The 65,181-nt window shown below is 34.7% G+C and overlaps 9 protein-coding genes and 1 long non-coding RNA gene across 11 annotated transcripts in view; all 10 read right to left on the bottom strand.

Annotated features, from left to right (window-relative positions):
• Positions 1 to 1,508: 1,508 nt before the first annotated feature.
• Positions 1,509 to 3,625, bottom strand: LOC118029632 (probably inactive leucine-rich repeat receptor-like protein kinase At5g48380). Its single transcript, XM_035033528.1, has 4 exons — positions 3,504 to 3,625; positions 3,304 to 3,403; positions 2,354 to 3,193; positions 1,509 to 1,601 (listed from the first exon to the last, which is right to left on the bottom strand). The coding sequence occupies exons 1-4, from the start codon at positions 3,623 to 3,625 to the stop codon at positions 1,509 to 1,511; spliced, it is 1,155 nt and encodes a 384-aa protein (XP_034889419.1).
• Positions 3,626 to 5,705: 2,080 nt separating this feature from the next.
• On the bottom strand, positions 5,706 to 7,902 carry LOC118029658 (probably inactive leucine-rich repeat receptor-like protein kinase At5g48380). The gene is made up of 2 exons (XM_035033554.2): positions 7,553 to 7,902; positions 5,706 to 6,893 (listed from the first exon to the last, which is right to left on the bottom strand). Exons 1-2 carry the CDS (start codon positions 7,865 to 7,867, stop codon positions 5,886 to 5,888), a joined length of 1,323 nt encoding a protein of 440 aa, XP_034889445.1. The 5' UTR covers positions 7,868 to 7,902; the 3' UTR covers positions 5,706 to 5,885.
• A 3,449-nt stretch (positions 7,903 to 11,351) lies between these two features.
• Positions 11,352 to 12,969, bottom strand: LOC118029659 (polygalacturonase). Its single transcript, XM_035033555.2, has 4 exons — positions 12,470 to 12,969; positions 12,076 to 12,365; positions 11,766 to 11,994; positions 11,352 to 11,665 (listed from the first exon to the last, which is right to left on the bottom strand). Exons 1-4 carry the CDS (start codon positions 12,920 to 12,922, stop codon positions 11,447 to 11,449), a joined length of 1,191 nt encoding a protein of 396 aa, XP_034889446.1. The 5' UTR covers positions 12,923 to 12,969; the 3' UTR covers positions 11,352 to 11,446.
• Positions 12,970 to 16,478: 3,509 nt separating this feature from the next.
• Positions 16,479 to 18,778, bottom strand: LOC140954887 (uncharacterized). Its single transcript, XM_073405874.1, has 3 exons — positions 17,746 to 18,778; positions 16,886 to 17,096; positions 16,479 to 16,636 (listed from the first exon to the last, which is right to left on the bottom strand). Exons 1-3 carry the CDS (start codon positions 18,058 to 18,060, stop codon positions 16,479 to 16,481), a joined length of 684 nt encoding a protein of 227 aa, XP_073261975.1. The 5' UTR covers positions 18,061 to 18,778.
• Positions 18,779 to 19,160: 382 nt separating this feature from the next.
• Positions 19,161 to 20,542, bottom strand: LOC140954761 (uncharacterized). The gene is made up of 2 exons (XR_012168267.1): positions 19,907 to 20,542; positions 19,161 to 19,795 (listed from the first exon to the last, which is right to left on the bottom strand). It is a non-coding gene; the product is annotated as an uncharacterized lncRNA (long non-coding RNA).
• A 4,812-nt stretch (positions 20,543 to 25,354) lies between these two features.
• LOC118029631 (probably inactive leucine-rich repeat receptor-like protein kinase At5g48380) lies at positions 25,355 to 30,733 on the bottom strand. The gene is made up of 2 exons (XM_035033527.2): positions 30,410 to 30,733; positions 25,355 to 26,257 (listed from the first exon to the last, which is right to left on the bottom strand). The coding sequence occupies exons 1-2, from the start codon at positions 30,731 to 30,733 to the stop codon at positions 25,355 to 25,357; spliced, it is 1,227 nt and encodes a 408-aa protein (XP_034889418.2).
• A 2,729-nt stretch (positions 30,734 to 33,462) lies between these two features.
• On the bottom strand, positions 33,463 to 35,976 carry LOC118029630 (probably inactive leucine-rich repeat receptor-like protein kinase At5g48380). The gene is made up of 2 exons (XM_035033526.2): positions 34,768 to 35,976; positions 33,463 to 34,503 (listed from the first exon to the last, which is right to left on the bottom strand). The coding sequence occupies exons 1-2, from the start codon at positions 35,725 to 35,727 to the stop codon at positions 33,544 to 33,546; spliced, it is 1,920 nt and encodes a 639-aa protein (XP_034889417.2). The 5' UTR covers positions 35,728 to 35,976; the 3' UTR covers positions 33,463 to 33,543.
• Positions 35,977 to 41,668: 5,692 nt separating this feature from the next.
• Positions 41,669 to 46,375, bottom strand: LOC118029629 (probably inactive leucine-rich repeat receptor-like protein kinase At5g48380). Its single transcript, XM_035033525.1, has 2 exons — positions 45,982 to 46,375; positions 41,669 to 42,057 (listed from the first exon to the last, which is right to left on the bottom strand). Exons 1-2 carry the CDS (start codon positions 46,373 to 46,375, stop codon positions 41,669 to 41,671), a joined length of 783 nt encoding a protein of 260 aa, XP_034889416.1.
• Positions 46,376 to 46,581: 206 nt separating this feature from the next.
• LOC118029628 (probably inactive leucine-rich repeat receptor-like protein kinase At5g48380) lies at positions 46,582 to 54,009 on the bottom strand. 2 transcript variants are annotated; one of them, XM_073405774.1, is made up of 3 exons: positions 53,488 to 54,009; positions 47,026 to 47,707; positions 46,582 to 46,902 (listed from the first exon to the last, which is right to left on the bottom strand). In XM_073405774.1, exons 1-3 carry the CDS (start codon positions 53,806 to 53,808, stop codon positions 46,778 to 46,780), a joined length of 1,128 nt encoding a protein of 375 aa, XP_073261875.1. In that variant the 5' UTR covers positions 53,809 to 54,009; the 3' UTR covers positions 46,582 to 46,777. The 2 variants fall into 2 exon arrangements, with proteins under 2 accessions (XP_073261875.1, XP_034889414.1); XM_035033523.2 differs by having other exon boundaries at positions 46,582 to 47,707; positions 53,488 to 54,006.
• Positions 54,010 to 64,773: 10,764 nt separating this feature from the next.
• The window catches only part of LOC140954886 (uncharacterized), a 2,038-nt gene continuing 1,630 nt past the window's right edge, over positions 64,774 to 65,181 (bottom strand). Inside the window, exon 5 of the mRNA XM_073405873.1 lies at positions 64,774 to 65,174. Within this exon, the coding sequence (XP_073261974.1) occupies positions 64,774 to 65,174 (401 nt within the window). The remainder of the gene's footprint in view (positions 65,175 to 65,181) is intronic.

Raw genomic sequence — 65,181 nt, 5'->3', positions numbered from 1 at the left:
AGCTTTCCACCTAGTCTATGATGGCTTCCTTGATGAGTTCTTTTAGTTGATTTGTGGTGAAAATGCCATCAGTAATACCACGTATATTCTTCACAGCTCCGATTGCGGACTCTTCAATGGCATCTAGTTGATCTACTTGAAAAGCCTTGGTAGTCAAGGTTTGGCCTCCTTTGTTCAAGCTCTCAAGTTTGTTTCATTCAACTTTGCTATCTCGTGGTCTTTTGCCTTGAGTGAAGTCGAAAATCCCCCTCGACGGTTTTTGTCAAGTTAGCCACTTGATCCTCTAAAGATGTTGTCTCGGTCATCATCACTGACATGGTGCCAAAACCCAAAGCCTTACTTGGTGATTGACACGGAGAAGTTTTCATAAGTGAATTGTGAAAGTCACCTTGAGTGCCAAAGACAATTTCGCACACCCCACTTGACTTTTGTAGTGAAGTTACTTGTGGCTTCATCTTTGAGGCGAGATCGTGTGCCCCTCTTGCATTCGAAGTTGATGTCAACTTGAGAGTCGGCTTAGTTTGTGCATACAACTCGACGATGGATTTTGTTTCAATGGCAAGGTTGAAGAATCTTCAATAATATGTTGATGACTTGAATCGGTGGCCTTATTGCTTTTCGAAGCGACAATGGTGATCATGTTCCTCCTAGTTGCCATTGAGAGTTTGTTGAAAATTCTTTCTTGAAGGGAAGAGATGAAAAGTAAAGATTTCCCCAGTGGAGTTGCTAGAAATTTGTAGACACAATTTTGAGCACCTAAAATTAAACAAGCACACTTGTACAAATATATAATTCTATTAAATATATGAATGGTACAATCTCTATGTATTATATTTTTTTCAAAAGAATATGGCAATCCTCTTATTCTTCCCTTGGATTTGATGTATAGTGATTTGATTTATTTGAGTAATCAAGCCAAGATTTGTGTTTTGTAAGAACGCGAATTTGGGCATGTATATATTGCGAAGCGAGATGTTATGATTTGATGCTTTGAAGAGTACCTTGATTTGTCTTCAAAGTGTTGTTGAAGAACTCTTATGGGGCGTTTTGGCTTGATCTAACAGAGCTTCGTTCTTTTTAGACTTCAAGCATAGATGAAAGAGGCTTGAGAACTCTTTGAAAGAGAGCTTCCTTGCTTGAAAAGAGAGAGAGAGAGAGAGAGAGCTTTTTTGCTTAAAGAGCTTGTCTTGAAGAAAATTTATACCTCCTAGAATCTCTTCTTTTTTTTTCTTTTTAGGTTGAGGCCCTCTATTTATAGAGATTTGTAGGGGCTCTGAGGTCTTTTTTCAATGCCACAAGGCATAATCTCATTGGTTTATATTCATTGACGGGATCTTGTATTTATGACAAGATATCTTGAATATCTCGTCCCAAGTGTCAACTTTTCATTAGCCAATAAATATATAAATTAAGAATAATTTATTTTCCATGTCATTTATTTCAATTTTATTTTATTCTTTTTTTAAAAGAATAAAATAACACATGATAAAATTTAATTAGTAAAAAATTTATGTTTCTACACCATTGCCGGCAACACTAAGGATATGAATCAAAAGAAGAGCAAGTTTTGCATCAAGAGCCATTTGTGGATGGCGAAACAGCTGCAAATAGCAAGAGATCGTTCAAAGTTATATTTGACTTTTAACTACGTACCGCGTCCAAAGAGAGCATTTATTCGTGAGCTACACATCTTCTGCCCTGAAATGGATGGCCCTATACTACAATTTCCACGAAGCTTGGGAAAACAAATTAGTCAAGAAGCTTAAGTCCTCATTTATAACTTCTTTGTCAGATGATGTCGATTTATTTTCTTTTTTTTATTTATAACAAATTGTTAGTAAAATCTGCAACTTACTTCCCGAATCAATACAATTTTAAAATTTAAACAAAAGAACAAATCTACCCTTCCATATAAATTTCCAAGTTTTCCTGGTGTAGGGCTGAAGAACTCAAGGCGGGTTTTAAGAAACAAATCTTTGTATTTGGGGTTTGTTTACTGTGCCTGGAGTATTGGTTTAATGGGTTTTAGGTTGTGATTTTGGTTTTGTTGAGAAACAATATGGGAAATTAGAGAACTATATACATAAATAAAAAAATAAATCATTAATAATAAATAATAATTTTAATGATAAAAAATTAGAGAAAAACATGTTAGGGTAAGAAAAACCCCGAACACCGTTCATCAACTTTTTTAGATTGGACCATATCTATCCAGTACATAAACATGTTTACAATTAGATACACGGAGCAGCCAATTGTGGATGTTCACGGAGCAGCCAGTTTCATTTATATATTAGTTTTAGCCCAAGATGTCGGGATGTGTGTTCTTGATGGCCATCAACATTTTGTATACTTCAACCATTGTTGGCCTTCGATCTGGAACAGGCTGAATACAGTTACAGGCAACCTTCAGGAAATAAAGGACTTCACGATCGCATCCTTGACCTAGCAGAGATTTGTCAACCGCACAATACAGTGCAGCCGAGACAGTCAATAGACAATTGTTTTGCACTAACTTACCTTCGAGACTCTGGTAAAATCCACTGTTATTAAGAGGATCTTCTCCTGTAATCAGCTCGAGAAGAAGAACACCAAGCTGATGGACATCTCTTTTGGTCAAATCCCATTCACTCATCTCAATGTTTGCCATGAAGATCCTGGCATTTGAGGTCATGATGTGCATTGCCCTTCCAAAATTGGATATCCTTGGTTCGAAGTTTTTGTCAAGCAAGATGCAACTTGAGCTCAAGTTAAGATGAGCTAGTTGGAGGGTATTATGATTGTGGAGCCATGCCAAACCCCTTGCTATCCCAGCTGCGATGTTAACCCTAAAATGCCACTCCAGGTTCCTGGGCTCGCCTTTCACGGGATGTAACCAATCGTAGAGATTCCCATTTGGCATATATTGGTACACCAAAAGCCTTTCCCTCGATTCCAGGCAGAATCCCAAGAGTGGAGCTATGTTCTTATGCCTAAACTTGCCCAGAATCATTAACTCAGACAAGAATTGCTTTTCCAAATGTTTAAAGTCAAATAATCTCTTCACGGCAGTGAAACGAAGATGAGGGTGTGCTGCCTTATACACTGTCCCCGTCTTTCCAACTCCGATGACTTTGCCTCTGTCGAAACTGTTGGTTGCTTTCTGTAGTTCAGCAAAACTGATTCTTGCGATCAACTTCTCAGACGTCGAAATCTGTGGATGAAATAACCGATGACCTTTTGTAAATTGACATGAACATAGTTGATTTCGAGCTAGCAAGCAAACCAAATATGATGATGAAATGAAAAATCTTATGGGGATACCTGCACGTTGGCTTCTTTTCTCTTCTTCTCTTGCCTTTCCATCAAAGATGTCATCATTGGTGTCTTCATCATCACCTCATTCCCTTTCCTCTTCATAAGACTAGCCCAAGGCACACAATAGGACATGAAAATAGTTATAATGGAAACGGAAGAGAAGACATAACCTATTAAAAAACCCACTTCTGAGTGAAGAATCCAACTTTTTCCGATGTTCATGATCATCACTCCCGTAGTCGTTGTCTTGTGAAGAACTGTATCCATTGCCGGCAACACTGAGGATATGAATCAAAAGAAGAGCAAGTTTTGCACCACCCACAGCCATTTTTGTAGATATATAACAAACAGCAGCAAATAACAAGAGATCGTTCAAGGTTTAAGCGCTAACAATGTCTAGAAGCTCTTAATTTTCTACAGCATTTTGTTAGATAAAAAGAGAACAAGAGATCATTCAAAGTTTAAGCTAACAAAGTCTAGAAGGCTCTTAATTTTCTACAGCATTTTGCTAGATAAAAAGAGATCATTAATTGAACACGTTGAGGAGATGCATTGATTTGTTAGTCTATTTCTTCAGGTCAAGAAGCCAAGTCTCCTGCATCAAATTCCAAGTTCATGATGCGACAGTACATTAATTTCCACGAAAGTGTGGGAAAACAAATTAGTCAAAAAAGTTAGTCCTGATATATAACTTCTTTGTCTAGACTTATTTTTCTTCTTTTTTTTTCTTTTCTGTTTTTTTCTCTTATAGAAGTTTTTGCACGTCAGCCAACTTAATTATTAATTGAGATTAAATTTTTAATCCAAGAAATTTTAATAATATTTAGTATATTTAATAATTCTTTTTTATTGTGATTTCGAAGTTTTAAACTAAAATAGAAAAAAACAAAAAAGGAAAACTTCCTCAACTTTTATATCAACTTCTTTTAATGATTGTTTTAATATAATTTAAAATAAAAACCCTATTGATTTACACATCTATGTTTTGAAGATTCATTTTTTATCGATGAAATGCTAACCTTTTTTGAAACTAAGGATTTAAAAGCTCTCCTATGCTAATTTGATGATGGTGATGATTATTATAAGTATTAATAAGAACTTTAATGATTTAAATTTAGGGAAAACCTGTTAGGGTGATAAAACCTAATTCATGATAAATTATTATAACTAAAATGATTTTGCACTCAATACTATTTAATTTTAGCGAGTTTGATCAATTTTATTAATTTTTAAGTTTTTAATCTGATTTAAGATACATTTTAACTTATGAAATCATAATAATTATAGTTAAAATCAAGCCTTTAATTATCAAATTACACAAGTTTTATAAGATATAAATTTTAAATAATGAACATGTTTAAGATATATTTACTAGAATATATAATTTTATAATTTTTTTAAACTCGTAAAATCGATTTGATTTTATTGAGTTTAATTAATTTTATTAATTTTTAAATTTTAATCTAATTTAACATATTAGATATATTTGAAGTGAACTTGCTTTTTTTGCCGACATTGGTATGGACTCTATGTTGCTATGGAAATAAATAAAGAAAAGATGCGTTGATTTGTTAGTGCATCAAAATCCAAGTTTATGGGACCCGTAAATTAAAGAGAGAATAATGGATGGCCCTATAGGACCACAATTTCCACGAAAGTGCGGGAAAACAAATTAGTCAAAAAAGAAAAAAAAAGGTTAAGTGCTGATTTATAAAGTTTTTGTCAAATAAAAAGGCTTATTTTTTATTTATTTTTTTTATCAATAAAAATATTTGCACGTCAGTTAACTTAAATATTAATTAAGATTAAATTATTCGAGCAATTTTAATAATACTTAGTATATTTAATAATTCTTTTAAATTGTGATTTTAAAATTTAAAATAAAAAGAAAAAATAAATAAAGAAAGGAAACTTCCTCAATTTTAATATCAACTTCTTTTAATGATTGCTTCCACATAATTTAAAATAAAAACCTTAGTAAGTTTTTACATCTATGTTTTTAAGATTTATTTTTATTTAATTTGATGATGATAATTAAAATAAGAACTTTAATGATTTAAATTTAGGGAAAAGGTGAGAAAACCTCATACAAGATTTTTAGGACGATTTGGACGTAGTTGTATACAAAACTTTAAGCAGCTGAAATATCTCATCATCAAATCCTTGCCCAACCAGAGACTTATCAATGGCATCATAAATCTTAGAACTAGTCAAAAGATGACTAATCCATTCATTGTTTTCGCTGAAATTATTTGTTGCATCTTTAAGATCTGTACAGCTTATTCTTGATAAGCTTATTTTTTTACTTGAGACTTTTCTACATACAAGAGATGCAACAACAATCTTTTCTTAAGAAGCATGGTGATACCATCTGACACAGAGCTCTGATAATATTTGTATAATATATATTTAAACACAAATTCAATTGGTTATTCTAAGCTGGAAGAATTGAATCCATTGATCTTGACATGCAACAAAAGATCAGGAAGTATTATCCAAACCATTTTCACTCATCGGCGTATTTTGATCAGATTGATCTTCTGTTTGAATTACAGTGTAAAATGCTGGCAACTTATTCCCGGACACAATTATATTCTATTGCTTCTTACATGATGGTTTATGAACATGATAGAAACAGGAAAATATAGATCTGCTAACTTCGGTCCTGTTTTTGCTGGCAACAGATTAGTCTTGAGAAGTAGCATTTGGATCTCTGAATCATCAACCACTTCACATCTCTTGGTTATTGCCTTTATGTCCTTGTACACTTGAAACATTGACGGCCTTCGATCTGGAATGCAATCAAGACAGTTACATGCAACTTTAAGCAGCTGAAAGATCTCATCGTCAAATCCTTGCCCAATCAGAAACCTATCCATGGCATCATTAAAATAAGAAGTGCTCAAGAGATTACCAATCCATTCATTAAGAATACTGTTTGAGGAAAAATTCATTCTGCTACAATCCATCCCAGTAATCAGCTCAAGCAGTACAACTCCAAATCCGTGCACATCTTCCTTAACAAGCGCCATCTCACAAAACTCATCATGCACTCCTGGAGTGTTGCTCATACTCGTGATCAGCATCGCCTTTCCGAAATTCGATAACTTAGGTTCGAAATTCTTATCAAGCAAAATACACTTTGAGCTTATGTTGAGATGCACCACTTGACCTCTGCGGCCATGGTGGAGCCTTGCCAGGCCTCTTGCTACCCCAACCGCAACTTTCAACCTCAAAGGCCATTGCAGAGTCTTCCTCCGGTGTTTCACTGAATGTATCCAATCAAAAAGGTTTCCATTAGACATGTACTTGTACACCAGAAGCCTTGTATTTGATTCTACGCAGAATCCGAACAGGGGCAGTAAGTTCTTATGCTTTATTGTACCCAGTGTTTTCAATTCAGAAACTATCTGTTCCTCAAACTGTTGAGAGTCAACTATCCTCTTCACTGCAAGGAACCTACCATCAGGAAGGATAGCCATATACATGGTTCCCATTCGTCCCAATCCAATTTTGTTGGCTTGGCTAAAATTTGCTGTTGCCTTGCTGATGCCTACGAAACTCATTCTCTTAACAATATTCCCCAACATACAAATCTGTGGAAGATGAACAAATGAAACAAGATTATATAATATATATATATAATATATATATAAAACACCCTTAATGGCTGCACCAAATGAAAAGGCATTCTAAGTTCTGGACTGGAAAGACTACGTAATTGATGCAATATTAAAAAGGAGCAGATTCTTCACATGAGGAAGCAACTCTTTCGTTGCTTCCCGCAGGAGATCCAGAGTTGGATCACTGCCTGTTGCTTTATTTACTGCATTCTTGTAAAAACTTCTCATGCTGTGGAGATCTAGCTAGTGTAGCTCTACTATGAGTTCTATTAGCATGCTGACTTCTTATTTAGTGCAGTCATCTTCATTAATTATTCACTCAGCTAGAGAAACGTCTCTCGTTGCTTGGTCAATTGTCAAAGCAAGGAGTTGAACATCTCATAGCTTGGTTTTAATTTGAGGCTTAGGTGCTACTTTAAGGACATGAACTCGAGGTCTCTTCTTTTCTGCTTGTTTCTGTAATGAATTAATGTTTTGGTTTGTGGTCTATTTAATTCAGTTTGCAATCATCCATCTTCTTCATGGTCTTGGCAACTGAAGAATATGGATATATCCTTAATAAAAGCAACTCTATCGTCTTCTTCATCAAAAAGATAAAAAAAAATGATGGACTGAAAGTCTTATGGGGATACCTGCTCGTTGGCTTCTTTTATTTTCTTCTCTCGCCTTTCCATCAAAGATGTCGTCATTGGTGTCTTCATCATTATCTTGTTCCTCTTCCTCTTGTTAAGACGAGCCCAAGGCACACAACAGGACATGAAAATAGCTAAAATGGAAACTACAGAAAATGCATAACCTGTTGCAAACCCACTTTTGAAAGAAGGATCCAACTTTTTCCTGTGTTCATCTTCACTCCCGTAGTAGTTCTCTTGTAAAGAACTGTATCCATTGCCGGCAACACTAAGGATATGAATCAAAAGAAGAGCAAGTTTTGCAACAAGAGCCATTTGTGTATGGCGAAACAGCAGCAAATAGCAAGAGATCGTTCAAAGTTCCAAAGTGGATTATCACTATCTCAGTCTCTGCTCCTACCATTTGGTGTGATAATCTTGGTGCTACCTATCTCTTGGCAAATCCTAGCTATCTGCCATGCTCGTATTAAGCATGTTGCAATGGATTATCACTTTGTCCGTGACCGCGTTGCCAAGAAAGAGATTCAGATTTGTTTTGTTCCCTCTTGGGATCAACTTGCCGATGTCATCACTAAACTGCTTCCTGTTGCATCCTTTACTACTTTTCAGTTCAAACTTAGGGTTGATCCCTCACCCTCAGCTTGAGGCGGCATATTATAGAATGTATAGCATATATCTATCAGAATAGGAAATTAATAAAGGATTATTCCAATGTTGTAATCCCTACAGTAACTGCAGTGTTCTGCCACATATATATAAATAGAAAGATTGGCTAAAGCACAACCCAACACATTCCATTATTCTCAACTTTGTCATAACTCATTTTTGAGTTATTTCCCATTTCATATTTTTTCTCTCTTCAAAAAAATCCAATAATACTAGTATATTATTGAATTCCTTGTCTCTCCACATACTTGCCAAGGATATTATTATTATTTTTTTTTCTTTGAGGATGGACGATCAATGCGATGCCGCACACGTGTGACATATATCAAAAGAATTTTTTACATCACCAACACTATTTACTACTAGTATATTATTTCATTCACTATTATGCTTGTCATAACCCAATTTTTTATAAAGATATAAATCAATGATTATATATATATATATATATATATATATATATATATATATTTGAGAATGGGTTAAGACAACAAATTTTGAAGTTTAGGGATAAAAATATCAGATTTGAGAATAAATTAGTCAGAAATTGAAGAATTAATAAGTTTGGAAATTTATTTAAAAATTTGGATTAGTTTAATTAATGAAATTAGAAGAATTATTAAGTTTGTGGACTTAATTAAACTTTGGTTCAATTAATTTAATAAATTCAGGGACTTAATTGAAATTTATCCAAAAAGGGCAAAATTGAAAGAATTAATTAAGGGCCAAATTGAATAATCCAGGAATTAAGGACTGTTTTGTAAACATTGCACCAATTGAGGGACTTAATTGAGATTTATCCAGAAAAGGGCAAAATTAAAAGGAATTTTTATGTAATTGAGATCCAACTGTTACAATTTCAAAGTTTAGGGGTCAAAATGAAAAAGCCACTATTGCTAAAACGGTGCCGTTGATATTGGGAATCCAGTGTTGCCAAAACGTCGTCGGTGCGGGTGGAACAGCCGTGTTCATCTTCTCCATCCCGAGTCAACAGGCCGAAAATCTGCAACGGATTGATCCAATCGTGGATCACGGCTCTCACCCACAATCTCGTTCATGGAAGATAACAGTCCTGCAAAGGTAGGATTGAAGCGGCTGTGTCTCTATAAAAAGGGGAGAAGCAGCAACCCTAGAGGAAAGACCCAGAGAATTGACCCAGAAAAAACAGAGAAGAACGAGAAAACAGAGCAAAAAAAAAGTAACTCAAAAAGAAAAAGAGCAATCCACAAGCAGCAAAAAAAACAGAACCAAAAAAAATATACAGAGTGAAAGCGAGAACGAGAAACCAGACTAAAAAGGAGAATTAGCTTCGCCATTGTGATAATCCCTGCAGAAAAAGCAACCCGAAATCAGTAAAAAACCCTCAAAGAACCCATTACCTCTCAGCTTCTTCATACTGAGAATCGAGAAATCAAAAGCAAGGAAAACAGGGGGGTCACAGCGGGGAGAGAAGGGAGAGCAGCCGGACGAGGGCAACAGTCACCAGCATCGCAATCTTCTTCAATCGCTAGAAACAGGTGTGCCTTCTCTATTTTTTTTATTTTTTTTCTGTTCTTCGTTGTTCAAATAATGTTTGAACAGTGCGAAGGTAATTTAATTACCTTCGCACTGTTGATGCACGCGTGATCTGTTTCACGCGTGCATCTGCTTTTTTTAACCAGGTCACTGGCTTGGGCCAGTGACCCGGTCCGGGCTGGCTGGGTTCAGCCCAGCCCTTGTGGGGCTGAGCTGAGCCCAGCCAAAGGTATGTATGCTGGGCTGGGTTTAGCCCAGCCCAGCCCCAAAAATATATATATGGTGGGCTGGGTTTAGCCCAGTCCATCCCTAAAAAAAATAAAAATAAAAAATAAAAATAAAATAAAAATAATAAAAAATGCATATGCATGAATAAAATAATGTAAATTTATTGGTTTATTCACTGACGCCAGAGTCAGGAATAAAAAAACACCGGTTTAAATTTATATTATTTTTATTCGTTGCATTTTATCTAGCTAAAAAATAAAAATTGCATGCAAAAAATATAATAACATAAAATAAAATAAATTTATTGGTTTATTCACTGATGCTAGAGTCAGGAATAAAAAATACTAATAAAAAGTTATTTTATTTTATTTTATTTTATTGTATTTTTACTTTTATTTAGCTACGTACAAATAAAAATAATCTGCATGAGTAAAAATAAAAAATATAAATTGATTTTTATTTGTTTATTCACCAACGTCAGAGTCAGGATTAAAAAAGGTAATTATTTAAATTTATTCACTCTGATATCTACGTAATATTTACCAACACCAGAGTTGGAAATATCCGTAGTTTAATATTCACTAACGCCAGAGTCAGGAATTTTAAATGCAAACCATCATGATATAAAAAAAATATATGTTAGCAATAAATGACAAATAATAGCAATGCAGCCTGCCTTAGGCAGGATGTTTAAGGGGTGATAATATCTTCCCTTTTACGTAACCAGTCACGTACTATATATTCTCTGTTGGCCAGTTAGGGTTCCTAGTGACCATAATAATAGGTGGCGACTCCTTAAACAAGAATATTCTCATCAAAGAACAGGATGCCAGAAATCCGTTCTTTCCAAAGATTTAAAATTAATTTTTAGAGCCGCCGCGATGTCGGGTGCGACAATGCTAGACTCAACAACACTATTAACTACTTCAATATTGATGATTGTAGTCCTTTTTTTATTTATTGAATAGTTTTTTGTTTCGGGTTCTTGAATTTTTTTTTCAATTTCATCTTTTCATGTTATGTTTTTATATGTTTAAGCCTGATAGTTTGTTTTGATTTATGTTCTATATTATATTTGTGATGTAAAAAAAAATCTTGTATAGATTGATGCTCAATTTTACAAAATATAATTTAGTTTTAGTTTTATTAATTGAAAGCAATTTTCTTAAAATATTGTGTTGGTTCATGTTGATTGTCTAGCACGTAAATATGTTTACCAGATGGACAGGTTCAAGTAGCTTGCTCACGCCAAACAATTTATTTAACAAAAAAAAATTAACTCATATTAAGTCTCGTCGTCGGGCTGAGACGTGCCACAAGATCAAGCAAATAAGCTTGCTTCATGAGCTACGGACAAATTACATAGTTTTTAAGCTAAGACATAGAGAAAGTATCCCATTTGTATATGTATATATACTATATGTGTTACGTAATAATTTATTGTTTTTGCTTGATCAACTATATATTCCCTCTTTAATTAGGCTCTTATAGACAGCTAGTGGGCTGAACAAGTCCTGAAGCAAGTCCACCAGCATTGCTGCATGATGCTTCCGCTGGCTGGTTCTTGTAAGTGAGCTTTACATCTTCTAATTTGATCCCAGTGCATGGATATTTTTTGCTACAATCAAATTTCACCGCCACTTCTGTTGCTGATGATCCATGAATGTCTTGGTAGGTCACATCACTTATTTTCACACCAGAAACCTGTTTAATGTACAGCAAAACACAGCAAGATTTATGTATGTTTTGGATGTTAGCTTTCAAGATATGAAAAGAACGGTAAAGACAATAGATTTGGCTGTACCTGGCCAGGGCAGTTCTTCTCGCCGGGGCAATAGTTTTGGTCTATTACAATGGGATTCTGGACATTATTCATGACTGCGTGTTGGAAAAGAATATCTCTAGCAAAACCATTGCTAGGCCTTCCCCAAGACTTAATTCTCAGTCCATTTTGTGTACCGGTAAATGTAGCTGTCTTTACTGTCACATTTTGCACACCAGCCTCTTGGGATTCTTTGCCTAAACTTCCAATGCTACAATATCAACACATTAAACATTAGGAGCAGATGATAATTGATATAAACTTATAGTTGATGTTATAATTTCTTATATACCTGATTCCATGGCCAGGTCCACATGCGACATTTTCAATCCACAAACTCGAGGTGCCGGGGCCAATCGATACACAGTCGTCACCTGTTCCAATCCTAGAATTCAATATGGTGACACCGGTTGATGATTGAACGTGAATGCCATCCGTGTTAGGGCTGTTTCCGGCGGCAGAGACTTTGACTCCTTGCACTTTGACGTTTTGGCAACTATTGATGACAATGTGAAACAACTGGCTATTTAATGACGCCAATCCGGTGATTGCAATATTGTTTGAATTGGTAAACTCAAGTGACTGCACAGTAAATAAATCAACAAGAAAATTAAGACCTTGAAAATATAACATCTATCTCTAGTCTACTGACCAAAATATTGCATGCATGTGCTTTATTATCATACCGTTGCGCCTCTGGGGCAACCCTTGCCGGAATTCTTGCAAGACCACAGTCCAGCACCCTGGCCATCAAGAGTCCCTCCAGATACAGCAACCCCATTAACATGCTCAAAGATTAGCCAATTTTTAGCGTTGCCAATGACCTTATAATCTGATGGTGCGACCAGGGTACCATCTATACGTAGCAAGATAGCACGGTTCTTGCAAGGACCCTGAAACCTCACTTGACCTAAAGAGAAACTCCCTTTAGGAACAGAAATTGTGGCTGGTTGTGTTGAGGCACATGCATGTGCCCAAGCAGCAGCAAAGGCCTTGGTTGAGTCAGTTTTTCCATCAGGTTTGGCACCATAACTTAACACACTAAATTGTGCTGCCTTTGCTGAAGGTGAGAACGCAAAGAAAACGATGAAGAAAAGGGTAATAGGACGAGGGATCATTGGAAGTGGAAGGCCTGCCATTGATCTTTATGGTATCGGATAATATTTGAAAAGATGCAAGTGATGAGTATAAGTTGAGATGGAGAGATGGGAATCTGAAGCAGCTGAAGGTGGTATTTATAGGAAGTCTGGATATAGAATGCATGTGGAGATTTACTGTTGGATATTTGAAAATATAAGGCAAAATCCATATGTTCATCTTTTATTGGAAAAAATAAAATGAAATAACGGATGCTATTAATGCATTCATATTGATTAGTTTCTCATGATAAAATAAATCAATTTAAAAAAATTAAATATAAAAGAAATTTATTGTTAGAATAGTTTTAAAATAAATTTTTGTCAATTTAAAGTATAAATTAATAACAGGCAAACATATTTTTTCTACCTCGAGATAGAAATTAAATGCTATTTTAAAAACTAATTATTATTACTTAATGGTAATTAATGTTGTAGTAGTAATTAGTGAAATTCACATATCAAATTTTTAATATAACCATAGAAGAGATCATTAGATTAAAATTAGAAACTAAAGATTTATATATATATATACCGATTTATTCATCATTACAAAATTTTAAATTATTTAATTCGAACAACATTTAACTACCATAACCTAACAATAACTAACTCCCTGTTAATGGAAAACATTAACATAGATTAGGAAGTCAATTCATTCCATGTCTTAGTGCCTCAACCTTGAAAAGTTGATAACGTAGATAGTTTTCCACGTTATTTTGGCTATTAATACACATTATATGAAAGAATTTTTGCCAAATGAAATTGTTGAAAAGTGGGCTTGAACGTGACAGGTGGAGCAAAGTACGGAAATAAAAGAGGGTATTTCTTTTAATTAAGTTCTTATTACCCAAAAATCATGGCCTTAATCTCACAATGTTTTCTCTTATTGCGTCTAATTCTTTCACTTTTCGTGTTTTTGATGGGACAAAATGGATGGCATGTGCAATAGAAACAATATACTTTTTATTTCCTTTGTTCCCATTTGAAATCGCATTAATAGCTTTTGGGTTTTTTTGTCTAAATTATTCTTTATTCTTGAGTTCTGAAGGCAATTACATCTTATTTCTTTTTGTTTGAAATCCTAAATAATAAAATAATATTTTGTGTAAAATAAAAGACTTAACCTAATATGGCGGGCTTCCTCTCTTTCTCTCCATAAGGGCAACATATAAATAACTATACAAGATAATTACAATATTTTTTTTATAAGATAAAACATTACATGATATCTTATAGCATTGTCCATTAGCTCTTGTTAACCAATATTGTTTTATTAAAACATTTGTTTTTCTTTTCTTCTTATGTCCCAAATATACTTAAAAACACCAACAAAGATTCCAAACATAAAGGAATTAGATAATAATTTTCTCAAACTTCCTTTGAATATTGAAAATCCATTGGTTTCTGTTTTAAACTAGCAATCAATAGCCAATATACTAACCATTTTAATTTCTCCTTATCCCCATGCATGTTTCTTTTCACGGCTCTGGTGGCTTAATATATAGTTTTCATGGATTTACGGCGAGATGCTCGGGACAGGTTCTGAATATTAATTAGTATATATATATATATATATATATATATATATATATATATATATTCTCCTGACCTTTGAGCTATCAGAATTTACTAAATATTATTTTAAAAAAACAGTACGGCACCGTAATCCTATCATATCTCGTCTGCATCTTAGATTAATTTCCATGATCGTTCGTCAGTACCCTTAGAAGATGAGATCATATATATATACTACATTTAAATTTTGGATGTGCAATATATTTTTTTTTATTCGAGGAAACTCCTCCTTTAAAAAATATATTTTATGAATCTAGATAAGTAAATAAAACCCTTATTATTTAAGATTTTTATAAAAAATACATGTTTTGACTCGAACTCGAGATCTATTGTACACTTCTCAAATCTCTCATGCATATGCATAGTTTGGAAACCAAAATTCCTGTCTGATCAGCCTGAACAATAGACGGACAAGGAATGGCCTTTTGGTGTGTTTTTAGTGCGTGTCTTCAAAACACACACACAAACACATGCGTTCACAACAATGCTTGAAGTGTGAAAGGCGCTGGACGTAGCTTACTCGATGTTCATGTATCGACTTTTTTTGAAGACTAACCACTTGTAAAGCATGTGCGTAGCCACTTTTAATTTGGTCCCTATTCTTGCCTAACTTTAATAAATCAATCCGAAATGACTTAACCTAGGGGGTCAAGAGATAAGTAACGTGATTATCATGATTATTTCAATTTCTCTCGTCAAATTAATATAGCTGATTCAGACTTGAAACTGTTTTCAAGTAACTCAGAGTGACAAGTAACCTCCCCATGGACCGGAGCAGGCCAGCCAGAGGGGTTTGCAATGCAAGGAAAGGAGAATCAAGTCTGCAAGCTACAGAAAAGCCTATACGGTTTGAAGCAAGCTCCAAGACAGTGGTACAAGAAGTTTGACAACTTCATGTGCAGTTCCGGGTATACAAGATGCCAAGCTGATCATTGTTGCTATGTCAAACATTTTGACAACTCCTACATCATTCTACTATTATATGTAGATGATATGTTGATTGCAGGATCCAGCATTGAGGAGATTGATAAGCTGAAACAGCAGTTGTCGAAACAGTTTGAAATGAAGGATCTGGGAGCTGCTAAACAAATACTCGGCATGAGAATCATCAGAGATAAAGACAAAGGCATACTAAAGCTCTCACAAACAAAGTATGTCAAGAAGGTTCTCAGCAGGTTTAGTATGGATAATGCTAAACCAGTAAGTACACCACTGGGGAATCATTTCAAGCTCAGCAAAGATCAGTCACCAAGAACTGAGCTAGAAAGTGGATACATGAATAAAATTCCATACGCCTCAGCTATCGGCTCTTTGATGTATGCTATGGTCTGTACCAGACCAGACATTGCCCATGCAGTGGGAGTTGTAAGCCGATATATGAGCAATCCTGGAAAGCAGCATTGGGAGGCGGTGAAATGGATCATGAGGTACTTAAAAGGTTCATCAGAAACTTGTCTTAGTTTCACAGCCGGTGGTTTGAAACTTGAAGGTTTTGTAGATGCTGATCTAGCAGGAGATGTTGATAGCAGAAAGAGCACTACAGGATATGTTTATACTCTAGGAGGTACTGCTGTTTCCTGGAGTTCTACCTTGCAAAAGATCGTTGCTCTTTCAACAACAGAAGCTGAATATGTTGCAGTCTCAGAATCTGCAAAAGAGATAGTATGGTTGCAAAGTTTCTTGAAAGAATTGGGCAAGTTGAATGGAAAAGGTACTTTGTATAGCGACAGTCAGAGTGCAATCTTCCTTGCCAAGAATCCAGCATTTCACTCCAGGACGAAGCATATTCAGATCAAATATCACTTCATCCGACAACTGCTGGACGACGAGCAACTAATGCTAGAAAAGGTCTGTGGAAGCAAGAATCCAGCTGATATGTTAACCAAAGGAGTTACACTTGATAAACTAAAGTTGTGTAAAACTTCAGTTGGCCTTCAAGGATAAAAGATAATTTAATTGTTTGTCTCCAAGTGGGAGATTGTTAATTATTGGAGACAAGCAAGCCCCACCATGTGCAAGTGGGAATCCTAATTCCCCACTTTGCACATGGTGGAGGACACAAAGTGGAGGCAATGGTGGGCATAAATGATGATGTCCTTCCCTCATCCTTGTTATTGCCTTTATGTGTCTTGTGAAGAGCTGCGTATTGTAACGTGAAGAGAAGTAGAGAGAGTTGCAGTTGTGTGAAGCTGCGAGAGAAACACAGAGAGAGTAGTGTGAAACACAGAGAGAAGAGAGAGCTTGAGTGTAGAGTTGAGTTGAGAACATTCTCCTCCTCTTGTTGTTGTATTATTTCTTTGTAAGCTTGATTAATACAACCAGTAGCTCCGTGGAGTAGGCAAGTTGCCGAACCACGTAAATTGTGTGTGTTTGAGTTCTGGAAATAACCCAACATTTTCAATTCAGAAACTATCTGTTCCTCAAACTGTTGAGAGTCAACTATCCTCTTCACTGCAAGGAACCTACCATTAGTAAGGGTAGCCATATACATGGTTCCCATTCGTCCCAATCCAATTTTGTTGGCTTGGCTAAAATTTTCTGTTGCCTTGATTGTGCCTACGAAACTCAATCTCTTAACAATATTCCCCAACATACAAATCTGTGGAAGATGATGAAATGAAACAAGATTATATTTATATATATATAAAAACCCTTAATGGCTGCACCAAATGAAAAGGCATTCTAAGTTCTGGACTGGAAAGACTAATTAATTGATGCAATATTAAAAAGGAACAGATTCTTCACATGAGGAAGCAACTCTTTCGTTGCTTCCCGCAGGAGATCCAGAGTTGGATCACTGCCAGTTGCTTTATTTACTGCATTCTTGTAATAAACTTCTCATGCTGTGGAGATCTAGCTAGTGTAGCTCTACTATGAGTTCTATTAGCATGCTGACTTCTTATTTAGTGCAGCCATCTTCATTTATTATTCATTCAGCTAGAGAAACGTCTCTCGTTGCTGGTCAATTGTCAAAGCAAGGAGTTGAACATCCATAGCTTGGTTTTAATTTGAGGCTTAGGTGCTACTTTAAGGGCATGAACTCGAGGTCTCTCCTTTTCTGCTTGTTTCTGTAATGAAATAATGTTTTGGTTTGTGGTCTATTTAATTCAGTTTGCAATGATCCATCTTCTTCATGGTCTTGGCAACTGAAGAATATGGATATATCCTTAATAAAAGCAACTCTATCGTCTTCTTCGTCAAAAAGATAAAAAAAGAAAAATGATGGAATGAAAGTCTTATGGGGATACCTGCTCGTTGGCTTCTTTTATCTTCTTCTCTCGCCTTTCCATCAAAGATGTCGTCATTGGTGTCTTCATCATTATCTTGTTCCTCTTCCTCTTGTTAAGACGAGCCCAAGGCACACAACAGGACATGAAAATAGCAAAAATAGAAACTGCAGAAAATGCATAACCTGTTGCAAACCCACTTATGAAAGAAGGATCCAACTTTTTCCTGTGTTCATCTTCACTCCCGTAGTAGTTCTCTTGTAAAGAACTGTATCCATTGCCGGCAACACTAAGGATATGAATCAAAAGAAGAGCAAGTTTTGCATCAAGAGCCATTTGTGGATGGCGAAACAGCAGCAAATAACAAGAGATCGTTCAAAGTTCAAAGTTCAGAGAGTAGAATACAGGACAGTATATATAGCAAAGAGAGCATTTATTCTTGAGCTACATCTTCTGCCCTGAAATGGATGGCCCTATACTACAATTTCCTCGAAGCTTGGGAAAACAAATTAGTCAAGTAGCCAAGTCCTCATTTATAACTTCTTTGTCGGATGATGTCGATTTATTTTCTTTTCTTTTCTTTTCTTTTCTTTTTTATTTATAACAAATTGTTAGTAAAATCTGCAATTTACTTCCCGAATCAATACAATTTTAAAATTTAAACAAAAGAACAAATCTACCCTTCCATATAAATTTCCAAGTTTTCCTGGTGTAGGGCTGAAGAACTCAAGGCGGGTCTTAAGAAACAAATCTTTTTATTTGGGGTTTGTTTACTGTGCCTGGAGTATTAGTTTAATGGGTTTTAGGTTGTGATTTTGGTTTTGTTGAGAAACAATATGGGAAATTAAACATGGTGTGCTCTGTGTGCATGGCATAAGAAGACAGTGAGGGTGAGGATGTGTTGTGGAAAGAATTTTGGTACTTTGAAACCAAAACCCACAACTTCAAAACCTGTTTTGGGTACTATTCATGGATCTGGAGCATAGAGGATAAGGGTGGCAGAAATTCATTTTAGTCCCTCTAGTTATAAAAACTTTTCCTTTGTTCCCTGTATTTAATTTAGGAGTCTTACAGTAGTAATGGGCATGGATTATATAATTTGACCACTGCTTAGCAAACATTATATGAGAGTTTTATATATTAATTTTAGGTGAATATTCCATGAAAAAAAGATGCTCTTGACCCAAATGATCTTATGAAAAGTCGTTGCTGCATGTTTGCGAGTCTGCTTTGAAGTGTCCAAGAAACGACAAGTTTGGAAATAAATAAGTCTATTTCTTCAAGTCAAAAAGCAAGTCTCCTGTAATCCAAGTTCATGGAACACATCGCAGGTCTCTACTAGCGAGAATGGATGCTTCCATATGATTTAACGTTAAAAACTCGCAGCTATCTGTTGTTATATTTTAGTGATTAAATATTATTGCTAACATGCTATATAGAGTAATTTATTCTCAAATAATAATAATTTGAACCACAGTAAAATTTCTGGAGATTTATTCTCAAAAGCTATCATATTGCCTCACGAGCATTGCCTCTCCAAAATTTGATAACTTGGGCAGGAAGTTCTGATCAAGTAATATGCATTTTGAGCTAATGTCAAGATGGATTATTTTGACGGTATGACAGTTCTGATGAAGCCACGCCAAGCCTCTTGCTAATCCGACGGCGACTTTAACCCTCACACCCCATTCCATAGCTTTTTCCTGACCTTCTTCCATGGGATGTAGCCAATCATAAAGGTTACCATTTGGCATATATTTGTAAACCAGAAACCTTAATTTGGTTTGACTCAACGTAAAACCCCAACAGTGGAAGTACGTTGATATGTCTCAATGAACCAAGTATCTTCAACTCGGATATAAATTGTTCTTCAAGGAACTGAGAGTCATGCAACTTCTTCACTGCAAGGACATAACCATTAGGCAATGATGCCTTGTACAGCATCCCCATCTTTCCCTGTCCGATGACATTGTTCTCACTGAAATTATCGGTTGCATCTTTTAGATCTGCGTAGCTAAGCATTGAAATTAAGCCGGCTTCAAGAATTCAGGGTCTTGTGTAGATAAGCATCCTGTAATTGGAAGTAAAAACTGAACTGCTGTTGCTCAAGACTTGAATAAGGAATAAAAATATAAAACTAACAAAGCTAAAACAAAAAAGAATCAATCTTAAAGAGTAGTACCTCTTTAATTCCTTCCTCCAAAAGACCTGCTGTTGGGGAGCTGCCTGCTTGATCATCATCTGTTATCTTATGCTTCCTCTTCACCATCAACATCATCATTTCTGATATTGTGATTTTTTTTCCCCTCTCCCCCATATACAACCATGGTACACAGTAGGATGTAAAAAAAATTGCAACTGAAAAAAACTATATAACCAATCACAAAACCACTTTTGAATGAGTAATCAAACTTCATTTGATGAATTGAGCAGCTTTTCAAAGGCTTCCCACAGAGTCCTGTGTTGTTCGCAAAGCTGTCTGCTGGAATATTAGTATGTATAAAAGTTGGCACTGGTCCTGATAATCGATTGTTAGTAACAGTAAAGATCTTGATCCGATCGAGAAGGCCAATTTCTAGTGGGATATGACTACAATAGAATGGTTGGAATGAACAAAAATGAGAAATAAGAATCATAAAAGCCTACTTAAAAATAAAATTGAATTGAAATCTCTTTTTGTTTCTGAAATCTCCGAAGACAGCATTTATTCTTGAGCTACTTCTTCTGCATTGAAATGGATGGCCCTTTACTGCAATTTCCACGAAAGTGTGGGGAAAACAAACTAGTCAAGAAGCTTATGTCCTCATTTTCAACTTCTTTCAATTTCCTCTTTTATTTTTTTTTCAATAAAAGTATTTGCACGTCAGTCAACTTAAATGTTAGCTGAGATTAAATCTTTTGTTTTTATATTTGATTAAAAATAAAAGTACCCATTTCCTTAATAAGTAGGGCTAAATCTTTTGTTTTTGTATTTGGAACTATATTTTAAAAGTATATTTGATTTTAAAAAATCAATTTAATGTTTTTTTGTATTTTTTTAATGATTTTGATGTTGTTTTGTAATTAATTTCAATTGTTGGAACGTAGGAAGTTTTGATTGCCATTAATTCTTATATTAGATTAATCTCTTCTTCTTAAAACAGGGATAACTCCGCTGTGAAAACTTAGCTTCCAGGACTTAAGTGAATAACAAATAAGCTCCGGGAGTATATTGATAAAATATGCAAGCCTGATTCCACATTTTGGACTCTGAAACCAAAATCCACAGCTTAAAAACAAGTTTTGGGTAGTATTCATGGATGTGGAGCGTATAGGTCGAAGGTGGCAGAAACTCATTTTAGTCCCTGTAGTTATAGAAACATCTTATTTGTTCCCTGTATTTAATTCAAGATTTATCTAAAAGTGATTGGTATGGAAATAAATAAGCCACAAAGAAAAGATGCGTTGACTTGGTAGTCTATTTCTTCAATTCAAGAAGCCAAGTCTTCCTGCATCAAATTCCAAGTTTATGGGACACGTAATTAAAGAGAGAATGGAATATGGCCCTATAGACTCCAATTTGCACGAAAAAGGTTAAATCCTGATTTATAAGTTGTTTTCAATTAATGTAGATTTATTTTTCTTGTTTTTTTCTTTTTTTCAATGGAATTATTTGCACGTCAGTTAACTTAAATGTTAATTGAGTTTAAATCTTTAATCCGAGCAATTTTAGAAAAGTCCACAAATTTATTAACTTGTTTTGATAATTACAAAATGTTTTCTTCTAGGATATGAATCAAAAACTCCACCCCTTCTTCCGACCACACAGGAACAAATTAGGTCCCAGATTGTTAGTCGAGAAGTGAACCAGATGACCACTCCTCATCTGATCCTTACTAACTTCTAAGAGACAAAGCTTCGGGTCCAGCCACTCATGCTAAGCCTGCATTTACACTAAATTAAGCACCTAATCACACTTAATTAATTGATCTTTGACACACTCGCCAGGACAAGTAATGGGGTCCCCTACAACAGTCACCTTCTTCGCTGCAAAGTCTATGTTGAAAGATGTCACACCTGCGGGTACACAGACCAATGCGTACCGCGTCAGATATCTCACTACGTGCCGTGTCCACAGCTCCAAAGTCTTTGTCATCCCAGTGGACAAGTCCGGTCTAAGTTAACTTAGTAGTGTTTCAAGAAAGATTAGTTGGAACAAGAAACCGCGTCAGATATAATTTATTTATTATAAGATGCTAAGTAGGGTAATGGTTGTGATTTAAAGTATTTTTTTATTTAAAAAAATTATTTTTGATATTATCATATTAAAATAATCTGAAAAAAAATAATTTTTAAAAAATATATAATTTCAATGACATTACCAAACATTGTCAAATAAAAGTGATATAAAATTGATTTTAGTTCTTGTGAAATTTCTTAAAAAATAAGGTTTCATTTTATTTCTTATAATTTCTTTAAAAAATATTTTAGCTTCTATATTTTATTTTCATTTACAAATTGGTTTTTATTTGATTTTTTTTATTGTTGTTTTTTTATTAAATCTATAGTTTAGTCCTTATAATAAAGAGGTTCTTAGAATTAGATCCCTAAACGATTACTCCAAATCATAAAATAGCTCATTTTATCCACAAAACACTTATTTAGCCACATCCACAAAACACTGTTTATTTTTATAGTGTTTTTTTTCTTTGTTTAGTTTTTTTAATTTAACCTTCACCATCCTAGTATTCTTTTTTTTTTTCTATTGTGCTTCATATATATATATATATATATATTAATTAGGTTACATACTGGTCTTATAGATTTATAAGAAGAATCTTGTAAAAAGATAAGATAAGTTGGAGATAATAATGAAGGTTTTGATGAGAAAAATGGATAAATTAAGTAATGAAATGATTAGTAAATATGATGTTCCTAGCTGTAAGAGAAAGAGGAAATAATCCAAAGGTTTATTTGGATCCAAAAGTCTATTAATAATACTAATAATACATTTTTCATTGAAAATTAGATTCAAATTGTTTTTTTATTCTTAAATTTTATACATAGGTTTTGAACATGATTTATCATATTGAAGGGTTTTTTTAGCTTTGAATCACAAATAAAATGTGAGCATATTATTTTGATATTTTTTTGCCAACTTATTTTAATAATAATAAGATATTTTTTTTAAAAAAAATAAAAAATTATTCAAATAAACAAGATATATATAAATAAAAAAAATTATGTGAACTAAACCTTTGAAATAAATCGAGACTTACAACTAATAAGGATGGGCCTGTCATATCAAATGGTTGTATGAGTCCAGTACCCCTTCCTTCGTGTATAACCATTTTCTTTTTGTGTCGTCGCGTATGTATGGCCAGTTTGATTTTTTAGAAAGTTTATTTAGAAAAGATTTTTGAAAAAAATTATTTATTTATTTATTTTAAATTAATATTTTTTTTTGTGTTTTTAGATTATTTTAATGTGATGATATTAAAAATAATTTTTAAAAAATTAAAAAAAATATTATTTTAATATATTTTTAAATAAAAATATTTTTAAAAATAACCACCCTCTCAACAAATAAAATCACTTACTTCTTGCTTATCACTTCCTCGCTACCAACTATATGATTACTAGCCATGCTTTTTCTTTATATTTAATAATAGATATCTAATGTTTATTTTATTATTTATATCTATGGATAAAAATAACTTGCTAGTCCTCGTATCAATTTGATATAGCAAGTTAAGATTCAGAGAATTTACCTCTTATAAGTGTTCTAATTTTAATGTTCTAATCAAATCTCGACAACATATTTGATATCCTTAAATAAATGATTGTACTAAACAATTTTAGTTGGAAGAATCGTAAGCTCTTTGTATAATCTTGTCCTTCATTTTCATTTTCATTTTCATTTTCATTATTGATATACATGCTGATAGATAAATGTAAAGGGCATACATTAAATCATTGATCTGCACGTCGCTAGTCGGATTAATGTTTTTAAAGTAAGAAGAAATGTCTAGGCATTAATAATATATTTCCAATACAAAAGATTTAAATTATGTGGAAATTAATTTGATGTGACTTATTTTTTTTTTCAGGTCCAAAGACAACTCAAATTACCAATAAAACATAGTTTAACTCTAATTAAATATTTAAGATGAGATATTTAAAAAAAAAAAAACATCGAAAAGACAACATATTGGATTGATTTAAGTCAATCGAGGTTAAGCTAACAATTTACATACATAATAATCCAATAAAAAACAAATAAAAATAAATTATAATATTCAATTTTCAATAAATATAATGTTGAAGAATGAATTTGAAAGAAAAAATCAATTACGAAAAGGATCTCAAAAAATTATCTAAATTAACCTGGGTTAACCTATCAAACTTGTGATCATGATCATGAAACTAGGATAACTCAATAAAAAGCAAATTATATAGTTCAATTCTCATTCAACCTAGTATTAAAAGATGAGATTTTTAAAAACAAAATTGATTAAGAAAGGACAAAAACAAATTGAGTCAACTAAAGTTAATTTATCAAATTCATGACTCGAGTCATAAGATGAGAATAATCTCACAGAAAGTATATTAAAACAAATCATGAAACTTAATTTTTAATCAACGCATTGTTGAAAGATAAAATAAAATAAAATCAATTAGGAAAAAAAAATCAATCTATCAAATTCATAGTCCAAGTAACGAGTCTATGGTACCTTTATAAAAACTAGATTAAAAATAAAGGAGTTAATGTTGAATGATATAATTAAAATTGAGAAAATAAAACATATATTAGAAAATAAAATTAAAAAGAAAGAAAAACGCCTAGTAAAAAAACACTTTTTCCCCGTTAATATTATCTTGTGAGGAGGTGTTCAGTGAATTCCCCTCCTTTTTTTAATTTTTTAATTTTTTTTAATTCTCAAGAACATGCATTTATTCTGTTTAGGAATGATGGTTTTGCATAAAACAATTATATACAATTTCATCAACAATGAAATGTACGTGCCATCAAGAAACAAGCACTGCCTCCTAACTGCATAATTGACAAGTTAAAATATGCTGTATTTTTATTTATTTTGTAAATAAAAATCTATCCTAGAATAGTTTTAATTAAAGATATTTTTTAAATTAACTTTTTTTTTTTTCTGTTTTCATTGGTTGTTGCCATTTCTCACAACAGACTCTTCTTAGAGCTTGGCGGAGATAATGGAAAAACTTGGTTTTTTTTTTTTTGTTTAAAAATATATTAAAATAATTTTTTATATATTATATTTAATATTAATATATCAAAACAATAAAAAATTACTAAAAAAATATTAATTTAAATTTTTTTTATTAAAAAAAAAAAAATTACAAACTTGGAAAAGTGCCTTCCAAGAACACTCCCTAAAAGTGCTTTAGCAATGAGGCCATATCTGTGTTGTTTCACTTACAAAACCAGAAACAACGATATTCTATAGCATACACACATCTGCTGTTTCATTTTGTTTCTGCTGACTCCAGCTCAATGCTATCTATCATCACCTTAATTAGCAGCGACTAGTTAGTTGAGCCAACAACTTAAGATTTTCGAAGAGTTTTTCTTGTATAAAAATAATATAAATCATATCTTAAAAATTTATGTAACAGTTTACATTATTAAGTTGAGATGGTTCCTTGACACTCTCCTAAGAACCGTTAACATTTGGAATGCTTGAAGCATCGTTGGCCTTTGATCTAGAATGGGATGAATACAGCTAGATGCGATCTTCAGAAAATGAAGTATTTCACCATCAAATCCTTGACCAAGAAGAGATTTATCAACAGCATGATAGAGGCCAGAAGAACTGCTCGATAGATGAGCGATTCGTTCAAACAAATTCTCCTTTAGAGTGTGAGATGATTTACTGTTATGGTCAGGATCATGAACTGCAATTAGCTCAAGAAGAAGAATACCAAATTGATAGACATCCTGCTTGATCAATTCCACTTCACCTATCTTACTACTTGCAATTAAGCCCTTGTCATTTGATCTCCTGTGCATTGCCCCTCCAAAATTTGATATCTTCGGTTCAAAATATTTATCCAGCAAGATGCTCCTTGAGCATATGTCAAGATGAACTATTAGGAAGTTGTTAAAATCATGAAGCCATGCCAAGCCTCGGGCTACTCCGATGGCGATTTTAACCCTGACATGCCAGTCCAGTTTTTCAGCGTTGCATTTCACAGGATGTAACCAATCATGAAGGTTCCCATTTGGCATATATTTGTACACCAAAAGCCTTTCCCCGGATTCTATGCAGAATCCCAGTAGTTGAATTATGTTCATGTGTCTGAACTTGGCTAGAATTGTTAGCTCAGACCTGAACTGTTTCCCTAAAGGTTGAGAGTCATGTAACCTCTTAACTGCAGTGAACAAATCATAACGGTGTGCTGCCCTGTACATTGTCCCCATCCTTCCGACTCCGATGACATTGTCTTGGTCAAAACTGCGAGTGGCAATATTGAGTGCCGCGAAACTTGTTCTTGTAACCAACTTCTCCAACTCCGAATTCTGTTGATGAAATCACCGATGAGAATTAGAGAAAGATGAACAACGCGATTTTACACAAAAAAATTGCTAATTAGAATTATTCATAAGATTGTCATTTGTCCAGGAGCCATAACAAAGTGCAAAATGATCTCAACAGTTTACATGCACAGAATGAGAGAGTTGACCACTTTAATTTGCTGCCTCCATAACTGAGCTCCACAGCTGGTAATTATTGATAGAATGGATGGTTGAGTTAATTTCTAGCTCTAGCAATATGCATGGAATTATAGATAACAATAGTAATCCTTAAAGGAATATAGTTATAGATGTAATGAGAATTGTCATAACCTAATTTTTGACCATTCTTATTTTTATTATTATTATGATGATGATAAGAAAAATAATAATGATGAAAAAAAGTAAAATGAAATAAATGAAGAATGAATTAAAATTTGGGTTAAGGGAATCATGGTTGGAAGTTTTGGGGTTTAATGAAACTTTATAATTAATCCAATCAAAGGTTTAATTGGAAAATTGATAAGTTTTGAGACTTAATTTAGCTTGAAATTAATTTAATTAATCCAATTAAGGGTTTAATTGGACAATTGATAAGTTTTTGGACTTAATTAAGCTTGAAATTAATTTAATTAATCTAATCGGGGACTTAATCGAAGAAATATCAAAGTTTGGGGTTTAATTGGGGTCCAAATTGCAAACATTAAAATCCAAGGACTAGATTGAACATGACACGGAAATGCAAGGATCTAATTACATTTTAACCCGGGACTTGATTGAAACATTACAAGAATTACAGGGACCAAATTGAAGATAGCCTTTAGAACTGGAAAACGGAGTCGTTTTGCAGAGACTGTTCACTGTCTTCTTCCTCCGTTTCATCAGTTTCCAGCCAACGCTTGAGTTTCATCATTGAAGGCAACCACTTACAGGGCATTTAAGTGGCGACCGTTACAGCGCCGATCGATCTTTGACCTTATAAAAGCTGGGCAAAGGCAACCTCGCGAGAGGACCGGAGGAGGGGAGTTAGAGAGAGAGAGAGAGCAGAACCGAAAGAGAAGGGGAAGCTAAACCCAGACACAAAAACTAGGGGGACCGGGGGGCAGAAAAACTGGAGCAGTGATGACAGAACCGAGGGGCTGAGGGGAGGAAGAAAAACTGGAAAAAAAGTGAACCAGGAGAGAACACTGGAAACAGGGAGAAAAACAGAGGGAAGAAACCCAACAGAGACAGAGCGAGACAGAGGGAAGAAACCCAGCAAAACCGAGAGAAAAAAAACACCACAGCCAAAAACAAAACAGAGAAAACGCAAGTATAGAAACCCAGAAAACCAACGTTATCATCACTGTCTTCTCCATCGCCCCCTTGCAAACCAGAAAGAACCCAAGAAGCCAGCCGTGACCTTCATCATCACCAAAGCAAAAGGAAAACAGAAGAGGACAATCATACGCAGACGAGCACGAAATCACTGTGCTGCAAGCCTCCTCGCGATCTCCAGAAGCAGGTAAGCCATTCTCATTCCCTCTTCGTTCTGGTTTTGTAATTGTGCACAATGAATGAACTGTGCGAAGGTAATTTAATTACCTTCGCACAGTTGATGCACTCGTGAAATTGCTTCACGCGTGCATCCGATTAAAACCAGCCAGGCCACTGGCTTGGGCCAGTGGCCGGGCTGGCTGGGCCTAGCCCAGTCCCTTTTGTGCTGAGCTGGGCCCGGCCCAAAAAAACATGTGCTGGGCTGGGCCAGACCCGGCCCAGCCCAACAATAAAAAAAGCATAGAAAAATAAAAAAAGCAAAAAAAAAAAAATGTGTATGCATGAATAAAAATAATGTAAATTTATTGGTTTATTTACTGACGCCAGAGTCAGGAATAAAAATACCGGTTTAAATTTATATTATTTTTATTCGTTGTATTTTTATTTTGTTTTAGCTAGAAAAAAAATAAAAAATGTGTGCATGCGTAAAAAATAAATTTATTTTTATTTATTTATTTACTGACGTTAGAGTAGGGAATAAAAAAAATATATTGATCTAATTTTTGTCGTTGCTACGAATTTTTACCAACGCCAGAGTTGGAATTATTCGAGCTCGAATATTCACTAGCGCCAGAGTCAGGAATATTATAAACAAATCATCATAGCATAAATTAAAAAATATTTAGCAATTTAAGACAAAACCAACAATGCAGTCTGCCTTAGGCATAACGTTTAAGGGGTGATAATATCTTCCCTTTTACGTAACCAATCCCGAGCCATAGAATCTATGTTGACCAGTTAGGCTTTCTAGTGACCATAATACTAGGTGGCGACTCCTCAAACAAGACATTTTCCCCTAAAGAACCGGATGCCAGAAATCTGTTCTTTTTCCTTAATTCAAGAGAATTATTTTTAGGGCCGCCGCGATGTCGGGTGCGACAAGAATAAATCAGGTTTATGTAAGTGAATTTTTAATTGTAGATGAAGAATCTAATGCAGATATGACATAATTTTTTTTTTTATCTTTGAATAAATTCTAATAAACCATTATGAGATGAGGGCATAAATTAGAATGAATTATTAGTTGTTGCACATATATTTACTATCAAGTCGGATCATGAGTTGAGTGAGGCTGATTATAACATAATTGTTAAATGGGTAAAAAAATATTTTATCTAAATAAAATAGATTGAAAGAGAACTTTTATGTTACTAAATTCATGATGAAACCACTCAACCTAAGATACCAGAAAATTAACATGTGTCCAAACTTTTACATTTTGTTTCAATTTTTTTGTTCAATTTCAATTAAATGTATAGGATTAATTTTAATTATTATTTTGGATTTTTGTAAATTAGGGTTCAATTGGTTAAATATATTGTTTAATTTATTGATTAATTTCATGTTTGTATAATTTGTGGTTTGTGGTTTATGGTTTTGAGTTGTTGAAAATTAAGAGTTAATTGATATAATTTCGAGTATTTATACATTAAAGGTTTATGAGAATTTTTATTTGTATACGTTGCTTTTGATGTTTTAAATAGTATTTAGAAATGCATGAGTTGTGTATGAATGTTGAAATGTGGAATTCTAAAAAGTAATTAAACAATATTGCAGGAGAGAAAAAACAAGAAAGTTTTACTATTTAATTTAAAACATTAACCAAATTTTTGGATACAATTAACCAAACAATTGTACACTAATGGTAATATTGACAAACTTTAGAATTTAAAAAAAAATCTAAAACCTAGGTTGAGTACAAGTTGAGTGAACTCTTCACACAATGACAAGGAATGTTTGTGGCAATCAAATTTAAATTATTGTATATTTGCAGTCTTAAAAATTTTGGGTAGTCTCTCATATAAGGGAGGTGCTGTCAAATTTTTTTAAAATATAAATGAATTATAATATTTTAATCCTTTAATTTGTGTAAGTGCCTAAGAGAAAGTGAATAACACATTGTACAGATAATGCTGCTAGTTCTTCCAACAACACTTCCAACAATCATGAGTTATTAGGTATCGACCAAGATCTGACACCTGAGACACATGCAGCCACTCTCGACATTGGCTCGTCGAGTATGCAATGCCACCACGTTGAGGGGTGGTCCCTTCACAGCAGGATCCATTTACCTGGAAGGCTTAGTGGAATAATAACCTTTCAATGTAAGTTTGTTTTTCCCTCACAACGACATGTTTATAATTTTAAAAAAAACATTAATTTCAATTAATAAATGTAATTTCAAGTTTACAAATATTAAGGGTATCGGAACCATAACATCGACGATAGAGCTGAGAATGTTTTGATTAGAAAAAAAAATATTAAGTAATAAAAATTCAAATGAAAGTTGTTGTATGGTAATTTTATTTTTATGTTGCTTGTGATTGTTATTTATATTATATTGTGTTGTTTTGCTTGCGTCACTTGTGTGGTACTTTAATTAAGGACTTGGACTAGAGGTTACTCTTTTTTCGGCTATTTCTGTAATGAGTTAATGTTTTGGTCTGTGATCTATTCAATTAAGTTTGCAACGATCCATGGTCTTGGCAACTGAAGAATATTGATTTATCCTTAAAAAAAGCAGCTACATATATCGTCTTCATAATAATAATAATAATAATAATAATAAAGCTAGCAAGAAACTAAAAATATGATGATGAAATGAAAATCTTATGGGGATACCTGGATATTGTCGGCTTCTTTTCTCTTCTTCTCTTGCCTTTCCATCAAAGATGTCATCATTGGTGTCTTCATCATGACCTTGTTCCTTTTCCTCTTGTTGAGACGAGCCCAAGGCACACAATAGGACAGGTAAATAGTTAAAATGGAAACTGCAGAAAATACATAACCTATTACAAACCCACTTTTGAGTGAAGATATCAACTTTTTCCGATGTTCATGATCATCACCCCCGTGGTCGTTGTCTTGTGAAGAACTGTATCCATTGCCGGCAACACTGAGGATATGAATCAAAAGAAGAGCAAGTTTTGCACCACCCACAGCCATTTTGTAGATAGCAAAACAGCAGCAAATAACAAGAGATCCTTCAAGGTTTAAGCTCACAATTTCTAGAGCTCTTAATTTTCTACAGCATTTTGTTAGATAAAAAGAGAACAAGAGATCATTCAAAGTTTAAGCTAACAAAGTCTTGAAGCTCTTAATTTTATACAGCATTTTGCTAGATAAAAAGAGATCATTAATTGAACACGTTGAGGAGATGCATTGATTTGTTAGTCTATTTCTTCAAGTCAAGAAGCCAAGTCTCCTGCTTCAAATTCCAAGTTTATGGGACCCGTAATTAAAGAGAGAATAATGGATGGCCCTATAGAACTACAATTTCCACGAAAGTGTGGCAAAACAAATTAGTCAAAAAAGTTACGTCCTAATTTATAACTTCTTTGTCTAGACTTATTTTTCTTTTTTGTTTTTTCTCCAATTGAAGTATTTGCACGTGAGTCAACTTAAATGTTAATTGAGATTAAATTTTTAATCCAAGGAATTTGAAGTCAAGGAACGAAGCTGCTTCTCTAATAGCCCCGTTGAATAGGACGGCGAAGGCTTTTTGAAAAAGTCTTTTTTGATGTCTCATTTTTTTCTAATTTCTATTTAGAGAGAGGGGGCTTCCAGTTCTTAGGAAGAGCCGTACGAGGCTTAGGTCAACACTTATATAATAGCCAGTCATCAATTGGAAGCAGGCAAAATGTTGATAAATTGCGATTGGTCCAAACCTTCGACCCGCGACTTATTGCGACCCGCCCGGAATGCCCATCCATACTCAGGCCAATATTTAGTATATTTAATAATTCTTTATTATTGTGATTTTGTAGTTTAAACTAAAATAGAAAAAAACAAAGAAGGAAAATTTCCTCAATTTTTATATCAACTTCTTTTAATGATTGCTTTCATATAATTTAAAATAAAAACCCTATCGATTTTTACATCTATGTTTTGAAGATTCATTTTTATCGACGAAATGCTAACTTTTTCTGAAACTAAGGATTTAGAAGCTCTCCTACGCTAATTTGATGATGGTGATGATTATAATAAGTGTTCATAAGAACTTTAATGATTTAAATTTAGGGAAAACATGTTAGGGTGAAAAAACCTCATTCATGATAAATTATTACACTAAAATGATTTTGCACTCAATATTGTTTTATTTATTTATTGACGACATTCTTAGCAAACATTAAATGGGAGTTTTGTGTATTAAATTTAGCTGAATATTCCATGAACAAAGATGCTCTTGAGATAAAACCGTTAATATTATCTTGTGAGGAGGTGTTCAGTGAATACCCCTCCTTTTTAATTTATTTTAATTCTCAAGAATATGCATTTATGTTGTTTAGGAATGATGGTTTTGCATAAAACAATTATATTTACAATTTCACCAACAATGAAATGCACGTCCCATCAAGAAACAAGCACTGTCACCTATTCTGTATAATTGACAAGCTAACATATTCTGTATGTTTATTTATTTTGTAAATAAAAATCTATCCTAGAATAGTTTTAATTAAAGATATTTTTTAAATTAACTTTTTTCAAAAACATAATTAAAAATATTTTTTTAAAAAAATCATATTTTTGAATAAAAACCATAAAAACCACCTCAATATAAAACACACTTAAATAGTTTATATGTTGATATGTTAATAGTTTATATATTAATTGTAAAGAATGAATAAGTATTTTAATTTTACGGAAATGAAATTCATAAATAATTTATATCGTTAAAAAAATTATAATAATTATAATCAAAATCAAGTCCTTAATTATCAGATTATACAAGTTTTTGCAATATATAAATTTCAAACAATGAACATGTTAAGGTATATTTATTAGAATACATAATTTTTTAATTTTTTAAAACTCTAAAAATCGGTTTAATTTTACCGAGTTTGATCAATTTTATTAATTTTTAAATTTTAATCTGAACATATTAGATACATTTTAAGTTGTAAAATCATAAAAGTGAACTTGTTTTTTTTGCCGACATTGGTATGGACTTTATATTGCTATGGAAATAAATAAAGAAAAGATGCGTTGATTTGTTAGTCTCCTGCATCAAAATCCAAGTTTATGGGAGCCGTAATTAAAGAGAGAATAGTGGATGGCCCTATAGGACTACAATTTCCACGAAAGTGCGGGAAAACAAATTAGTCAAAAAGAAAAAGGTTAAGCCCTGATTTATAAGTTTTTGTCCATTAATGCAGGCTTATTTTTATTCTTTTTTTTTTTTCTTGTCAATAGAAATATTTGCACGTCAGTCAACTTAAATATTAATTGAAATTAAATTATTCGAGTAATTTTAATAATACTTAGTATATTTAATAGTTCTTTTGAATTGTGATTTCAAAGTTTAAACTAAAAAAGAAAAAAATAATAAAGAAGGGAAACTTCCTCAACTTTAATATCAACTTCTTTTAATGATTGCTTCCACATAATTTAAAGTAAAAACCTTGTAGGTTTTTACATTTATGTTTTGAAGATTTATTTTTATTTAATTTGATAATGATAATTAAAATAAGAACTTTAATGATTTAAATTTAGGGAAAAGGTGAGAAAACCTCATACGAGATTTTTGGGACGATTTGGACGTAGTTGTATACAAAACTTTAAGCTGTATCCTGAGGTTTTTCCCTAGTCCCCAGAAAAGAGACTGGTTTGAAATATTTGTAGTTACTTTTGCAGTACTTTTGAAATAGTTCAAGCTTATTCTCAAACAGCACCGTTGCTTCTTACATACTTGTTTATTATACCAAAACATGATAGAGTTGCCTAAATTTGTCCTTTTTTTCCTGTTTCCATTGCCTCTATGCCATTTCAATCTCAACAGATTTTCCCTTTGAGCTGGGAGGGTGAATTTCATGGTGCTGCACTAGAATCTCTGCATCATCAATTTGGCCACGTCTCTCCCTCATTGCTCTTATGTCTTTGTACACTTGATGCATTGTTGGTCTTCGATCTGGAATGGAATCAACACAGTTGCATGCAACTTTAAGCAGCTGAAATATCTCATCATCAAATCCTTGCCCAACCAGAGACTTGTCAATGGCATCATACATCTTGGAACTAGTCAAAAGATGACTAATCCATTCATTAAGAAGACTGTTCGAGGAACCAGTCATTCTGCTAGAATCCACCCCCGTAATCAGCTCAAGGAGCACAACTCCAAATCCATACACATCTTCCTTAGCAAATGCTGTATCCCAAAACTCACCATTCAAAGGGGAAGTGTTCGTTGGATTTACGATTATCGCCTCCCCAAAATTCGACAACTTTGGCTCGAAATCCTGATCAAGTAAGATGCACTTTGAGCTTATGTTAAGATGGAAAACTCGGATAGTACTACTGCATTCCTGATGAAGCCATGCCAAGCCTCTTGCCAACCCGATTGCAACTTTAAACCTCACAGTCCATTCCATGATCTTTGCCTGGCCTTCCATTGGATGTAGCCAATCATAAAGGTTACCATTTGGCATGTATTTGTAAACCAGAAGCCAGTGTTTTGATGTGATTGAAAATCCCAAAAGTTGAAGTAAGTTGACATGCCTCAATGAACCAAGTGTCTTCAATTCTAACACGAATTGCTCCTCGAGGATTCGACAGCTGTGTAATTTCTTCACTGCAAAGAGATGACCACTAGGCAACGCTGCCTTGTACAGCATCCCAATCTTCCCCTGCCCGATGATATTGTTTTCGCTGAAATTATTTGTTGCATCTTTAAGATCTGTATAGCTCATTCTTGGAACCTTCTTCTCAAACATAGAAATCTGAGGACAGAGATTCCCAATCCATTACTCACTAATTGTTGAAGAAAAACAAGTATTTACCTTGCAATTGAAGCAGGTTAAAGAATTTAGGACTATCTGTAAATTAAGACATCATGTAACTGCAGGTGAATTGTTAACTCAAAACTCATAAGAGATAATTAGAAATGTCTAATAACAGGACAAAAAGAAAAGCAAAAATTCCTGCAATCAATTTCAAAAGAAAACCACTCAAAGTTGACATGCACGTAATCATATAGTCAGTACCTCTTTGCCTCCTCCATGTATGTTCTCAAACGATGGCGAAGCACTTAAACTATCAGCTTCTTTCCTGTTCTTCCTCAATATCAGCATTACCATCGTTTGTATCGTAATCTTCTTATTCCTTTTTTTGACATGCACCCATGGCGCACAGCAGGACAAAAAACCAACAATGACTGAAACAGAAAAAACCGTATAACCAGCTGCAAACCCAGTTCTGAAAGAAGAATAAAATTCGTTGCTATGCCCTTTGCAAGGATCTAAAGGCCCTCCACAGAGTCCTGTGTTGTTCGCAAAGCTGTCTGCTGGAATATTATTACGTCTAAAATTTGGCACTGGCCCTGATAATCGATTGCTAGTAACAGTAAAGACCTTGATCCGATCGAGAAGGCCCATTTCTGGTGGGATAGGACCTGTTAGCTTGTTGTTGTCGAGTTTTAGATCGTTTAAGAAAGATAAATTGGCAATACTTGATGGGATTTCACCAGAAAAGTTGTTGTAGGATAGGTCAAGGTTAGTGATGTATGATAGCCTTTTAGAGATGTCAGCTGGAATCGGTCCCTGAAGCTCATTTCTTGAAAGGTCCAAGCCAGTTAAGCTTTTGCAGTTTTCGATGCCAGGAGGGAACTGGCCCTTGAGCCCCAGGGCAGAGAGTCTGATGTTTAAGACTCTGTTCTCATCAGGATGCCAGCAGTCGACTCCCATAAATCTACAGATGAAACCTTCTGTATTGTTGCTGAAATCCCATGTGGTGTTTAAGGATCCATAAGGGTCTATCATAGAATCCTTAATAGATTTCAAGCAAGCAATATCAGTGTGAGTAGCACTAGTTACGGTGAAAGTAGCTAACAAGGAGAACATAAAAGAGTGGATAAAAAATAAATTAGCCATTTGGATTTGAGAGTTCATCAGAGTAAGACTACAATGGAATGGTTGGAATGAACAAAAATGAGAAATAAGAATCATAAAAGCCTACTTAAAAATAAAATTGAATTGAAATCTGTATTTGTTTCTGAAATCTCCGAAGAGAGCATTTATTCTTGAGCTACTTCTTCTGCATTGAAATGGATGGCCCTTTACTGCAATTTCCACGAAAGTGTGGGGAAAACAAACTAGTCAAGAAGCCAAGTCCTAATTTATAACTTAGGACAAGTAACAGACATGCCTATGAATCCAAATATAATTTTGTCAATAATATCATTCACAAAAACTAAATCATTATACTATTTAGTTTTTTTAAGTTTCTTATATTCTGATTGGGATTCTCTCGATATATATGAATGTAATATTTCTGTTAATAAATATTGATGGAGTCAGCAAAGAAAAAACTGTAAAAAAATTAGTTAATGATTTTGTTTGTATTCGTGTACTTTCTAGTATTGTAAATAGTTATAATGGAAACGGTATTAAAAACCCACTTTTGAGTGAAGATATCAACTTTTTCCGATGTTCATGATCATCACTCCCGTAGTTGTTCTCTTGTAAAGAACTGTATCCATTGCCGGCAACACTAAGGATATGAATCAAAAGAAGAGCAAGTTTTGCAGCAAGAGCCATTTGTGGATAGCAAAACAGCAGCAGATAACAAAGTTTAAGCTAACGGTAGTTGTTTTCATTGCTGGCAACACTAAGGATATGAATCAAAAGAAGAGCAAGTTTTGCAGCAAGAGCCATTTGTGGATAGCAAAACAGCAGCAAATAACAAGAGATCGTTCAAAGTTTAAGCTAACAAAGTCTAGAAGCTCTTAATTTTCTACAGCATTTTGCTAGATAAAAAGAGATCATTAATTGAACACGTTGATTAGATGCATTGATTTGTTAGTCTATTTCTTCAAGTCAAGAAGCCAAGTCTCCTGCTTCAAATTCCAAGTTCATGATGGGACAGTACATCAAGAGAGCATGGATGGCCCTATAGGACTTTAGGCTCCGTTTGTTTGCAGGAAAGTGGTTTCCTTTTGGAAAGTGAATTCCGGGGAAAGTGAATTCCTGGAAAGTGAATTTCGGGAAAGTATTTTCCGATATTTGACAGTGTTATGGAAAATGAACTAGAAAATTATTTCCAGTGTTTGGTTGTGTTATAAAAAATGAACTGGAAAATAATTTATTAATGAATTAATTTTTTTTTCACGTTTATCTAATATATATAAAATATTTAATCACTTACAATAAAAAAAAAAAAATCTAAAAAGTATAATGATGAATTTTTTTTATTATATCCTATATCCATACATAGCTTATTTTATAAAATATAACTATATATATATATATCATATCATATTATAGAAAAATAAGCTTGTGAAAATATTTTTTACGTAAAACCTATTAATATATTTTTTTCAATTTTAAAAGCTTAAAATAATTTTTTTTTTTCATATGAAGAAAGCCAAATTAGTTTATGGTAAGAGTTATATATATTTGAGTTTTTTTTTTTGGTATAAAGAATTTTTTAAAAGATAAATACATACAAAAATATTTTTATGGGTTTTTTGGATAAATATTTTTTTTGCACGGGTAAAGGCAATTATCTCTTTAATATCCTTTCCATCTATATCAAATAAACATCAAGATATAAATATAAATATCTAACATCAAACATAGTCATGCATAAATATTAAGTTTCGATGTCATATACATACATATTAGTTCAAATTACAAACATAAACATGCTAGACCGAATTAAACAAGTAAACATACTCGTTAAATAACAAACATAGTCTGAACCCAAATTTTAAACATAGTCAAACCATATTAGCAATCAGGCCTGTAGCAGTGTCGGTTCACAAAATTTTGAACCCAATTTTTCCTCAAATTAGCATTTTTTGCCATAAATGCTTTTGCCAACATCTCATTTTGGACCAAATGATCAAATGCATCCCCAAGAGTGATCTCATCAAAGCCTTCAATTTTCATCACTTCCGTATACAGCGCATTAACATCAAGTTGATTTTTGCTGAGACTTTGAATTGCAAATGCTACATCTCCAATCTGTTTAGACAACTTTTCAATACCATCATCTTCATACATGCGATTTCTCTTCCTATGCTGCCTCTTTTGTGTACTAGAGGAAGATGTTTCTTTTCCCTTATAACTTTTTTCATATTCACCTTCATTTTCAATTGAAATTGATTGCTCTTCAGTGTTCTCTTCCAAGTTGACATCAGCATATGATTTCGCATAATTTCCGATTGCAATGTCTTTTCCAACAACAATTGCCATTGCCTCGTACATATCAAGTTTTTTGTTGAGAAACTTGTCATGATTGGGATGTGCCTGTTCATAAAGTTTAGAATATGCAATTTTTTAGTTCATTGTATAACATTTTAAAAACAAAAGTAAATATAAAAATTACAAAGAGTATAATATTTATCATACCTTTACTTCTTCATCATATACATCTTTCGAAACTGTAATCATCTTCAAACAATCATCCCAGCCAAAGCCACTTTTATTTTTAAGCTTGGTTATTATTCCCCATTCTTTTTTCACAGTCTTGAGATGATTTTCCACATGCTTAGGCTCGCATTGGACGTTGAACTTTTGACTGATTTCTGTAGCCACCTTAACAAAAGATTCTGCTTTAAAGGTGGAAGAAGGTTTGCTTCCTTTAAGTGCCTCCTCAGCTAATATCTCAAGCAACATGTGAGACATAGGCTTAGACCATGTGAAGTGTTTGCCCTTGCATTTTTCATTCTGCGTGGAACTCATTTCTACAAAAAAGAAATTATAAATTTATACAAAATAAAATCATACAACATTTAGATTTAATAAATTTCATATAAAAACTACAATTAATAATTAAAAGAGAAATTATAATAAAGTCAATATCTACTCCAAATACATAACAAAGATAACACAAACTTAAGCAACACATAATAAAAACAAACACATAATTAACACTCAATTAATTGTTTCTTTGAGTGTTATAGTCATTCCACATGGTTGATGCAATCATTTCTCTTTTTGTTATCCACTCCCTATTCTCTTCCCTTTCCTCCCGTTGACTTAAGTTGATTGTTTGTCTAATTGGTTCACTATCCGAACACATTTCTTCCATAATAAAGTCATAAGGATCAACCCCCATTATATGATTATGAATAATACAACATGCAAGCACAACATCTACTTGTGTTTCATAGGACCAAAAAGATTTTCCATCAATTGATCTAAAACGACTCTTCAAAATACCAAACCCTCGCTCAATAGCGGTTCTCAATGAAGAGTGTCGAAGATTAAATAGCTCCTTTTCATTTTCTGGTGCACGTTCTGTAAACTCGTTCAAGTGATATCGAACTCCACGAAAAGGAGAAATTATTCCTTTTTGAATACCGTAACCAGCATCACCAAGATAATATTTCCCTACAAATTAAAAAAAATAAAACTTATTACTATCTTTATCTGATAACACATTTAATATGTTTATTGCATATAATAAAATAATTTATTATATACCTTCTGGAATTTTTAGACCACTAGATCTTGATAATGCATCACCTAAAACCCGTGAATCATGTGCACTTCCTTCCCAACCAGCTAAAACATATATGAACTTTAAATCAAAAGTTATAGTTGCTAAAACATTTTGTGTTGTTCCTTCTTTTCGTCCTTGAAACTTTCCTTAAATCTCAACAGGAACATTTGCAGGAACATGGGTACCATCAATTGCTCCCACACAATCCTATATAAACATGAAAAAATAATTTATAACATTTTCTTATTAATGTAATTAATTAATTCATAAAAAATAGTGGTATTGTTTTCATACCTTAAAATAAGGATAGAATCTTCTATTATTCATTATCTCTGCTGGAACTGTATCCTCTGGATCTTTAATAAGATGTTTGTATAACTTAAGAATTGCTTTTAAAACAATTCTAAAGTAACGATGGATAGTTTCAACAGACCTATAGTATATACCACTAATAACCCGAAATCTTTGGTTTTGGCCTATAATTTGTAAGAACACAATTACTTGCTCTCTAATAGACACATTTTGAGTTGATCGTAATAGGTTATGACTTGTGAGAACATCACACAATCTATAGAAGACAACAGGTTTCATACGAATTTGTTCAACGCAATGTCTATCACCTCGATTCAAAATGCTGTCAATATAGAATTCTCGTTGAGCAATTGCATTTATACGTGGTTCTCGTGGTATATTAATTCTATTTCTTTCTTGTTCAATAATAGCTACCCCTGTAGCTATCACAGTTACAGCTGCTCCCATACATGCTGCATGAATTATCTTACTATCCATAACATGAAAGTGAAGTTTTCTGATAACGAAACCTAAAAATTTAGGAAAATAAATATTAAAAAAAGCATATAAAATACTAACACAATCAATTCAATAAATTACCGGCATAGTCACACAAATTTATCCATATATAACAAATATAATCAAACACAAATCATAAATTAATCAAAGCAAAATAAAACACAAATTCCCCATTAACATCCCCAATTACACTGTTTCATTCCCATTTTCCCTATAATTTCATTATAACCGTTTCTGCCATTATTCTCCATTAGTATTGAACTATTTCACTGTTCAGTTCCCCTCTCCTCTCTCGGTTTAGTTCACCGAAATCCACTCTCATTTCTGTTCCCATTCCCCTCTCCTCTCTCGGTTCAGTTCAACAAAATCACCGAAATCCCCTCTCATTTCTGTTCCCATTTTGTTTGCAAAGTTTGCCTATTCACTGTTAAAAGATCGCCCCCACCCTGTCTCTTAGTAGCAGATTGATCGCCCCCCCCGTTTTTGTTCGCCCCCCCCCCATTTGGTCTCTCTGTCTCTCGGTCTCACAGAAATGATCGCCCCCACCCCCCATTCGTTTTGATGTTATGGAAATCGATCGCCCCCCCCCACAGAAATCGATCGCCCCCCTCCCCCCCCCGTTTTGGCCTCACTGTCAACAGAAATCAATCGCCCCCCCCCCCCCGCCCCGGTTGTGGCCTCTCTGTCATGAGAAATCAATCGCCCCCTCCCCCCGTTGTGGCCTCTCTGTCATCAGAAATCAATCGCTCTATTCACAGTTATCTCCCCCCCCCCGGTTTGTCTCTTTGTTTGGTTAGGGAGCTGCATAATTTTTTCTCCTTCGTGAAGAAGAGAACAGTAACAGTGGTAGTAAAATGTGTTTTTTTTTTTTTTTGGGTTGCTTGATTAGTTGAATGTGACGAGATTGATGAGAAGAATTATGGAAAAAATATAACAGTAGCAGTAGCAGAATATCAAAGATTCATGCCTTCATTTTTTCAGATCTACGCAGAAGAAAAACATAAAGGAGAAATGAAAGAAGAAAAAAAAATACCTGATATTTTTTGGTCCAGAGAAATACTCTTGTTCCTGCTCAGCTTCCCGATTGATTTTGAAGGAAAAGAGACTGTGTGATTTTTTAAGAAAAAATTTCAAAGCTGTGTATTCTCGTTCAGCTGAGTGTGTAGAAGAAAGGAAAGTGTTTTCCTTTCTTTAACGGAAGGAAAACACTTTCCTTTCCCAATGTTATTAATTTTAAGTTGACCGGAAACCTTTTTCCTTTGACCACTTTCCTTTATTACTGCCAAACACAGGAAAAGCAGGAAAGTGAATTCCAGGAATTCACTTTCCTGCAATCAAACACAGCCTTAATGATTTAAATTTAGGGAAAAGATGAGAAAACCTCGTACAAGACTTTTGAGACGATTTGGACGTGGTTGTATACAAAACTTTAAGTTGTATCCTGAGGTTTTTTTCAAGTCCCCATAAAAGAGACTAGTTTGAAATATTTGTAGTCACTTTTGCAGTACCTTGAATTTGGATAGATAGTTCAAGCTTATTCTCAAACAGCACCATTGCTTCTTACATACTTGTTTATTATACCAAAACATGATAGACAGATTTGTCCTGTTTTTCCTGTTTCCATTGCCTCTATGCCATTTCAATGTCAACAGATTTGCCCTTTGAGCTGGGAGGGTGAATTTCATGGTGCTGCACTAGAATCTCTGAATCAACAATTTGGCCACATCTCTCCCTCATTGCTCTTATGTCTTTGTACACTTGATGCATTGTTGGTCTTCGATCTGGAATGGAATCAACACAGTGGCATGCAACTTTAAGCAGCTGAAATATCTCATCATCAAATCCTTGCCCGACCAGATACTTATCAATGGCATCATAAATCTTGGAACTAGTCAAAAGATGACTAATCCATTCATTAAGAAGACTGTTCGAGGAACTAGTCATTCTGCTAGAATCCACCCCCGTGATCAGCTCAAGGAGCACAACTCCAAATCCATACACATCTTCCTTAGCAAATGCTGTATCCCAAAACTCACCATTTAAGGGGGAAGTGGTAGTTGGATTTACGATTATCGCCTCCTTTTTTGTGTTTGATCTCAATTAGTTTAACATGGTATCAGAGTTGGTATCTGCGTTCAGTTTTTGCAAATTTGTTTTGTGTTTTGGGAGTAATCGTATAATTTCGAGAAGATATTTATTTAGTTTCTGCAATTGAGTATTTTGTCTTCCGCTGCTTTTGCATTCTGGTTATTTGTGATTGTTGATTATGGCTACTAAAAGAGATGATTCGCTTCAGTCTGTGAGTGTGAGGTTGGATGGGAAGAACTATTCATATTAGAGTTATGTAATAAGAAATTTCCTTAAGGGTAAGAAGATGTGGGGGTATGTTAGTGGAACTTATGTGATACCTAAGAATATTGAGGAGGGGGATGCTGGTTTGATAGATACATGGGAAGCAAATAATGCAAAGATCATTACTTGGATCAACAATTCTGTTGAGCATTCAATAGGTACGCAATTGGCGAAATATGAGACAACAAAAGAGGTTTGGGATCATTTGCAAAGGTTATTCACACAATCAAATTTTGCAAAACAGTATCAATTAGAGAATGACATACGAGCTCTTCATCAGAAGAATATGAGTATTCAAGAGTTTTATTCTGCTATGACAGATCTTTGGGATCAATTGGCTCTTACAGAATCGACAGAATTAAAGGCATGTGGTGCCTATATTGAGCGTAGAGAGCAGCAAAGATTGGTACAGTTTTTAACAGCACTTCGCAGTGATTTCGAAGGACTTAGAGGTTCAATTCTGCATCGTTCTCCACTGCCTTCTGTTGACTCTGTTGTCAGTGAGTTATTGGCTGAAGAAATACGTTTTCAGTCTTATTCTGAAAAAGGAATTCTTTCTGCTTCAAATCCTTCTGTACTAGCAGTACCTTCTAGGTCATTCTCTAATCATCAGAATAAGTCTCACACAAGGGTTGGCTTCGATGAGTGCAGCTTCTGTAAGCAGAAAGGTCATTGGAAGGCTCAGTGTCCTAAGTTGAGACATCAGAATCAAGCTTGGAAGCCTGGAAATCAGTCACAATCTAATGCTCATAGACCACCTCAGGGTTATAAACCACAACACCACAATACTGCAGCAGTAGCTTCCTCGAGTTCTATTACCGATCTTAATATTTTGGCTGAGCAATTTCAGAAGTTTCTCTCCTTGTAGCCACAAGCAATGTCCGCTTCTTCTTCCATAGGTCAGTTGCCTCATAGTTCCTCAGGTATGTCACATTCTGAATGGGTCTTGGATTCTGGTGCTTCTCATCATATGTCTCTAGATTCCTCATCTTTTACCTCTGTATCCCCTTTATCCTCCATTCCTGTTATGACTGCTGATGGCACTCAAATGCCCTTAGCAGGTGTTGGTTCTGTTGTCACACCTCACATGTCTCTCCCTAATGTTTATCTTATTCCACAACTCAAATTGAATCTTGCGTCTGTTGGTCAAATATGTGATTCTGGTGATTATTTAGTTATGTTTTCTGGTTCCTTTTGTTGTATACAGGATCTGCAGTCTCAGAAGCTGATTGGGACAGGCCGTAGGGAGAATGGACTATATATTTTGGATGAGTTAAAAGTGCCAGTTGCTGCTGCTGCCCCTGCTACTACTACAGTTGATTTGTCTTCCTTTCGTTTGAGTATTTCATCTTCTAGTTTTTATTTATGGCATTCCCGTCTAGGTCATGTTTCGTCTTCTCGTTTGAGATTTTTGGCATCCACAGGAGCTTTAGGAAATTTGAAAACTTGTGAAATTTCTGATTGTAGTGGATGTAAATTGGCAAAATTTTCCGCCTTACCTTTTAATCGAAGTATTTCTGTTTCTTCTTCACCATTTGATTTGATTCATTCCGATGTATGGGGACCTTCTCCTGTTGCCACAAAAGGAGGGTCTCAATATTATGTCTCTTTTATTGATGATCATACTCGTTATTGTTGGGTTTATTTAATGAAACATCGTTCTGAATTCTTTGAGATATATGCAGCTTTTCGAGCTCTTATCAAAACTCAATATTCTACTGTGATCAAATGCTTTAGGTGTGATTTAGGTGGGGAATACACTTCTAATAAATTTTGCCAATTGCTTGCCCTAGATGGAACCATCCACCAAACTTCATGTACAGATACTCCTGAGCAAAATGGTGTGGCTGAAAGAAAACATAGGCATATTGTCGAAACTGCTCGTTCTCTCTTGTTGTCTGCTTTTGTTCCTAGTGAGTTTTGGGGAGAAGTTGTTCTTACTGCTGTAAGCTTGATTAATATAATTCCATCTTTTCATAGTTCGGGTCTATCTCCTTTTGAAAAGTTATATGGGTATGTCCCTGATTATTCCTCATTTAGAGTCTTTGGTTGTACTTGTTTCGTTCTTCGTCCTCATGTAGAACGAAGTAAGCTATCCTCTCGATCCGCTATTTGTGTCTTTTTGGGCTATGGTGAAGGTAAAAAGGGTTATCGTTGTTTTGATCCAATCACTCAGAAACTTTATGTGTCTCGTCATGTTGTCTTCCTTGAGCATATACCTTTCTTTTCTATTCCATCCACTACTCATAACCTGACTAAATCTGATCTTATTAGTATAGATCCATTTTCTGAGGATTCTGGTAATGATAGCTCTCCCCATGTTCGATCAATTTGTACTCATAACTCTGCAGGTACTGGTACTTTACTCTCTGGCACACCTGAAGCTCCATTCTCATCTACAGCCCCTCAAGCTTCATCTGAGATTGTGGATCCACCTCCACGTTAGTCCATCCATATTCGTAAGTCCACAAAACTACCAAATTTTGCTTATTCTTGTTATTCTTCATCATTTACTTCCTTTTTAGCCTCTATTCATTGTCTTGTTGAGCCCTCTTCCTATAAAGAGGCAATTCTTGATCCGCTTTGGCAGCAAGCTATGGATGAGGAACTTTCTGCATTGCATAAGACAGATACTTGGGATCTGGTTCCTCTACCTCCTGGTAAGAGTGTTGTTGGTTGTTGTTGGGTGTATAAGATCAAGACTAATTTTGATGGGTCTATTGAGCGATATAAAGCTAGGTTGGTTGCCAAAGGATACTCTCAACAGTATGGTATAAACTATGAGGAGACATTTGCTCCGGTTGCAAAAATGACTACTATTCGTACTCTTATTGTCGTACCTTCGATTCGTCAATGGCATATTTCTCAACTTGATGTTAAAAATGCCTTCTTGAATGGAGATCTTCAAGAAGAAGTTTATATGGCAGCCCCTCCTGGTATTTCACATGACTCTGGATATGTTTGTAAGCTTAAGAAAGCATTATATGGTCTCAAACAAGCACCCCGTGCTTGGTTTAAGAAATTCTCTATTGTGATCTCGTCACTTGGCTTTGTTTCTAGCAGTCATGATTCTGCTCTTTTTATTAAGTGCACTGATGCAGGTCGTATCATTCTATCTTTATATGTTGATGACATGATTATTACTGGTGATGACATTGATGGTATTTCAGTTTTGAAGACAGAGTTGGCTAGACGATTTGAGATGAAGGATTTGGGTTATCTTCGATATTTCCTGGGTATTGAGGTAGCATACTCACCTAGAGGTTACCTTCTTTCTCAGTCGAAATATATTGCAGATATTCTTGAGCGGGCTAGACTTACTGATAACAAGACTGTGGATACTCCTATTGAGGTTAACGCAAGGTACTCTTCTTCTGATGGTTTACCTTTGATAGATCCTACTTTATACCGCACTATTGTTGGGAGTTTGGTATATCTCACCATTACTCGTCCAGATATTGCATATGCTGTTCATGTTGTTAGTCAGTTTGTTGCTTCTCCTACTACTGTTCATTGGGCAGCTGTTCTTCGTATTTTGCGATATCTTCGGGGTACAGTTTTTCAAAGTCTTTTACTAGTTTAACAAGTACTACTGCAGTCCTGATGAAGCCATGCCAAGCCTCTTGCTAACCCGATTGCAACTTTAAACCTCACAGTCCATTCCATGATCTTTGCCTGGCCTTCCATTGGATGTAGCCAATCATAAAGGTTACCATTTGGCATGTATTTGTAAACCAGAAGCCACTGTTTTGATGTGATTGAAAATCCCAAAAGTTGAAGTAAGTTGACATGCCTCAATGAACCAAGTGTCTTCAATTCTAACACGAATTGCTCCTCGAGGATTCGACAGTTGTGTAATTTCTTCACTGCAAAGAGATTACCACTAGGCAACGCTGCCTTGTACAGCATCCCAATCTTCCCCTGCCCGATGACATTGTTTTCGCTGAAATTATTTGTTGCATCTTTAAGATCTGTACAGCTCATTCTTGATAAGCTTATTTTTTTACTTGAGACTTTTCTACATACAAGAGATGCAACAACAATCTTTTCTTAAGAAGCATGGTGATACCATCTGACACAGAGCTCTGATAATATTTGTATAATATATATTTAAACACAAATTCAATTGGTTATTCTAAGCTGGAAGAATTGAATCCGTTGATCTTGACATGCAACAAAAGATCAGGAAGTATTATCCAAACCATTTTCACTCATCGGCGTATTTTGATCAGATTGATCTTCTGTTTGAATTACAGTGTAAAATGCTGGCAACTTATTCCCGGACACAATTATATTCTATTGCTTCTTACATGATGGTTTATGAACATGATAGAAACAGGAAAATATAGATCTGATAACTTCGGTCCTGTTTTTGCTGGCAACAGATTAGTCTTGAGAGGTAGCAGGGCAAATTTCAGGCTGCATTTGGATCTCTGAATCATCAACCACTTCACTTCTCTTGGTTATTGCCTTTATGTCCTTGTAGACCTGAAACATTGACGGCCTTCGATCTGGAATGCAATCAAGACAGTTACATGCAACTTTAAGCAGCTGAAAGATCTCATCGTCAAATCCTTGCCCAATCAGAAACCTATCCATGGCATCTTTAAAATAAGAAGTGCTCAAGAGATTACCAATCCATTCATTAAGAATACTGTTTGAGGAAAAATTCATTCTGCTACAATCCATCCCAGTAATCAGCTCAAGCAGTACAACTCCAAATCCGTGCACATCTTCCTTAACAAGCGCCATCTCACAAAACTCATCATGCACTCCTGGAGTGTTGCTCATACTCGTGATCAGCATCGCCTTTCCGAAATTCGATAACTTAGGTTCGAAATTCTTATCAAGCAAAATACACTTTGAGCTTATGTTGAGATGCACCACTTGACCTCTGCCGCCATGGTGGAGCCTTGCCAGGCCTCTTGCTACCCCAACCGCAACTTTCAACCTCAAAGGCCATTGCAGAGTTTTCCTCCGGTGTTTCACTGAATGTATCCAATCAAAAAGGTTTCCATTAGACATATACTTGTACACCAGAAGCCTTGTATTTGATTCTACGCAGAATCCGAACAGGGGCAGTAAGTTCTTATGCTTTAATGTTCCCAATGTTTTCAATTCAGAAACTATCTGTTCCTCAAACTGCTGAGAGTCAACTATCCTCTTCACTGCAAGGAACCTACCATCAGGAAGGGTAGCCATATACATGGTTCCCATTCGTCCCAATCCAATTTTGTTGGCTTGGCTAAAATTTGCTGTTGCCTTGCTGATGCCTACGAAATTCAATCTCTTCACAATATTCCCCAACATACAAATCTGTGGAAGATGAAGAAATGAAACAAGATTATATTTATATATATATATATATGAGTCATTGTTGGGTTTTGAACAAAGATGTTAAGTCGGTTGGAAGAAACTTCCCTAGAGTTATTTTTCAATATTTACTTGAGTAAGCTAGAGGCATTATAGATACGGATTGGGGTGTCGTTAAACGCATTCTGTGTTGTCTACGAGGTACGCTCACCTATGGCTTATATATCACTTATAGTTCCTCATTTGCTCTCCATGGCTTTATAGATACGGATTGGGCAAGTAGTACTAATGATTATAAGTCTACGGCTGGTTATCTTGCCTTCTTTGGTTAGACACCGGTTTCATGGAAATCTAGCAAGCAACGCACAATTACTCGCTCCTACATCAAGGCTGAATATAAAGCCTTAGCTGATGGCACTGCTGAGGTTATCTGGCTTTAGCATCTATTGAGAGATCTGTAGATTCTTTCTACCTCTACTCTTATTATTTGGTGTGATAATCTAGGCGCTACTTACTTATCTGCAAATCCTATCTTCCATGCTCACACTAAACATGTTGAGGTTGACTATCACTTTGTACAAGACAGGGTTACGAAGAAAGAGATTTATTTTCGTTTTATCCCCTCTCACGATCAACTTGCAGATGTTTTTACTAAGCCACTCCCTACTACTCCATTTACTGCTTTTCGGTTCAAGCTTCAGGTTGATCATCCACCCCCATCTTGAGGGTGCATATTAATGTATCTATATAGGAAATATTGTAGGCATACTATATAGGAAATATTGTAGTCATACTCTTGTGTTGTAACCTCATCATTACTATTGTATATTGCCCTACACATATATATTAAAAAAGGTTGGCTAACCAATAGGTTAAGCCTCCCAATTATTCTTAACTTTACTCATCATTGGCATTGTGTTACCCTTATTTTAGATGGATTGAAGGAAAACAATAGGATACAAAAACAATTACAATTGAAATAGTAGATGATGTATAACCAACCATAAATCCACTTTTAATGAGAAACAAAATTCTTTTATGTGTCCTTGGCAGGGTTTTGAAGGTCTACTACTAAGTCCATGGTTGATTCCCACCTAGAAGTTACTGTTTAGAATTTAAAACATTTTTTACTACCAAAAAATTAGCAAATGCAAATAAAAACACTGACATAATTTTTCTGTCAAAATTATTCTGATGAACTTTATTGACTGACTATTCCCTTGTTATATCAATCGGTAAACATTGATGGAAATATTTCCTCGGTATATACCTAAGGAATTACTGTGAGAAAAGAAAGAATTGAAAAAAAAAGCTAAAAGGTATGATAACGTGGCACTTTTACATCTATAATTACTGATAAGTTAATTCCGTTAATAAATCTATCTGTAAAATTTAATTTATGACTTGATAAGCTACCATTCTCTCCCCCTCTTTCATTTCTTCTTCTTCATTTTTCTCTACAACAAACAGCACCCCCCCTAATGTTTTCACAAATCAACCTCTCACTACAAATTCGGCCACCCCAACACTTAGTTTATCAGCATCCTTGTTCTGATTCAGATTTTATTGCGGATTTCCTGTTTCAAGTAAGCAAAACTACCTTTTTTTTATTTATTTAAACTTAGTTGTAAAATGTTAATTTTTATTTCATATTTTTGTAGTATATGTATTTTGTTTAAGTGTTTACTTGTTTTGTAGCTTTTTTCTCATAGAAATATGTTCTATGAATGTATGATTTGTACATATATTAGGGTTTGTTTGAGATTTTATAAAATTATATTTGTTTGTAAATTGATGAAATTTATTTTGAATTTGTGATGTAAGTATTTTGTAAAGAAATGAATAATAGCTTATTTAACGGGTCTGTTTTATGTTGTCAATTTATTGTTAAGTTGAACTTTTCGGTAAATGTATAGAAATTTTAATTTATGTAGATAATTGATAATCAATTAAATATTATTAAAATAGATTGAATAAGTTTGAGTTAAACCAATGTTTGCAAATTTATTTAGTTTGCATAATTATATAATACATGCTGTCAACAATATTCTATACATGTTTGATATAAGTAAGGATGATCATTCATGGATGTATCGAGATTCACCTAAAAGCTTGTGTAGGATGGATTATTGAAATGAAGTTCAGGGTTTTATTAATTACACACTATTTAATCCAAGAAATATTAGTGAAAACAGTATTTGATGCCTGTCATAACCTATTTTTGGGTTCTTCCCAATTACATTTTCTTTTCTTCAAAAAAATAACATCAAAACAGTGTCATTTTAAACGGCATTGTTCTCTTTCTTCCCTGCTCATGCAGAGGCAAGGAAGAAGAAGATTTTAAATCTTTTTTTTTCCTGATATTCTCCTTCTCTTTCTCCTCCCACTTGCCCACAAAACCCAGAGACAAGCCATCCCCCTTACCTTGCCACCATTAATACAACCCATACCCCAACCATGCCCTGCAAACAACCGGCCCCGTTTCCCTCATGTGCCTTGATGGAACAAGGCAAGGGGGACTCTCTCTCCGCTTGACTATAAATATAAAGAAGGGAGAAAATTCTGAGGAGGAGAGGAAGGTTTTGAAAAGAGAAAAGAGGGCTAAACATTTGAAAACAGAGAAGGGAGGAGAGATTTGAGAAAGAACAAAGAGATGAGGACATTGTTGATAGAGGCAACACACAGGGGAAAAGAAGAATTGCAGCGGCTGCCTCAACTCCTCCCCGTTGTCCCCCACAACAACTCCATTGGTTAGCAACCGCCAGCAACGCCATTGTCATCCTCTCACCATCTTCCTCCCCTATTGCAACACCTGTGAAGAAAAGGAAGAAACCCACATCTTTGCACATACGAGAAAAATAGCGGCAAAACACTACTTGTCACAGTAGAGAAGAGCCACCATTGCTCCGCCATCATCATCACCGCCAGTTGCCACCGTCCTTCCCATCGACAACAGAACCATGAGAAACAAAAGAAGAAAACATAAACAAAGAAGAACAGAGTAGAAAAAAATGCAGAGAAGAAGAAGCGAAGCCGACCATCGTCCAAGCCATTCTCCAGTTAGCAACCGCCAGCAGAACCGCTTCAAAGCCGCCGCAGGTCCACCCCTCTTTCTTCTTCTTCTCCTTCTTCTTCTTTGTTGCACCGTCTCCACTAATTTGCGTGAACAATGGAGAGTGCTCCATTGTTCACTAGGCCAGGCAAGTTCAGCCCAGTCCAAAAAAAATCAAAAAAATATTTTTGAAAATTTGTGATTTTTCCCACATATTTTTCTATTGAATTTTGCTTAATATTGGTTTGTATTTTTATATTGTAAAAATAAAAATCTGGTATTAAAATACCTGGTTTTCGTCAAAACATTTTTTTTATAAAAGAAATATGTTTGTTTTCGTGCATACAGCCAAGTCTCTTAAAACAAAAACAATCATATTGTATTTTCATACAACAAAGAAAACTTCAAAAAAATATGTTTTAACATGCATTTTGACTTTAATAACCAGTTTATTAAAGCCACAAGAACTTGGCCAATATTTTAAAAAATCCAAAAAAATTATTTTGTTTTCTTTTAACATCAAAGATTATAAATTTATACGTAAAATGTATTCTCGATATTAAAAAGGTAGTTATTTGTTGATGTTAGGACGATTAGGTTGTACCTGATAAGATAAGGATCTCCTTGCCGATGAGAACTTTTCTTAAACCATAGACAAACCAACAATTAGAAATACAAAACAACCGTAGCATATATCAGACAATAAAACAATGCAGCTTACCTTAGGTAGGGAATATCAGACATACAACCGTAGCATATATCAGACAATAAAATATGTGAAAGAAAGAGAGCTTCCAGGCTGGAAGGATGTCAGATCGTTGTATGTCTCGGAGGCTGTATGGGCGGAAAATACATACATACATACATACATTGAGCATGTGATGTCCGAGCATTTTGTGGGACAGTCACAGTCTGGTGTGGAGAACCGAAACAAACATGTTCACAATTTCATACCACGCACACCAGCGATTCCATTCCCTTTTTTTGCATTTGAAACGAATGGTAAGATTTTTCTTTTATTATATCCATTTTTTTATTTGTTGCTTTTTATAAATATATTTAACCAACAACAGTTTTCTTTTACAGCTACGGTTCTTGGATGCGAGTCAAGCTCGATGAATCTTTTGTGAAAACGCACGTGCAGAGTGATGACCATCAAAAAAGGGTGCAGCAGCTCGTCGATATTCGAGCTTAGCACTTTGTGGATGTTGGTTTTCAACTATTTTTTTCTTAAGTTATTATTTTTTTAATTTGCTAACTTTTTTTCAAGATACATATAACATCTAGTAGAAAAAAGATACGAAGACGATCCTTCAACCTATCTAGATCATGATCCAGATTTGTGGTTGGAGGCAGGATCGCCCGGTGGAACCGATAAAAATCAGGTGTACAGTCTCTTTAACATTATGACCGAAGACTTGCAAATGGCTTACAATGTTTCAATTGTTGGATGCTCGCAATTGATTCTGAGCACTCAAATTCTGAAGTCTGAGGCGATTTTAGACCAATGAGTACAAGCTCAAACAACCCATCTTACTGCTAAGACAGCCGAATTCCGCCAATTGGTAATGGAGATGAAATCACACATGGATGGTGCATATACTCCCTTTTATTAGCCACATGGTCCTAAAGAAGACTCGTCTCCTCCTCCAACACCTTTATTTTAAATTAATTGTATATGAACTTATAAATGTTTAAATTTGTAATAAATATTTGATTCTTATATTAATTTAATTATTTTCTACTTTTGTTTCATAGATTTTGATTTTAAAAAAATTAAATTGTTACTGATGGTGTTATTGACGAATTAAGTCCATCAGTATATACCAAATAGTTGGAAAGAATTACTGCAAATGTCACTACCACTATTTAATCACTAATGGAATTGCATATGATTGTTTTGTCAGTTATATATCAAATTCGCCGAGAGAAATCCCAAAAGTGAAAAAAATCACCGATGGAATTACATACGGTTTTTCTATTGGTGATATGCCATATTCACCAATGAAAATACCGACGAAATGAAGCGAGTAATTTTTTTTGGTGTGCTTTTGCTTTTAGTAAACCCATTGGTAATGATATTACTAACAGACCATAAATCACCGATAAAAGTTTTTCCAACAAAGTGCTTTTATCAATGAGACCATCGGTAAAATCCATACCGGCGGATTGAGAGTATAAATACTAAAGAAGATTCTGTTAGTAGATTTAAAATTCTAGTAGTGTAGTTGATGTATAATTTTTTATCCTATTTAATTGATATTTTTTTTATTTTTTTAGTTTTATTCTGGAAGTTTTTCGTAGCATATAAGCAATTTAGAAAAGATATAATATGGAGTTTTGATTAGAAAAAATTATTGAGTAATAAAAATTCAAATGAAAGTTTTTGTATGGTAACCTTATTCAACAAAATTTTATGTTCATGTGCTTGCTATTTATATATAATATCGTGCTGTTTTGTTTGTGTCCCTTGTGTGCTACTTTAATTAAGGACATGAACTAGAGGTTTCTCTTTTTTTGGCTATTTCTGTAATGAGTTAATGTTTTGGTCTGTGATCTATTCAATTAAGTTTGCAACGATCCATGGTCTTGGCAACTGAAGAATATTGATTTATCCTTAATAAAAGCAGCTACATATATCGTCTTCATAATAATAATAATAATAATAATAATAATAAAGCTAGCAAGAAACTAAAATATGATGATGAAATGAAAAATCTTATGGGGATACCTGCACGTTGGCTTCTTTTCTCTTCATCTCTTGCCTTTCCATCAAAGATGTCATCATTGGTGTCTTCATCATCACTTCATTCCCTTTCCTCTTCATGAGACTAGCCCAAGGCACACAATAGGACATGAAAATAGTTATAACGGAAACCGAAGAGAAGACATAACCTATTACAAACCCACTTTTGAGTGAAGATATCAACTTTTTCCGATGTTCATGATCATCACCCCCGTGGTCGTTGTCTCGTGAAGAACTGTATTCATCGCCGGCAACACTGAGGATATGAATCAAAAGAAGAGCAAGTTTTGCACCACCCACAGCCATTTTGTAGATAGCAAAACAGCAGCAAATAACAAGAGATCCTTCAAGGTTTAAGCTCACAATTTCTAGAGCTCTTAATTTTCTACAGCATCTTGTTAGATAAAAAGAGAAAACGAGATCATTCAAAGTTTAAGCTAACAAAGTCTTGAAGCTCTTAATTTTCTACAGCATTTTGCTAGATAAAAAGAGATCATTAATTGAACACGTTGAGGAGATGCATTGATTTGTTAGTCTATTTCTTCAAGTCAAGAAGCCAAGTCTCCTGCTTCAAATTCCAAGTTCATGATGTCATGATGAGACAGTACAATTTCCACGAAAGTGTGTGAAAACAAATTAGTCAAAAAAGTAAGTCCTAATTTATAACTTCTTTGTCTAGACTTATTCTTCTTCATCTTTTCTTTTTTGTTTTTTTCCTGATAGAAGTATTTGCACTTCAATCAACTTAAATGTTAATTGAGATTAAAATTTTAATTCAAGGAATTTTAATAATATTTAGTATATTTAATAATTCCTTTTTATTGTGATTTCGAAGTTTAAACTAAAATAAAAAAAATCAAAAAAGAAAAACTTCCTCAACTTTTATATCACCTTCTTTTAATGATTGCTTTAATATAATTTAAAATAAAAACCCTATCAATTTTCACATCTATGTTTTGAAGATTCATTTTTATTGATGACATGCTAACCTTTTCTGAAACTAAGGATTTAAAAGCTCTCCTGCACTAATTTGATAATGGTTATGATTATAATAAGTGTTAATAAGAACTTTAATGATTTAAATTTAGGAAAAACATGTTTAGGGTGAGAAAACCTCATTCATGATAAATTATTACACTAGAAATGATTTTGCACTCAATATTGTTTTATTTATTTATTTACGACATTCTTAGCAAACATTAGAATATATAAATTTTTTAATTTTTTAAAACTCGTAAAATCAGTTTAATTTTATCGAGTTTGATTAATTTTACTAATTTTTAAATTTTTATCTAATTTAACATATTACATACATTTTTAACTTATAAAATCATAAAATTTTAAAAGTAAACTTGCTTTTTTGCCGACATTGGTATGGACTATATATTGCTATGGAAATAATTAAAGAAAAGATGCGTTGATTTCTTCAAGTCAAAAGGCCAAGTTTATGGGACCCGTAATTAAAGAGAGAATAATGGATGGCCCTATAGGACTACAATTTCCACGAAAGTGCGGGAAAACAAATTAGTCAAAAAAATAATAATAATAAGTCCTGATGTATAAGTTTTTGTCAAATAATGTAGGCTTATTTTTATTTTTTATTTTTCTTGTTAATAGAAGTATTTGCACGTCAGTCAACTTAAATATTAATTGAGATTAAATTATTCGAGCAATTTTAACAATACTTAGTATATTTAATAATTCTTTTTTATTGTAATTTCAAAGTTTAAAATAAAAAAAGAAAAATAAATAAAGAAAGGAAACTTCCTCAACTTTATTATCAACTTCTTTTAATAATTGCTTCCACATAATTTAAAGTAAAAACCTTTATACATCTATGTTTTGAAGATTTATTTTTTATTTAATTTAATGATGATAATTAAAATAAAAACTTTAATGATTTAAATTTAGGGAAAAAGGTGAGAAAACCTCATACAAGACTTTTGGGACGATTTGGACGTAGTATATACAAAACTTTAAGCTGTATCCTGAGGTTTTTTTCAAGTCCCCATAGACATTGTTTAAAATGACATTGTTTTCGCTGAAATTATTTGTTGCATCTTTAAGATCTGTATAGCTCATTCTTGGAACCTTCTTCTCCAACATACAAATCTGAGGACAGAGATTCCCAATCCATTACTCACTAATTGTTGAAGAAACACAAGTATTTACCCTGAAATTGAAGCAGGTTAAAGAATTTAGGACTATCTGTAAATTAAGACATCATGTAACTGCAGATGAATAGTTTTTTTTTTTTTTGTTAATAGTCGAAATTTTATTGAAAGGAAAAAGCTACAAAGATAGTAGCCTAACTTACATCAGAAGAACAAACAGAGGAAAGGGAAGCACAAAAACTGTTGCATGAAACAGGGGATAGCAACAAAAAGAGAACAGATAAATCAAAAGAAACTAACTCCTCCCGACTAAACATTCTCTATATTAAGCTCGAAAGAGTTGGAGTCAAGCCTCAGCCATAAAGCAATACTTTGGCGCACCATGGAGAAACAGATTTGAAGGTTAGGGGCAGCGTCATTAAAAATAACATCATTTCGATGAAGCCAAAGATTCCAAACAACGCATGAGAAAAGAAGTTGCCAAGAGAGATTTTGTTGCTTGCCTTTAACCATAGAAGACCATTGGAAGCACATATCATCAACAGATTTTGGAAAAACACTGCAAAAGCCCCGATTAGAAAGCAGTTTCATCCATATATTCCAAGAGAAGTGGCAGTGAATGAAGAGGTGACTTGAAGATTCCAAGCTTTTATTGCAGAAAGCACATCTTGACTCCTGAAGGGAGAGGTAGTCGCGTTGAAATAGGAAATCTCTTGTGGTTACTTTATCTTGGACAAGGAGCCAAAGGAAAAGCTGCACTTTTGGTGGGGTTAGTTTTATCCAAACAGAAGATTGGAATGGTTTGGCTCCACCGTAGAGTAACTGGTCCATCAATTTGGAGCAAGATTTTACACTGAAGAGGCCATCGTTGTTGAGGGTCCAGATTTTCTTATCCATCTTGTGGCAGAACATTGGCTTGGATTCCAGCAAGGATGATAAAAGTGATAGTTGTTCTTGTTCAAAATGAAAAAAAGGTCTGCGCCATTGTAAGGACCAGAGCCAGATTCCATTGCTCCATCTACCCATGTCAGCCACCAAAGCATATTTAGAGGAAGACAAAAGATATAGCCTTGGGAAGGCTGTTTTGAGAGGGTCGTCACCAATCCAGCTGTCTAGCCAAAAGGATGTTAAATTGCCATTCCCCACCATGAATTTGCAATGATTCGTGAAGACTTGATGAACGTCGGTTTGAACAATGGACATAATATCCTTCCATATCTTGGATGGTTGTTTGTAGAAAATTGGGATCCCATTCTCATAAGATGGATTGTACATTGAAGAGATAATCATTTTCCATAAGCTTGTACCTGGGGAAGAGAGTCTCCAAATCCATTTTAGAAGCAGGGCTCTGTTTTTCGATATAAGGGAGCCTACACCGAGGCCTCCTTGTTTCTTATCGCGCATCACTATTCTCCATTGGATCTTGCAGAAAGATCTTTGCTTGGTACATCCACACCACAAGAAACGTCTTTGGATGGATGAAAGAAGCCTGCCTACCCCTTTTGGCATCTTGAATACAGACATAAAATATATAGGCAGTGAATTAAGGACACTTTTAATGAGACATAGACGACCAGCCATGCTTAGTAGTCTCCCCTTCCATATATGAAGCCTTTTACGAAACTTCTCTATCACTGGCTTCCATGTAGAGATACGAGATGGATTGGCTCCTAATGGCATACCAAGATATTTGCTTGGGAGGGAGTCTGATCTGCAAAAAATAGATGCAGCCAAGCGCAAGCACAAGTGATCATCGACATTGATACCAATAATGGAGCTTTTATGGAAGTTTATATGAAGGCCCGAAGACAGAGCAAACCATCTTAAAATTCTTTTGACTTGAACTAACTGATCAATATCTGCCGGGATGAATATTAATGTGTCATCTGCATATTGAAGATGGCTGACGAAAATTCCTGATGCAAATTGCAGCCCTTTGATAATATTCCCACTAGATGCCCTTTGAAAGAGAACAGAAAGGCCCTCAGCAGCTATGTCAAACAGAAAAGGGGAAATCGGATCTCCTTGACGCAGCCCTCGCCGAACCGAGAATTCTTTTGAAGGAGATCCATTGATGAGGACCGAGAGTTTTGATGAAGAAAGACATTCATAAATCATGGTTCTCCATTTTCTGCCAAACCCCATATAACCCATGATATCATCTAGGTAATCCCAGGAAACTGAGTCAAAAGCTTTATGAAAATCAATCTTGAAAATCAAACCTGCTGCTTTTCGCTTTTTTAGATCACTCACCAGCTCATTTGCAATCATAAAGCCATCTATAATGTTACGGTCTGCTATAAATGCTGATTGGTTAATGCTAATGATATCTTTCATAACAGCTTTCAGTCTAGATGCAAGGATTTTAGCAATGATCTTATAAATACCATGAATCATGCTGATGGGCCGAAAATCTTTAAACTCAATGGGTTCGACTGTCTTGGAGAGGAGAGTTACGTAGGTTGTATTGATTCCTTTGGGAAGCCTTCCTGTTCTGAAGAAGCTTAAGACTATATCAAGAATGTCTTGAGCAATAAAATCCCATGCTAATCTGTAGAATTTGAAGTTGAAACCATCTGGTCCAGGACATTTTGACCCATCACAACCCCATACACCGCGCTTCACTTCTTCCATTGTGATTTCTTGCTCCAACCATTCAGAGGATTCTTTAGAGAGACATTTGAAACCCAAAGGATTTAACTGCGGCTTTTTACCAGAAGGGGAGTCGTACAACTCAGAGAAATAATCCACAGCAGCTTGCTTAATTCCCTGCTGAGAGTCAAAAGTGTTGCCATTATGGTGGATTTTAAGTATTGATGATTTAGCCTTCCTGAAATTGGCAATCATGTGAAAAAACTTGTTATTTCTGTCACCCAATTTGCACCACATCTGCCTTGATTTCTGCCTCCAAATAGATTCAATGTGATTGTTGCGAACCCAGCGATCTTTCAACAAAAAGTCTAAATGCTCCTGCTCTTGTTCGGTTAAACCTTCTTCTTCACATTTTTCCTCGAGTATGTTGATAGCTGAAAGGGTTCGTTGAAGGCCAACTTCTTGATTTCCAAATACAAGCTTATTCCATTGCCTCAATTTGACTGCAATATGATTAAGCTTTTTGAGAAATTTAAAGCGGCCAGGGTGAAGGGAGCATGCATCATTCCAGAAGCTTTCAATAATGTGCTTGAAATTTGGGTATTGAGTCCAACAGTCCAAGAAACGAAAAGGACGCCATCCATGGTCTTGCAAGAAGCTACATAGAAATTAGAGGCAATGATCTGAGAACTCTCTTGGAAGTCGTCGAAGAGATAAACTGGGGAAGTGAAGATGGTAGGTTGAGCTTGCGAACATTCGATCTAGTTTGCTCTTGGACCTTCCTCTGAACCAGGTAAAATAACCTTCTGCTAAAGGGTATTCAGTGAGCTCACAAGACTGCAGGAATCTGCTAAAAGAATTTGAGCCTGCAGGATGACAAATTCCATTGTTTCTGTCTTTCTAAGAGAGCGTTTCATTAAAATCTCCTGCTATTATCCATGGAACTTCAAAAGCATGCTTCAGAAGAATGAGATCCTCCCAAAGTTTTTGTCTGTCCTGATAGTTACAAGGAGCATAGATGCCAATAACAAAGCAATGAAAATCACTGTGAACATGTTTACCATATAAACCGATCCAACCATGACCATATTCAATATTAGAGACTTCAAAGTTAGTGCTTTTCCACATAGCAAGCAGACCTCCTTTTGATCCTTGAGCATCATTACTAAACCAACTCACATGATTTTCATTCCAAATACGAGATACAAAACCAATGGAACAATTAGCTAGCTTAGTTTCTAGAATGAAACATATATCAATCTTATATTCTGCTATTAATTTCGTGATTCTTCTTCGTTTCCTCATCATGCCCAAGCCACAGGAATTCCAAGAAAGAATATTCATGACAGAATTAAAAGGCCTATCTGCAGGGATGAAAACTTACTATTCATTGTTGTTTCTGCCAATCTTCCTTCTCCTTTTCTAGCTGTCTTATGATAAGACCAGAAAATTGTTCCAAGAGAGCTGAATTACCAAGACCCAAAGCTTCTCCCAAATGGATCATTTTGGTGACTTCATTGTGGGACGACTCCGCTGCATATTCTTTCAGGTTACGGGTATTATTCACCCTGATGTAAGAGTCTATAGAAGATATGCTTGCTGAAGAGTGCAAGGAGAGGAGACTCCCAGTAGAGGATATTTTCTTTAGTCTTGGTTTTTTGGCTATTGGGGTCTGTTGCTGGTTAGAAGTAAGAGGCAAGCTTTGGATATTGAAGTGGGATTCTAAAGAATCATCACTATTAGCAGGGGTATAAGGTTGTGGCGAGAAGGAGGCTCTTTTGAAAGCCATGCTTGGATGTTCTAATGGGCTTGCTGAATTCACATCGTATAAGATAAGGCCCCGCTCTGGTTGGAGTTGAATTTGGGAGAGCTTGTGGGTAGAGAGACAGTGGTGGGGAGTTCTAGGAGCAGCTATTTCTGGAAAGAGATCTTCGACAACGATATGTAGCCGTTCTGTGTTGTCAATGGCATTTATTGTGGCTGCAAAGCTATGATCGTAGACCTCATATGTCCCATGTCGGTTGTGCTTCCTTACCTCCATTGTGTGTCCCTTGTCATCAGATCCACAATTCTTATCAGCGATACCTAGCCTGCAAATGTTGTCATCTCCTGCCAAGTCAAAAGCCAGATCAGTGTACACTTCATCATCTGAGTCACTGTCAGCACTATCTCCCTGAAGTAATATGGTTTGAAATTCTGCCATCGAGTATGAAATTCCTTTTGCCTCTGGATATCTTAAAAGGTCAATCTCATCCAGCTGTATGTGTACTAACTTGGAGTTTAGCATGAGAGCTATAGAGTCGTGGATCTCCGGCAAGTGAGTACCTATAAGGATTTTCACACTGTGAAGTTCAGAGATTTTTAGGCTGGTTTTGTCAAAACCTATCACCCGTCCATGGTTCATGAGAAGGTTTGAGATACATCTCAAACTCCAGCCAGAGATAGGCAAATGAGAGATAGAGATCCATGCTAGACGACTCTCTGTCACATCTTCTTCCGTCCACGGGTGAACTTCATCAAAGTAGAGCCTCCAGCATTCCATACCTTTCTGCATGGCTTGTTGCATGGATTTCTCATCATCAAAGCTTATGATTGCCTGTGATCCCCCCAGGAAACGGAAAGCAGAGAAGCAAATGCCTAGCTGAATTAATCCATGTCTGATTTGTGCATAATCTACTCCCTGAGATATCTTGCCTATAAGACTATTTCTTAACCATAGAATTTCCTCATCTGTAGTGTTGAAAGAAATGAAGTTATGAGGACGTGGTGTGACATTATCAGACGCTTGATGCACTTGACTCCCTGATCTTACTGCCTCAAGATAGCTTCGGTTGTCTCTTACACGGATGGGGGCCTTGGCTTTGTTGTTGAGCTTGGGTATTTGTTTCCCTGTTCCCATTATTTTCTGTTTCGTCACTTCATCTTTTCTTCTGTGCTTAGCCACATTAACTCTCAGCTTATAGGAATCAAACCATATGTCATTTAAGCATTCTAGCAGAGTTTTGTCTGACAGATTCGAGAGGATGGTGACGAAGCCAAAATGCTTTCCTGCTTGATTTGTTTTTCGAGAAACAAACAACTTAATAACTTTCCCCTGTTTTCTGAAACAGCCTTTAAGCTTATGGTAATCGACCCAACTTGGGAAGTTGTCAAAGTAACATTGTAGTTGAAAATCACGGTAGTTTGTTGAAGTCTGAGTGTTTAAGGTGATGGATGGTAGCTGAGGCTGGGGGTAATATGGCTTGTATGTAAGGTCAAGTTCATTTTTGTGTTTGTGAGAAGGAATTAAGTTTGTCTGGAACGGTGGCTGGGTTTTTTGAGAGAAAGCTTTCCCCTCCATGGCTGGGTTGAAAAGTTCTTCTTGTTGTTACTGTTATTGTATAGATTCTTACCTCTTGAACCGATCCCAAATCACAGCTTCATTCCCCACCCCAACCAATCTCCTCTTTCCCGTAGTCTTCCATCCTCAATTGGGAAAGGATCCAAATCAACAACCGGTCCGGGAGATTGTTTGTGCGATGATTTCTTCTTAATTGAGTTTCGATTATTGTCCTTTTTTCACAGATCTGCGTTTTTTTCTCCTCCTCCTTTAGACTGCCGTGTGGTGGCCACTGCTGGAGGAAGCTTCAGAGCTAACGGAGATGAAGAGATCGGGGAAGATGGGTGTTGATGTGGCGGTAGACCACTGCTTCTGGAGAAAGGAAATCGATGGTGATGCTGACCTCCTCTGCTGTCTGTGTTCTCTGCTCCACCGTTCGGTTTCTCTTCAGTGCTAAAGGAGATGAAGAGATCAGGGAAGATGGGTTGGAAAGGGTTATTTGGTGGAGACCTAGGCGGCGGCGGCGGCGGCGGAGGGGGGATGGGATGGAAGTGTTGATGGTGGTTGTGCGTGTGTATATAATATTTTAGCTCTAACTGCAGATGAATAGTTAACTCAAAACTCATAAGAGATAATTAGAAATGTCTAATAAAAGGACAAAAAGAAAAGCAAAAAGTCCTGCAATCAATTTCAAAAGAAAACCACTCAAAGTTGACATGCACATAATCATATTGTCAGTACCTCTTTGCCTCCTCCATGTATGCTCTCAAACGATGGCGAAGCACTTAAATTATCAGCTTCTTTCCTGTTCTTCCTCAAAATCAGCATTACCATCGTCTGTATCGTAATCTTCTTATTCCATGGCACACAGCAGGAAAAAAAACCAAAAATGACTGAAACAGAAAAAACCATTGTGGACTACAATGGAATGGTTGGAATGACCAAAAATAAATTAGCCATTTGGATTTGAGAGTTCATCAGAGTAAGACTACAATGGAATGGTTGGAATGACCAAAAATGAGAAATAAGAATCATAAATACCTACTCAAAAGGAAATTTGAATTGAAATCTCTTTTTGTTTCTGAAATCTCCAAAGAGAGCATTTATTCTTGAGCGTACAGGTCGAAGGTGGCAGAAACTCATTTTAGTCCCTGTAGTTATAGAAACATCTTATTTGTTCCCTGTATTTAATTCAAGATTTATCTTAAAGTGATTGGTATGGAAATTAATAAATAAACCACAAAGAAAAGATGCATTGAAAGTGATTGGTATCCATTTCCGGCAACACTAGGGATATGAATAGAAAGAAGAGCACGTTTTGTAGATATATAGAAATAGATTGACACTTCTATGATCTTGACTCCATTCATTTAAAATCTACAATTTACAATTTTAAAATTTAAACGAAAGAACACATACCCTTCCATATAAATTTCCAAGTTTTCCTGTTGTAGGGCTGAAGAACTCAAGGCGGGTTTTAAGAAACAAATCTTTTTATTTGGGGTTTGTTTACTGTGCCTGGAGTATTGGTTTAATGGGGTTTAATATGGGAAATTAAACAAGTGTTACGTGTATTGTTAGAAAAATCATGGCATGTCATGTCATGTGTAACACAAATATTAATCTCAGTAATTGAAAGATAAATTGCTTTTTTTAGAAAAAAAAAAAAATGGAAGCAAATATGGAAATTGAGAATGATATAAATTTGATTAGAAATAAAAGTATCCATTTTCCTGAAAATGGGGCTAAATCAAACACGCAGCCCTTCATGAGTTATAAGATTTTTAAATTCAAACCTCAATTTTATTTTATTTTTATGCTAATTAATTTCAATTGTTGAGCCATAGGAAGTCTTGATTGCCATTAATTCTTATATTATATTAAGCTATTCCATTTTTATTATCATACAAGTAACTTTTTCTTTCTTATATGTACATAAACAAAGATTCTGTGAAAACTTAGTTTTCAGGACTTAATTGAATGAAAAATAAGTTTTGGGAGTCGATTAATAAAGTATGCAAACTTGATGGGTATTACAACTTTCCCTTCCAAGTCTAAAATGACCCAATTCTTTTCATCCATAACATGTTTTGGAAAGAATTTTGGGACTTTGAAACCAGAACCCACAACTTCAAAACCTGTTTTGGGTACTATTCATGGATCTGGAGCATAGAGGTTAGAGGTGGCAGAAATTCATTTTAGTCCCTGTATTTAATTTAAGAGTCTTAAAGTAGTGATGGGTATGGATTATATAATTTCGTATAACTACAAAATGCCTTGCAATTATATTGCCATTGAAATAAATTTGAGTACATAAAAAAATTGATTAGTTATTTGACTCGCTTTCCACTGCGACTCATATATTTTTTCTCACAACAAAAAAATTGGTTATGGTGAGTTTTTCAATGTATTTTTATACATAGAAAACCCCAAGTGTAAATAAAAAATAGTTATACATGTATTTAATTAAATAAATCAAGAACTATATACATAAATAAAAAAATAATTCATTAACAATAAATAAAAATTTTAATAATTTAGAATCAAAGGAAAACATGTTAGGGTGAGAAAACCTCATTTATGATAAAATGTTGTTACACAAAAAAAAAATTGACACTCGATATTATTTTTTTTTGTAATCATTAGTGTCCGGGTCAGTTTACACGTAGCTCAACTAATCCCTCGAGACCCTGAAGTTAACGACCATATAAGTCTCCAATAGTCCTGAGATTTGCGACACTCGAACTAATAATCTCTAAAAAACAAACTCAAAATCTAACCAATTAAATTATACCCCTAAGAATTACACTCAATATTTCTTAATTTGACCACTGCTTAGCAAACATTAAATGAGAGTTTTATATATTAATTTGAGGTGAATATGATAGATGTAATTTATGAAAAGAAGAAGAATTGACAGCATAAGAAACAGAGAAGAGAGTTTTGCATAATTAATTCATATCTTTCATTACACTTCAGTTGACTTTTTATAGCCAACTACAAATGAATAAAAATAACTGATACAACGAAATGGAAATAATGGCAGAATTAATCGGTGCATGATTCCCACACACATTCTGCATACAACAAAAAGCAGGGCACTAACCCCACTAATTATTTGCATCACTTAAACACTAACTGCTGTGACATGTCAGCACATGATTCACGAACGCAGTGCAGACGTGCCTGGCGAAGGTGGACTGCGTGCATGTCATGGTTGCATGGTGAAGGGATCTGCTGCACATATCATTCCCCTACCCTCAAAGTATCCTTGTCCGCAAGGATAAAATCAGGATAAGTCTTCATAAAACGCCACAAATTTTCCCACGTAGCATCTTCCACAACAGCACCTTTCCATTTGATAAGAACCTCTTTTTTAGGCCGATACTGACCCTTGCATATGACACGATGATCCAAAACCAACTCAGGCTGTGGCAGAATGGTCGAAGTCACTGACACTGGTGGAAGCTCCGGAGAGACTGGAACCACAGAACTCAAACATTTACGTAGGCGACTCACATGAAAAACATCATGAATGTGAGATCCAGCAGGTAAGGCAAGCTTATAGGCAACTTCCCCCACCTTAGCTAACACTGGATAAGGGCCAAAGTAACGTGGTGCTAGTTTGATTGACTTACGAAAAGCAACTGATGT

The sequence above is a fragment of the Populus alba genome, chromosome 17, assembly GCF_005239225.2.
Source record: "Populus alba chromosome 17, ASM523922v2, whole genome shotgun sequence".
NCBI lineage: Eukaryota > Viridiplantae > Streptophyta > Magnoliopsida > Malpighiales > Salicaceae > Populus > Populus alba.
The sequence above is the reverse complement of the archived record's forward strand: the minus strand, read 5'-3'. Positions and strand labels throughout refer to the sequence as shown.

Coding starts and splice junctions, on each gene's coding strand:
- LOC118029632 (XM_035033528.1), bottom strand. CDS start 3,625: ATGGCTGTGGGTGGTGCAAAACTTGCTCTTCTTTTGATTCATATCCTC. Junction 3,404..3,503: donor GATCATGAACATCGGAAAAA/GTTGGATTCTTC, acceptor GCCTTGGGCTAG/TCTTATGAAGAGGAAAGGGA. Junction 1,602..2,353: donor GAAGGCCAACAATGGTTGAA/GTATACAAAATG, acceptor TGCTATTTGCAG/CTGTTTCGCCATCCACAAAT.
- LOC118029658 (XM_035033554.2), bottom strand. CDS start 7,867: ATGGCTCTTGTTGCAAAACTTGCTCTTCTTTTGATTCATATCCTTAGT. Junction 6,894..7,552: donor TAAAAGAAGCCAACGAGCAG/GTATCCCCATAA, acceptor CATCTTCCACAG/ATTTGTATGTTGGGGAATAT.
- LOC118029659 (XM_035033555.2), bottom strand. CDS start 12,922: ATGGCAGGCCTTCCACTTCCAATGATCCCTCGTCCTATTACCCTTTTC. Junction 12,366..12,469: donor GTTGCCCCAGAGGCGCAACG/GTATGATAATAA, acceptor TTTACTGTGCAG/TCACTTGAGTTTACCAATTC. Junction 11,666..11,765: donor AGAAGAACTGCCCTGGCCAG/GTACAGCCAAAT, acceptor TACATTAAACAG/GTTTCTGGTGTGAAAATAAG.
- LOC140954887 (XM_073405874.1), bottom strand. CDS start 18,060: ATGGCTCTTGATGCAAAACTTGCTCTTCTTTTGATTCATATCCTTAGT. Junction 17,097..17,745: donor TAAAAGAAGCCAACGAGCAG/GTATCCCCATAA, acceptor CATCTTCCACAG/ATTTGTATGTTGGGGAATAT. Junction 16,637..16,885: donor TTCTGAATTGAAAATGTTGG/GTTATTTCCAGA, acceptor TACAATACGCAG/CTCTTCACAAGACACATAAA.
- LOC118029631 (XM_035033527.2), bottom strand. CDS start 30,733: ATGGCTGTGGGTGGTGCAAAACTTGCTCTTCTTTTGATTCATATCCTC. Junction 26,258..30,409: donor AAGAAGCCGACAATATCCAG/GTATCCCCATAA, acceptor TTTCATCAACAG/AATTCGGAGTTGGAGAAGTT.
- LOC118029630 (XM_035033526.2), bottom strand. CDS start 35,727: ATGATTCTTATTTCTCATTTTTGTTCATTCCAACCATTCCATTGTAGT. Junction 34,504..34,767: donor TACATGGAGGAGGCAAAGAG/GTACTGACTATA, acceptor CTCTGTCCTCAG/ATTTCTATGTTTGAGAAGAA.
- LOC118029629 (XM_035033525.1), bottom strand. CDS start 46,375: ATGAGCTGTACAGATCTTAAAGATGCAACAAATAATTTCAGCGAAAAC. Junction 42,058..45,981: donor GCTTCATCAGGACTGCAGTA/GTACTTGTTAAA, acceptor TTTGGGATACAG/CATTTGCTAAGGAAGATGTG.
- LOC118029628 (XM_035033523.2), bottom strand. CDS start 53,808: ATGGCTGTGGGTGGTGCAAAACTTGCTCTTCTTTTGATTCATATCCTC. Junction 47,708..53,487: donor GAAAAGAAGCCAACGTGCAG/GTATCCCCATAA, acceptor CATCTTCCACAG/ATTTGTATGTTGGGGAATAT.